We start from the raw sequence: 71,543 nt of genomic DNA, 5'->3' as shown, positions 1-71,543 counted from the left end.
TGACTTCCAGAGGGCGCGCCGGTGCTGGAATGAGGCTCCCTCTGAGGGGCTGCTGGTGCACCACGCTCTTCACGCCGAGGGACATTTCATTCCGCCGCGGGGCGCCATTTCGTCTCCCGGGGTTAGGAAGAGGCCCGGGGACAACATGATCAGACGTTTCGGATCGCACGCCGCGTGGGTTACGGACGAGTACGCCAAGCACAAGCAGCAAGGACCTGGCTACTACGGATCGCCTTAGCTCTCGCTGTCACATACTCACTTGACTGGTTACAGATTTTTCTTGCTATTTTTTATGCTTCTACCTTTTTTATTATTCGAGCAATCTTCCTTCTCAAAAGTATTAGTGTTTTCTTTCTTACACTCCATTTCAACGCCGAACTCTCGTGACAGTCGCAAGGTCTCAGTCTGTTCAGAAAACATGGACAGACCTATCGGTAATCAGGCGTTATTGATCGGAGGGAAGAATTTTGTGCCGTTTTGAACTTACCGCCGCCAATGTGTCTGTTTCGGTACAAACGGTCAATATATGTGTAACGCCAATAAATGAGTTTTTCGGGACCCAAAGGTTGTTACCAGGTTCTGAAATTGCGCGAAGCTTCAATGAATTGACCAAAATGCTTTATTTGAGCGTGAGGGGGCAATACTGTATTCAAGGATGCGTTCGCAATGGGACGAATGTGCTTCCTTGCACACTGCAGCACGTGAGAGAATATTCTAAGCCGCAAAAACGTAGCCATTATCGTCAGCCTGACTACACCTACTGCAGTGCAGATGCCTCTCCCATATCTCTCCGATTAACCCTGTCCTTTGCCAGCTGCATCCATCTTTGCCTGCAAACTTGTTAATCTCATCCGCCCACCTAACCTTCTGCCGCGTCCTGCTACGCTTACTTTCTCTTGGAATCCATTCCGTTACCCTTAAGGACCAATGGTTATCTTGCCTTCGTATTACATGCCCTGCCCAAGCCCATTTCTTTCTCTTGATTTCGACTGGGATGTCATCAACCCGCGTTTGTTTCCCTCACCCACTCTTCCGGCGTCCGGTCTCTTAACGTTACACCTGTCATTTTTCTTTCCATAGCTGGCTGCGTTGTCCTTAACTTGAGCTGAACTCTTTTCGTTAGCTTCTACGTTTCTGCCCCGTATGTGAGTGCCGTTAAGATACAGCTGTTGTACACTTTTCTCTTGAGGGATATCGGTAAACTGCCATTCATGATCTGAGAGAACCTCCATATGCGCTCCACCCCATTCTTATTCTTCTAGTTATTTTTTCCTCTCATGATCCGGACAGCGTAATCAGGTAGAGGCATTTTTGTTTGGATATTCACGTTCATGAGCTGTCAGTTTCTAGTGCAGAAGAAATGCCGAGGTTTCAAAACCGTACCTTGACAAAACACGTTTTGTGTCTTCTAAATGATTTTTTTCTTGCAAGAGAAACAACAATGTTCACTGAGCACAAAAGAGGCAAAATTTGTAAGGGTTTATCCATGGCACACAACGGTTAAGGGGTGTAGTGCATCAGAATATCTGCCCCGCTAGCTGCTCCCAGCAGAAAGCTGCGAAAGGGGCACCCAATTGCTAAAAAAGAAAAAACTCCGTCGAGCCGGATTCGAACCAGCGACCTATGGATGTCCGCTGAGAAGTCCTCTACAGTCCACCGCTCTACCAACTGAGCTATCGACGGAACGAGCGGAGTGTAACGCCTGCCCGTAGTGGACGGGGGCGATATACGCTGTTTGACCTACATTACCGTATGGCGGGCGTGTGTCTGGTGTTTCCTGAAACTGGTTCAGCCGCGCTGTGACGTCAGTCCCTGCGTCAACGTCAGTGCATTTGAGCAGCGCAGCTTCTCTTGCTGTCCATAAAACCCGCGAGATATGCACACTACTGACCTTTATTTATTTATTTTTAGCACTGTGGCTTAGCTTTTTGCAAAATTCTTAAGCGGTCTTTTGAAACTGCACCCGACAGCTGTTATTTGAAATGGAGGCGTCTCGGAAAAAACAATGTCATCGAACATCGATAATATCCGCTATTTTTTTTTATAAAAGGACATTGTGGTCTGCACGATAACTGGAGTATCTCTAAGTAATAAAATAGTTCCAGTTCTGATGTGATGCTGGTAACCTTGAGATAATGATCCCAGATGAAAGAACCAAAATCAGGCTAGTACATAAATGACTTACGATGTGCTAGCAATGTTTCACTAGGACAGCATCTGTCTCGCAAGGGAACAGCTTCAGTTTCTAATAATACATGATGCCTTTCAGCAGCTATGTGTTGCACCTTCATGTTCTGGGCACTTGAGGCGCACCTGGGCCCGGGAAGACCGCGGTGAGCGGCAGTTTTTGCTGGTCGCGTTTGCCGGTTTAAACTCGCTACTGACGTACGTCACCAGGATTAGAGTTGCGTATATTCCCCAAGGAAGGATGGAAACTAAATGCATGATTTGTGCTTACTTAGCAATCATACCAGGGTTAGCTCGTTATCTTGCGTGGGAAAGCGCTGGTAAGCTCTACCGCATTAGAAACGTGTTGGGAGACGAGATACACGCTAGCGGCACTGACAGCTCTGAGTGCTATAGGCGAGTACGAAGGAGTCATGATGTTTCTACAGCGAAAGCTGCTAGGCTTACACTCGGACAAAAGAACACCGTCGCATCGACAGCAATCAATGTGCAGTATATCTTGGTTTCACGTATGCTTGCGCCGTTGCCATTCGCAGGGAATTGTATGAATGCAAAGTATTTCGCAGCTACAAGCTCGTGTGTAGTGCACAGAAAGTTTGGAGCCTGTTCTCTGCATGCGGCGCTACGGGGAGTTATACGGTTTCATTTACAGCAAAAATTGTCAACGCCACATCACTCAAGAGGGCTTGTCCAGAGTCACTCTAATTCAATCTCCTACGCACTTTGTTGTTTGTAAACGTCCCACGCCTTATCCCTTGCGAGCGATGAGTAAAGCAGTGATGGCGAGATAGAAAAGCGCTAGCGCACAGAGTTTTGCAGCGCTGCCGCCAGTAACCCGATCCTCGCCGTGATAACAGAGCCTTCAAAAGTCCGAACAACGAAGTTCTGCTCCCCGAAGCACTGCTTGTAGTTAAGACGGAAAGTTTTAGCAAGTTCGCTTCATTTCTGCTCTCCACGTTTCTGGCGTTCGGGGATTTTTAAGCACGCTCGGAGCTGCTGGCTTTGAGAACACAAAGAAGAGATCCCTGCGGCATTAAGCCTGAGGACATCATCATCGTCATCATTTCTGGAACGACCTCTTAGATGTCGCAGTCTTATTACACATTACACAACAGTGCAAGTACCTGAGCTCCATTCTGATTAAAATTCTGGTTCTAAAGTTGTTGCCCTCTTCTCAGAAACCACATAGTATACCACATTAAGGAGAAGGCGGCAGACACTACACTAAAGCATCATTTTGATTGCGGTTCCTAGGCGCTGTTTGAGCATGGATTCTTTTTTAACCACGCGAACATGTAGATGCAATATTCCTCGATTTCAAGAAAGCTTTTGACTCAGTATCTCATCACTTATTAAGTATTAAGCTAATATATTTGAGCGTACATGATGCAACCTAAAACTGGATACATAATTACTCAAATGATCGTAAACAATGTGCGATTCTGAATGGCTGTAGCTCATCATATATAACCGTATCTCATGAGCGCACCGGGGCAGCTTTCTGGGGCCACTGTTATTCCTGATTGTTATTAATGACATTGAAGATGACATACAGTCCCCTCTCAAAACTATTTGCATATCACTGTGTTGTATGCAGAGGACTTAGGCTTCCAGATTTAAGCTTAGGCTTACATGGTTTAACGTCCCAAAGCGACTCGCGCTATCAGGGAAACCGTAGTGAAGGGCTCCGAAAATTTCGACCACATGGGGTTCTTTAACTTGGACTGAAATCGCACAGCACACGGGCCTCTAGCATTTCGTCTCCATCGAAATGCGACCGCCGCGGCCGGGATCGAACCCGCGTCTTTCGGGTCATCAGCCGAACGCCTTAACCGCTGAGCAACCACGGCGACACGGTATGAAGGGGAATAAATTCACCATCAGATGTAGCAGTCCTGAAGAACAACTTTCATAAAATAGCAAATTGGTGTCTGTGCTGGGATGTCAGTCTGAATATTAGTAAATGTATCGCGTCCATATTTCAAATAAACATATCGAGCCTCAAACATAATACACAGTTCAAAACATAACAATAAATAACATATCAAAATAGAAGTACGTTCTCGTTTATTTCACGCAGAAACTTAAATGGATCGCAATCATTCAGCAGTCAATACCTAAGGCATGTAAATTTTTTTATTGTCGAAATCAAAACAGTGTCCAAAGAAGTTAAAGGAATAGTTTATTTTTTACACGTCAGACAAGATTGGGCATCCATCATTTGGGATCCATATCGGGAATTTTTGACATAACGAAAAGAAAAAAACTCCTAAATCAGGCTACACGCTTTGTCTCCAATGATTATAAGCCTTTTCAAAGAGTCACCGAGATAAAGGCCTTACTGGGCTGTGAAACGTTATTAGCTAGGAGAAAAAATTTAAGCCTTATATTCTTCCACTGTATCTTTTATAATCAAACAGGCATTATTAAGAATGACTACATGTCACGACCACGACCACTTCGAGAATGTGCACGAACACGACTATAAAACGAACAGTTTTTCCAAATCCTTTTTTTCAAGAACAGTCAAAAAGTGCAACTTGTTTTCGGAAGTGTGTGTGATAATCGTGATTTTTATCCTCGCCGATATATGTAAACCGTATTACTGGTTTCATTTTTTGTACTATCTGTTACCCCTCATAAAGCGAACTTATTGTTTTGTTTCACGTAATGTTAACTCTGCTTTAGGTACCTTGCTGATAATTGTGAACGATTGCCTAATCGCCCAAAAACTGTCCCCTCTGCGATAATGCCCCTGAGGTGACGCAGGTATTCTGTAAATAAATAAACAACTTTCCACTAGCAATTTTCGCTTTGATGTCAATGTCCGCCGGGGGGGGGGGGGGGGGGGGGGTTATAAGTAAAACGTTCAAAGTTGCGAAAGGGATGTCCTCCTATACATTCCACTATCGAAGATAATTCTGTTAAAAAAAATAAACTCCGTCGAGCCGGATTCGAACCAGCGACCTATGGATGCCTGCATCCAGTCCACCTCTACAGTCCACCGCTCTACCAACTGAGCTATCGACGGAACGGACGCTCAAGGCCACCTGGCTTGACCGGACGGTGGCGATAGGCTGTGTGACCCACATTAGCGGGCAGCGGCTGTTTCTGGCGCTGCGCTCTGGAACTGGTTCCGTCCAATTATGCCGGCTCCCTCCCCGCCGCAGCCGCCAACGTCACTTTTTTTTCTTTTTTTTCAAGCAGCCGGTTTTCTCCTGCTCTCAATGTGTTAGCCGCACCAGGCGAAAATGAATGAACAAATTCGGTCGGCTACATTTAGACGCTGCACTAATTTACGTGAGCAAAATTTTATCTGCAAAGAAAAATTAAATAAATCAAATTAGTGTAGTGCTGGGAACGAAGCATTGAAGATGTCTGGCATTGCGACTCAAGCCAGTTCCCGAAACGTAATATTTCGGTGACATAGAATGCAGAATTTTGAAGCACCTACTGATGAATGATGCTTGGTGTAAGTATTCCACAAGCCCCGCCGTCATGTGTGCACATTGCTCATGTCGCGCATTGCGCGATTCAAATATGGGCGTGGCACCCAGCTGCATTTTTCTTTGCAGAGCTGTAAACGTATTTCAAATACACAAAAAGATATAACGGACTCGGGCGCATGCTCGGTCAGTTGTCGGAAGCCAGGCAAAAACGAAACTACGAATGCTTTTTCCAGCGAGGCTAAGACGTCGGACCGACGAAGAAGACGCGTTGGAAAACACGTCGATTCTGGGTATATATTGTGCTGCTGGCGTGCTGCTGGCAGCGCGCCAAAGAACCTTAAGACAAACTGCCAGTTTCTCCGATGAACTTTTACACAAAAACGGTGAATGAAAATTGTCGCAGAGAGGATATTAAAAGGAGGCCAGCAGAGCGTATGCAGTAAATTCTGAACACAGGTGTGAAACTAAGCAGTCACTGCGTGCCCGTAGCAGAAAAGGACGGAACAATGGTAGAATTCATAGCGCAAAAAAAAAAACAGGGACAAGAAAGACGACACCACATGGGCGTGACGTTAGTGATATGCGTGGGAAAGGTTTGTCAGCCCATTGCCGTGTGTGTCATTGTATACCACTCCTAAAAAAATGTGTCGTCTTGAAAATGCACAAAAACCGCTTAACACAAGAGATAATTGAAGCGGAATGGATTTCCTTGTTGGAAGATGACTGTGTGAGTAGCCCTTCAGTAGCTCTGTTGCCAAAGGAGCTCTTATATCTGTCTGATATGCTTTGCTAGCTGTGGTTTGATGGTAATTGTATGATAAGTCAGTATATAAGTAATTGTCCTTAATTGAATGATAAGTCAGTATACCACCCTTCTTTCACAAAATAAATATTTGTTGGAAGTCTGTCTTCTTTTGCGCTATGAATTCTACCCTTGAAATGAACCAACAAGCCCAAATATCTACCCTTCTGACGGAACAATGTTGAAAAGTTGGATTCATTTCAGTATCCCATGATGAAGTCTATAATGGTGGCGGGCTAGGCGCGCGCCAAAAACTGATCGAGGATCCTAATCACAAGCAGGGCAGGTAATTGGCCCAATATTGGTTTCACACTGATCCTTTGTAGGACCAGCTTTTACCAATATATTTACAATATTGGGCCAATCACCATTGTTGCTTGGGATATCAGTATTTTTTCCGCTCTGGGTACGCTGCGGTCAGAAAATCTGCATACTCAGTCATTCAGTTTCACGAGGACTAGGCTTACTAGTTTGCTAAGCCCACACTGAGTGCAACCGTGAAAGCTGAACAATGAAAAAAGTAAGAGAGGCAAGGAGATTCGCCCGGAGGATGCGAACGATGCGTGAGTTTGATCCGAAAGGGAGATTGCGGGTGGGTGTTGCAAGCCTTACGGAACCGCCCTCTTGAAATCTCGCTCTCCTTCGCTTCCTTCTTCTAATCCGGCTGCCTTCGGCAACGGCCTAGATTTTAGGTACAGCTCTCCGACTTAAAGGCGTTCCTTTACTCTATCCACCCGTCGGGGGTGTAGCTCAGATGGTAGAGCGCTCGCTTAGCATGCGAGAGGTACCCAGCACCTCCAAATTTGTTTTTCCTAAGAATATTGGCAAGAACTGCCTTGCTAGAATTAACCTCCGAGATTTCAGTGTTCAGTACGACTTGACGCCGCTTTTGTCGAGCACCGCTAATGTCTTCCCACTGTTTTAATCTTACGGAAAGTGACTATAGCGAAACTTTTTTTTTATTTCTATACCCGGCGCATTGTGTGAGGTTGAATCCTGAAGTCCAGTTTTGTTTCAAAAGAACAAACTACAAGCTATACTGAGAATAATGTGTCTAGGACAGATTTCACTACACAAGCTCAGTCTATACCGTGCAAGTCATAGGTACTTCGGCACTTAGGTACTTCCTTTGATATTTTTTGAGAGACGCGCAGACTCAGTCGCTTTTTCCTCAGCCAGTCTGAACGAACTACCTTTCATCGTTTCGCGTTACGAAGTTGATGGACATGCAGGCCATTTTCTACCTTCACATAACACGCAAGCGACTCTTGGACATTATCGTACAGTGTCTGCTACGTTTGCCTCATGGTTCATTAGTTTCTTTTTTTTCTTTAACAGCTGAGAGTCATTCTCATGGACCAAGGGCGCAACGACGAAGACATGGCGTCGTTCAATCGCGCTCTAGAGCTTGATCCTGACCATGAGGTGCGTTGGTATCTACTGGTGCATCCGCCATTTGTTGTGTGACCTCCTACTTGTTACTATACAGATATTTCTAACCTTATTTCTGCCCTTCCTCTTAAGAGTTTAGTATTATCATCTTGCTTGCTTACTTACTCCTTGGCCGTCGCGGTATGGTCTGAGCCCATAAATTATTTGACTGGTGTGTAACAACTCCTGCTCACCCTCAAAAACCGGCAGCCTGAAGTATTGAACACCCTGAAGAAATAGCAACATAACCACGGAAAGCGGCAGCGCGAAGCAACAAGGCGCTTGTCTCGTGTTCTCGTGTCTCTCTTTCGTCCTTGTTGCTTCGCGCTGTCGCTTTCCGTGATGATTCACCGGCTTGCTCGCACCACGATATTAATAGAAACATAACATTTGAGAGAAGAACGAAATATTAGCCGTTGCAGAAAGCACCGCTTAGGTCGCCGCGGTGGCTCAGTGGTTTGGCGCTCAGCTGCTCAGCTGCTCATCCGGAGATCCCGGATTCGATCTCGGTCGCGGCGGTCGAATTTCGATGGAGGCGAAATTCTAGAGGTTCGTGTACTGTGCGATGTCAGTGCACGCTAAAGAACCCCAGGTGGTCGAAATTTTCGGAGCCCTTCACTGCGGCGTCCCTCATAGCCTGAGTCGCTTTGGGTCGTTAAACCCCCATAAGCCAAACATCGTACTAAGATTGTAGGGCGTGGTAAAGACCAGTTGGCTAGGAAAATCTTGGAAGCCCAGGAAATTTCGAAATGCAGTGAAGGCACGTGCATTAGTACCGCATCTGTGTATCTGATGGAGAAGGAATTGAAGTTTTCAAAACGCCCTTGAGTTTTCTTAGCACCTTTTATTATCTATCGCTCTTTATCTTTTCTCCTTTTTTTGCTCTTTTTCCACACGTTTTAAGATTATCAGTTTGTTTTTACCTTGTTTTATGTCATACGCATGCGTGTTGTTGCTCTGGGATGGGGTGTGGTTTACTGGCGCATTTCATTCTATTCAGTTGTAAGCGTAGCAACCGTCATGTCTTCGCCCTTCCTCGTCCCGTCCATATGCTACGTTTTTGTTTATAATAAGCCAAACCAAACCAGAAAGCGCCGTGGCATGGAATGTAGGGATGGTCAATTGTTTAGGGGAATCCCCCAAAATGGAGTAGATTTGTTATAAGGGAGTTACTCATTGGCGTGAACCCAAAATCTACTCCACCTTGGGGGATTCCCATAAACTTTTTACCAACACTGTTCCCACTTCGAGTTATTGATCAATTTGCTGTTACCCTACCATAAACTTGCCGTTCTGGTCATCTCTGGTCATCTCCGATGAAGCGGTGGTCCCGGGTTCGAACCCCGGATCAGGACAAATTTTTATTGATCAACGAAGTTTCTGAGAAAGTTGTATAGCTTTCCTGTGTAGCCGTATATGGCTGCGCTTGGGTGGATGCCAATGAGTAATAACTCCGTTATTACGGGATGTGGTGACGCGCTGTTCATATCTCGAGGGCGATTAAAACAATTTATTTCCCGTTTTTTCAGCATGCCCTCCCCAATTCTGCTTTGCTGCTTCAGGAAGCAAGGACCGCAAGCCAGAAGATGATGGCGAATGAAAGGTAACATGATAAGGCATGAACGTCTCAGGTTCTACAACAATCGCCTTCATATTTTTGTCTGTTTTCTTTCCTTGAGGCCTGCGTGCATGTGCACATTTCAGTACGGTGTACATCAGCCGCAAAGTCGGCTGTTTCATATTTTTGTTTATCTAGATGTCTTCTACGTCTGTTCTTTAACCATCCTTGCCAAAGCTCAGCTCCTATCAGTATGAACACCACCATGACTGCTTTGTCTTGTTGTCATTGCTGTTTCGATTGCGACAGAGCAGAAGCCTGATCGACAAAAAGAAAAAATAGTGACCGTCTCCTATCCCTTAATTCCCATTGGCTGAGCGGGGCGTGACATCCAGCACCACGTGGTCAGCGGAGGCTCGCGGCGGGCGAGGCGGCTGTCGGCAGCTGCGCTCGGCCATGTGTGTATGTGCCAAGCTCTCCGTTGGCATGGAGCCAGAAGCAAGGCCGTCGCGCGCTGTGGGAGATCCCCGCAACCGGAGAGGTTGCCCATATTTAGCTAACGTAAACTAACGTGCCAGTGAGGTAACAGTTGTATGGAGGCGCTATGCTATCGCATTGCCACAGGCAATGGTAATTAAGTGTCCCCCTAATTTCCGTTTTCGCTCCTCACCCCTATCTTTATTCCAGTTAGGATAAATAAATAAATGAATAAACCATGTTATTGACGCAGCGCTGTTCGGGGTGCTAGCGCCAACCGGTGGCATAGTGTCTTTTATTCTTTTCCACTTTGATTGCAGGTATGTTTATATCTCATCAACAAAGTTATTCTCATTGCATCCACCTACCTGAGCAGTGATTTGAGGAATGGTCTGGTAGCTTCCGTTGAGCGAATCCGCTACTCCCTATTGTTTCTAACAGTGTGCGCAGCTGCGACGCCTCACAATGCGACTTAGGCAGTGAAAACATGCTAAAAATTAATTACGAAACTTTCTTTAAAATAAAGCGACTTGTTAGATGAGTTTCATGCTGCACAAATATTTCACGTGCATAGTGGTTTGACTTCAACATCGCGTATGGCCTGTAGGACCGACTCTACCTACATTCGTAGCAGTCTGATAAACAGACTTATTTGAAATACCGATGGCCACAGAATAAACGCAGAGGGTATATTTCAAAAGCTTTTGCTCTCTAAACTCACGCAAAAGGTGGCGAATAACGCTTAGTTTCAAGAATCTCACACTGCCAAAAATGAATTCAGAGCGTACTTTTAGTGGTGCCCAAAGCGCAAATGAAAATGCGAAGCCATGCCTGAACCTCGGCCAGGTTTGTGACATGAGCTATGACGTTTGAATGCGCAACCGATTCTCCTCATCCTTTCCATTATGTAACATACCTTAATTCGACGTTTCTTTCGACGATGGGCTTTTCCGCGCAAATCACTACCCACTTTGCATGGTATCAACTTGGTCTCACGATCCTTAAGCTCCTCGCGCGTTCTGCTTTCAGGCTGGAGAAAGTTGTGCACAGTGGAAAGAGAGACGAGCGGGCCTACTTTCACCTGGCCATGCTGGCGCTTGACAAGAAGGACCCCGTCGCCGCCGAGAACTGGCTGCGCAAGGCCGTGCTGGTGGGCCAGAACAGCGCCGCACTTTGCGCTGTTTGTCACGTAGTCGAAAGGTGACAGGGCTACGGGCTTCCCACGAAGCCGTCCTTTTCCTAAAAACATTCCAAGTTACGTTACCACCGGCGTCGTAGAACGTCGTAAGTAAAACCTCACACCCCGAGATGCACACGCGAAGCCCTGGGGTGACATGATGCAGAAATGCATTTCCACGATTTGCACACGAACGCCCCCGTAGGCAGGCAGGTAGGTAGACCTCAAAGAATGCTGGCACATGCCCACTGCGGGGGAGTGGCCAAGACACAGGCGGTTAATTGCTGAATACAGGAAAGTTTTGACGGGCGCATCCTGCCGAGACTACATTCTTCCTCTCCCTCTTCACGTTCTTACGTGCTCAAATAGATATCACGCATGACCTGGCCTCCTACCCACGGCAGCATGCGTGCAGTGTACCCTAAGCGTGGCCATGTTTATACGGTGTGCCCTTATAGAGACATGCCTCTTCTGCATTGTAATCCACGTGAGCCCTCTTGATTAACGGATTTATTAATAGACTTTTACACGCAAAGACACACCGAGACTATGAGCAAGACCGTGGTAAAAGTCTTCGAAATTATTTTAACCGCCTATGATTCTTTAGCGGGCGTCAAAACTTCGATACACAGTAGTCTTTTTTTTCACTTCGATAGTCTCTACCAGAATACGACCAGCAAGGGGCGAGTGTCCACCTCTCAAACTCGCATTCATCAGCTGAGCGCAGCAGGCACTGAGACACAACACAGGGCAGGTTCGGATTTACAGCGCACTTATGAAATACGGTCTCAAGCGTGGAAGACAAACTAAGACGATTTTCATAAAAAGTCCCTAATATGTTGTCTGAGGAAAAGACTGCGCAGTCCGGGCAGTAATTACGCTAATGCAAATGCGCACATCCTTCACACAATGTTTATTACTGAATTACGACTCCCGGCAAACAAGCTAATTGTGCGACAAATTACTTCGACGCTTTAAGTGTAACAGAAAATTATTCTGCGATTAGTTCAATTCAATGCTGTACAAGCGCTTTCGCGTTTTTTGCTCAGGTTGTGGAAAACGCCATCTTGGTTGACTTTCCAGGTCATTACTAAGCCAAAAAAATAACAAAACAGATAAACCTAATGCTGATGGGCATCTTGGTAGAAGAGGAAGATAACGAGAGCTCGTGCACCACGCGGCACACGTGTCCTCGAGCCGCTTCCGGCGCAGGGCACCGAACGAACGTATCACGCCTGCCCGCCTCTGACCGCCAAGGCTTGCGTCTCAGCTGTCTACAGTGGCCGAAGTCCCCCGAGGCTGCCTCCCAGTCTAGGACGATGAGGTGATGCCTCAGAGCGAGATAAAAGGGAAACCGATGGCGCTGGCGGCCTTCGGAGAGGGTGGCGCCACCACTTCGCGCAGCCACGGAGTTCCTGGCGGAACCTGGAGCTGCGTGGGAGCCGAGGACTGTGCCTACAGACGGAGTGTCTCTGCCCTAATGGAGACTGCTGCCACACGACTTTTTTTAACAGCGCATCACCCCAACAGGACTGCGCGGCATCAATCTTGGTCGCCCTGTAGATATCTCTTCTCGCCTTCTGGCCATTTATTACATGGACAGCGGCTGGACGCACACGTGGAAACGTGCCCCTTCCTCCATGCAGCGGTAACCAGCGTTCGTCTTTTCTCCAGTGTTACGATGAACACTGGAACACTTCAGACTCTGAAGCGCCACTATGGCCCTGCTGAGAACCGGCCCGTTGCCATGATCCGAAAAATGGAATTGCCTGGAGATACAGAATTGCGCACTGGCCAGCATGAACAGCTTGTCGAAGCTGGAGAACACGCAGGGGACCAAGTCATCGTCGTTCAAGCCCGGCGCGTCACGGTACAGGTTGGACACGGTCTGCACAATCATCACTGCGAGGGTGACCACGTCGTGCTCCTGGTTCTCGACCGCGCTGCCAGTCATCTCCACGGAACTGCGACGAACAGCGTTCTTGAGGCACCTGGTCCGCTTGCTTCATACGGCTTGAACATCAGAGACTCGAAACAACTTGCGGTCCTGCCGGAAGATCTCGCCCAGGATGCTGCTGGTGTCGTCTGTCCATCGAAAAACCCTACTGTGTGTACACCAACTGCCTTTCCGCCACCAGGCCTCCACACCACCGAAGGCGCAGAAGAACTCGCCATCCTGCCGCAAGATCTAGCTCAGGATGCTACTCGAGCCTTCCGACCCACGGAGACTCTGGCGACATGGCTGCGGCCCTTGCGCCGTCTGCCCTCCCTGACTTCAGAGAAGACGAGGAAGAACTTGTGCACCAGCGGCTGGCTCTCAGCCACACTGCCGCTGGTCTCCCAGGCCTTCTGATTTAATCCCGCTTGTGGTGCCCGTGCTGATCATTGTACGCCTGGCTTCTGTGTCCTCCGTGAAGAGCCGAAGAAGCTTGCGCACGAAGCCGCGCAACATGACATCAAGTGCACCACAGTTACGGGTTAGCGGGACATCGGGGTCACAGGGAGGCTACAGCAGGATGGCTGCCAGCAGGACATAGTGGGCCACAAGCTTGCATCACCTTCGTTGTGGGTGCAAGGGGACCGCAACTGACGGGCAGGTGAATGAGTGCAGTGGCTGCACAGTGGCGCCCGTGTGCAAGGCGCCATCTTGCCCCGGCTGCCCCATCGATTCCTGGTGGATAAATGGCAGGAAACTATTCATCTGCGGGGTTTTATTTTGAAGACTTTGTCGTCGGCAAACTACATGTACGATACCATCCCTTGTTTTCGCAACTAATCGGCAGCACATCCTTTGACTGCTAAATATTCTTATAATACTGACTTTCGTAAGGTTCGCGCTGCTCGTAGTAAGGCAGTTTTTTTTATGAATTTACCTCTGCGTTCTTTCATAGATTAGCTGAGACCGCCCATGCAATTTCGTCAACAACTTGTAGCTTGTCCGCAGTCTTACCGCATTAGCCCAATCATTCTCACTGTTGCGAAGGCGTTTGCACGAACTGGAAGGTGAACCTGTGCGGACCGACATGCTGCATGACCCAACAGGTACAGTTCTGGGTCCGAAATACTTGAATTGCACGGGAACCGCCCTAGTCAGGTAGTTGTACTCACCAGGAAGAACTTCGGACTCTACTCGCTGTCGCGGAGAAAGTGCTCGAGGGGTTTCAGGCGCAGCAGCTGTTGGGTTACAAATGATTTTGGCTTGTGTATGTTTGTAGCACGAAGCAGCTATTGACTTCAGTGAAGTGATTCTACTGCTTTTCAAATGTGTAACGTAGTTAAGTAAAGGTGTTGACCTGACTCAATCCGGTCTAGCAGCACCAGTATTTTTCTCAGTGCTGTGCTCTTTCTTTCACTGATTTTCAATCTGGTAGCTCATGTTAGCTGGTAAATTCTCTCCTTCCACCGGACATGCTAAGAAGTGGTGCTGGTCGCTTCCAGTAAGTTGCATTTACATCCTTCACTTGCCACGTGACACTGCACGCAAGCCGGTCAGGTGAGCAAGTGCCTTCGTCCTGGACGCTTCCAAACAGCGAAGTTAGAAGGGCTCATTACAGAAAAGCTAAGGCTTCGTCGTTTCGTGTACGCACCGCGTATTACCTCCGCTGCGCTTAACTTACGCGGTCTAATATGAGTTCTTCGTTATTAGCATTCCTCGTAGGGTATACGCGTAGACGCTTATGAGCAGTCTACAATTCCTAGCTCTTTGGGGCTCTGCAAGGACGGAACGGCGTTCCTTTGTGTGCTTCCGATGTTTCCAACGTGTCCGGGAGCCAAGAGCGACCTTGCGCAAGTTTGAGTGCTATGGCTTTACCATGTCCTCGTCTTGCGCAATTCATTTCCAGAGGAGAGCAGCTTGTCTCTAACCGAGTGCTCTCTCATACCGTTGCGCTAATTCGGGCGTACTTTTTTACTACCAATTAGTTGTCGTTGTTGTTGTTGTTGTTGTTGTTGTTGACCTCACACAACAATTAGTTCTTTCCATGAGAGGGTTTCTTTTTCCTTGAGCCAATTTTATTGAGGACGAAAAGAAAACGAAAAAGTGTAACCACATGCGGTGTCAGGGAGGACCAAACACATTACGTTTGCGCCATTTTCGGTGTCATGAAAGGAAGCAGTTAAAACAAAAAGGAGAGGAAGCGTTCTAGCGTGGAATCCGTTTTTCTAGGTCGCATATAAGTTTGTCTGTTTTTCCTTTACAAACGCAGTGGACATGTGAGCGCGCACACAGCGGCCGTGTTTAGTGCGAAAAAAAATCTATTGCCCTGTTTTTTGTACTGTTTCTATTTTTGTGCGCACTCAGTTTATTTCTTGGGTCATTACAAAGCCTCAGGCGTGCTTTCTTCCACAAAAGTAAAGAATGCCTCCTGCGTCGTACTTTAATTATGATTACTTCGTATGTTTTGTGTGTTTTTTTCATCGTGCGACGCTCTCTAATACAGCACAGATTAGAATAGCGTCCAACCTGCGGGTTGATACAAAATGCATGAAACCGCAGTGCTGCGTCGACTTTCCCTTGGATTAATTATGACACTCTTTTCGCAAAGGCTGGAAATGCGAAGGGACTGTGGTTTCTTTTCATTTTTTAGAGCGAAAGCTTTACTGGCCGCGAACTTGCAATTTGGCCGGGGCGGTGCTCTGATGAGGCACATGACGTCACAACGCGCGCCTCGCCGCGGAGCCGAACCGGTCTGGCTGGGCCGGCGGCGGCTGGCGCACCGCGAAGTAGAGACATGCTCCAAGTCTCCGCCAGTGCGGTCAGAGTGTGCCGAAGCCGCAAAATGCGTCGCCGATCATGCGAAATTTGAGTATAAGTCTCGCTTTGGCCGACGTGACATCGCCATGCAGCGCGCGCGTTTCGTGGGAGTATAAACGCGCCTTAACAGAGCCTGCGCTTAACCGCTAACCAATGTATTCGGTGGCGGCATCTATGGGAGCCACTGCCTGTGCCGAGGCTCGAAATCAAACCAGGACCTTAGGCGTTTGAGGCGGAGACGCTACCAGTCCGCCACAACGGCTCAAGCTTCAACCATAAATAAAGGCGCATTTAGTGAATGCACTCTTCCGATGCAAAAGTCGCCGCACTTTCGCTACGTATATCCTGGCCTAACAGAGCTAGGCCATCAGCAATTTTTTCGTAGGGTCGGACAAGAGGAGGCACGAAGCCTCCCTGTCCGACCAGCAGAAATGTCGGAATCCGTAGTCGACGCATGTGGACGCTTTAAGCTCGAACTCAAAGCGACCATCTCAACATCCGAAGACAAGCTACTAGAAGTTCTGGTGCTAATCATCGACGTAGAAGGGGACGGCGATTGCATAGGTTCATGTCAGGAGATGGCCTTGGTTCCTGTCCAGGCGAAATATCCCTGCTGACACTAAACCTCGATAACGAAGGAGACGCCTGCGGTGGCCTCCGCTCCTGCCCAGGCGCGATGACAGTCTCGTCAATGGCGAAGTTGACTGAAGAAGATGAGGACGACAAGCTGCTCTGGTCGCCATCGGCCTCAGCATTTACCACCCCGCATTTTAAATGGATTATTAGAAGACCATTTACAAAGCCTGCCTATAAGCTTAACGATAGCTACTGTCGCCTCCCAATGTGATGAAAAGGCAGGGACGGGAATATATTGCCCGCTTCTAGATTGGTCTTTTTGTGTGCGGCTTCCCGACTACACCCCAATTTTCCAAGCGGAGTTTCTGGCGGTGGTGCTTGCTCTTCGCAAACTAGAGCCAGCTTTCTCTTCAGTGGCTGTCATTACAGACTCTCGTTGTGTTCGTCCCTTGCTTCAGCTGTATATTCACCAATCCTAAACACCTTCCATTCATTACTCTCTCCGCATATGAGCCTTGTTCACATGATATGGGTGCCAGGTCATAGCGGTGTGACAGCCAATGAAGTTGCGGACTGCCTGGCAAAGGCGTCCAATGGCCCCGTGCTACCTATCGTTCCGGCTACAGCATACATTACAGCAGCGACATTTCGCAGACCGAATTTGTTAAGAATGACAACTGGATCTCTTTTAAGATCTGATGATTACCTGCACCTGGGGTATTCTTGGAGCAGGCAATGATGCCATTCACGGCAGGTTGAGGTATCTCTATCAAGGCTCCGCTGCTGGATCCAACGCTTAAATTTTTATTTGCACAGGTCTGGGTTGGCGCTTAATCCTGTCTGTGTATACTGCATGCGAGCACGAAACCATATACCATTTTTTGTTGTTTTGTCACCGATACACCATGATGAGAAGACGGCTTTTAGAGAAACCATTGCAACAGCTTGGCCTTTGTTTGAGCAGCCCATTCATATTGTCGTTCGTAGCCACCATACTTGGGTACAGCCACAAGACTGTTTTTACCACCGTCCGAAATTTGCTAATAGAATCAAGTCGGCTACCTTCTTAATTTTTTTTTTCATTTTTTCAGTATTATTTTTATTCTTACAATTATCATTATCATTTAACTACTCGGCTATAAACATCAGTCTCGATCTCCTGCGTGCGTTATGCATTTCCCGTTTCAATTCGTTGTTCCTTTTTGTTTACTTCTTCCTCCCTTACCATTCATTTTATTTTCGTCCCGGAAATATTTACCTGAAAAACTCTCTGTGCCCCCAATTCTTGGTCAATCCCCCTATATGTGCATGTGCCATAGTATGAGGATAACTACAACAACAACAACAACATCGGCCGCAGGTATGTTGGCGTCAGGTAGGTTGGCCGTTCGTTCGTGGCTGCTGCTGCTGCTTCGTCACCGCCTGCCTGCTTCGTTCCCTGGTGGTGCCGGCCATTTCTTTTGGTGAGGCCGTTCCACATTCGTGGGGTTTTTAACAAGGTTCAGGGTAGCTCTGCTGACTTGGGTGATGTAATGTTGTCGGCGCGCTGTGTGTAGGCATGTATTTCACCTCCCCGGGAGGAGGCTTTGCAGCCTGGTTCGCCAGACTGCCGGCCGAAAGCTTGCCTTTGAATTCATTTCTAAAAATGGTGTCAATTCAATTCGCGTGGCGATTGTACCGATTGGATACGGAATTCTGAAAATGAAGAATCCGAAAATAATACAGCATCAACTGAAAAATATAACCACTCACTATCTCGACACCTCTGAAGTGCGACCTTTTGGGAGGCGTGGCATTGTTCGCAAGTCGGCAAACATTGAGTGTATGTCGGACCTGCTCCGGTGTAATACTTCACATCTCTGCCGGTTAAATCCTTAATTCCTCAGAAGCCTGCGTGCACTAAATGCATTGTACGTGGAGTGGACCCGTCATTTTCAATTCAAGAAATTTTGGAGGATTTCCAGAAAGCCGCTGCTCTGTATACCGCTGCTCTCGTGAGATGGCTGGAGTGCGTGTTGCAACGGAGTCAGTCATAACTTTTGCTGGTCGCGCATGCCCCTCGGAGTTGAAAATTTGGTCAATTGTCTACCGCGTGGAACCGCTGCATCCTCGACCACTGCAATGTACCAAATGTTGGAGATTTGGACATAGTGGTAGAGCCTGTTAGTCGGCGACCAGATGCCGGGTGTGTGGCGATCGAAGGTCACTCTTCCGACAGCTGCACCGCTGAACAACCAAGCTGTTGTGTATGCAGTAACAGTCACAGCGTCGATGATGCCACTTGTGAAAGTCCGTCACAGGAGCCAAGTTTATTGGAATTAATTGAGCAGAATCGCTGCTCATGAACAGACGCTTATGCACTCCTTAACCGCAAAAACATTCATATGCCAGCCTTGTGCGTTCCTCTACTCCTGACCTTGAGGCCACGCTGTCTGCCTCAATAGTGTCAACCGTCGAAAAAGCACTCTCAGTTGTGGTCGAGCGCATGTTCAGCAGCTTCACGAAGGGGTTGTGTGATATTGTTGCAAATCAGGTTATTTCTCAACCTCAGCTTGTAGTTCCACCAGCATCAACATCACAGCAAGCCTGTGCTCAAAGTTTCGTTGCCACGTCATCACCCAAGGTGCCATCTCACGTGCTGCCTCTCGACAGCGTCCGTGTAAGTCTTTTTCGCAACACTGTTTGCACTGATGATGTAGAAATGGCTTGTCTCACGTAGAAGCGTCGTGCTTCAACCTCTCCTTCTAAGTCCTCCATTCTCCAGCTCAAGACAAAAAAAAGGGGGCCTTCTAGAGTGTCTTCCAAGTCAGATATGCTACAAGAGGCTGTTTCAACCTTTATTCTCGAATAGGCTTCATGGCGGGTGTAAAGGTTCTCCAATGGAATTGCCGCTCTATCGCATCTTATCTTCCTGATTTAAAAAGTTTTCTATCTTCTCATAACCCAGATATTGCGTTCTTGCAAGAAACTAGGCACTCCCCTTTTAGGTCATTTTCTTTAAACAGGTTTCGTGTTTTCCGTGCGGACCGCATAAATGGTAGGGGCGGCGGGTTGGTGACCCTGATTTCGTCAAAATTGTGTCACCGGGGCGGCGGGTTGGTGACCCTGATTTCGTCAAAATTGTGTCACCGGGCATTAATAACTAATGCCCCGCCGCGGTGGCTCAGTGGTTAGGGCGCTCGACTACTGATCCGGCGTTCCCGGCTTCGAACCCGACATGATAATAATAATAATAATAATTGGTTTTTTGGGGAAAGGAAATGGCGCAGTATCTGTCTCATATATCTTTGGACACCTGAACCGCGCCGTAAGGGAAGGGATAAAGGAGGGAGTGAAAGAAGAAAGGAAGAATAGGTGCCGTAGTGGAGGGCTCCGGAATAATTTCGACCACCTGGGGATCTTTAACGTGCACTGACATCGCACAGCACACGGGCGCCTTGGCGTTTTTCCTCCATAAAAACGCAGCCGCCGCGGTCGGGTTCGAACCCGGGAACTCCGGATCAGTAGTCGAGGGCCCTAACCACTGAGCCACCGCGGCGGGTCGAACCCGACAGCGGCGGCTGCGTTTTTATGGAGGAAAAACGCTAAGGCGCCCGTGTGCTGTGCGATGTCAGTGCACGTTAAAGATCCCCAGGTGGTCGAAATTATTCCGGGGCCCTCCACTACGGCACCTCCTTCTTCCTCTCTTCTTTCACTCATTTCCTTATCCCTTCCCTTACGGCGCGGTTCAGGTGTCCAACGATATATGAGACAGATACTGCGCCATTTCCTTTCCCCAAAAACCAATTTAAAAAAAGTAATGGATTCTGATTGCGAGTTTCTAGCTATAGATCTCACTTTGCTGCACTGCTCTACTGTCACAGTCGCAAACGTCTATTTTCCAAATGGAGTATGCAGAACAGACTACCTATAAAGCTTACTTGCAAACTCTAGCAGGGTAATCATTGCTGGGGACTTCAACTCACATCATGTCGTCTGGGGTTCCTATACTGATTCACAAGGACATATGTTATGGGCATGGATGTCAGCAAATGATGTGCGGTGTTGCAATTCTCGGGCCATAACCTTCATCCGCAGACACTCGCGCTCAGTTCACAATTTATCCTTGGCAGCAAGAGGAGTAGGTATAGGGCCATGGTCCACAATTGACTGTGGCACATATAGTGACCACCTTCCAATTACTTTCATCATATTGGTGAGCCCCTTCCGAGATCATGGTTCCTTCCGAAAATCAGTTAATCTTGCAGCCTACAAATCATCTTTGCGCGCCTCCCTTGCATCTCATCCTTGGTCATGTAGGACCGACAGGGCTCAGCGAGTATTTTCTTCAGTTTTGAAGGCTACGGAGAGCTCCCAGTTCACTGTGCGTTCTGCTATTTGCGATAAATCACCATCCCCATGGTGGAATGACGCGTGTGAGACAGCTTTCCGTCGTAGGAAAGCAGCGTGGAGGACCCTTTTGCATACTCAGATCCCGGCAAATCATATCAACTACAAATTTTTTCTCGGCCTCGTTTAAAGAACCATAGCAAAGGCAAAGGATGACTACAACCAAATTTGAACACATATTTGTCAACCCTCCAAAAATAGGAAGGCTTTGTATCGTTTTATGAAACGGATAGTGAACTCCTCAGTCATGCAGTTAACCAGCTCGGTGGTGCTCTCTCTACATGAGGCGAAAGATGAGTTAGAGGGAATTGCTCAAGGGCTTGCTTCACGTTTTCAGGATCAGCGTAGAGTCCCTCTATTCGCCCCCTACTCCTGCTCAGACTATGCTGTGGTTGACAAATCACTGTTAACCACTGAAGTTTCTTTAATGAAATCCTCAGCTCCGGGTTTGGATGGTGTTACGGTCGGTATGTTGAAAATCTTAGCGCAAGACTTCACTCAGGAGCTCCTCGATCTGGTCAACACATTAGTGTAAACTGCATGGTTGCCGCACTCCTGGAAGGTGGCGAAAATAATATTGCTCTTAAAAGATTCAAAGAAAGGCTTCCATATTGATAAAATTCGGCCGATAGCTCTAACATCTCATTTGTTAAAGCTCACAGAAAGAATTGTGCACAACCGCCTATCCGCGCATGTTTCAGTAGTGAACGCATTGAGCTCTGCCCAGATTGGCTTTCGCCGCGGATGATCTATTTGGTCTGCCCATGTCGATTTAGAGAGCAGAGTCCGCCTTGCTATGCGCAAGAAAGAAGTATCAGCATTAGTGACGCTTGACATTGTACGACAGTGTTGAATATTCGATCCTTCTTTCTAAATTGGCATTATTACACCCGCCGTACTAGAGTTATGCATGGATCCGCGAATTTTTAACAGGACGGCAGTTCTTTTGCTCAGACGGTTCCTCCACCTCAAACACCTATGCCCAGACCAGGGGCGTGCCACAAGGTTCTGTACTTTCGCCACTTCTATTCAATCTGGTGATGTGCGACATTCTAGTACACCCTGATGTTACAGTATATTTTTATGCAGACGACATAGCCTTCTTTGCTTCTGCAGCAGACATTCATGCCTTATATCGTTCTCTCCAGGATTACATCAATGCGCTCGAGATTTGGCTCGATACATTAAATTTGGTATTAAATGCGCACAAAAGCAGCGTGCTGGTTTTTAAAAGCAACATTTCTCTTTATATCGCTACACTATCGCTCGGACAGCATACCTCGGGTGGAATCGTTGAGGTATCTAGGCGTCATTTATGATGCCAGTATTGATTGGCGGCCCCCATCAAGAATAACGTTTAGAAAGGTGAGCGTGCACTAGGTAGGCTACTACGAATAAGTAATAGGAAATTTAACATGCGCCGGGACACGCTTGTACTTCTCTACAAAGCCTATGTCAGACCTATTTTGGAATTTGGCTACATACTTTTTTCTGGCTCCCCTAAATATAAGCTTCATCTGTTGCTGCTGTTAGAAAGGCGGGCACTGCGCCTCTGCCTGGGTCTCCCTCCATCAGCTTCCACCGCAGTTTTACCTGGAGGCTCGTATTCCCGACCTTAACTCCCGTTTTCACCTTTTAACTGTCAGGACTTTTTTGCGGGCATTTGAGACGGCTCCTGGTATGGCTCCACCTATTTTCGTCTCGCACCCAGCCCTCTTTCTCACTCCTCACTGGTCAAGGTTCCGCCTCCCTCAAGTTGTTTTTACTCAGAACATTTTATCAAACATTGGTGTGGATCTCAATTTTGTGTGCAGAGTTGGTAGGGCGCCGTCCCCTGTGGATATTGCTTTTGATTATATTTTCCCACCTAATGCGAAGCATATGCCTGCAAGGACATTAACTGGACACCTCTTTGATCACCTTGCCCATTACCAGCAACATACTGTGATTGCTACAGATGCGTCTGAGGCAGGCCGGAAGGGAGGGGTTGGTATTTTTTTATAGTCTCTCTCGTGGAACTTTTCGGTTAGGGTCCCGGATTACACAACCATATTTCTAGCAGAGTTTATGGCTCTTGGGATGGCCGCTTTGAAAATTCCCACAACTGTTTCTCAGGTGATATTTCTCTCAGATTGTCTCTCTGTTTTGTTGGCGCAGGAGTCCACATGAAACACTTTTTTGAGACACTCACTAAAGTTTTCTATTCCTGAATGGGTGGAAGAGGTGCGCTTCGTTTGGATACCAGGCCGCTTCGATATTTTCAAAATGAAGCAGCAGACATTTTGTCAAAATCAGCTCTAAATGTACCTGTTGCCTGCAGCGTCCCTAGTCTTGTTCTTTTCGGTATGACTCGATTTCACCGTTTTCGGTTTAAAACCGCCACGTGCAACGATTCCTTACTCTCTACTGTTGACTACCAATATCTGATGTACCCATGGAAGGCTCGTGCGTGTAAAACCCGGCAGTGTGAGGTAGCGATGACACTCATGCGGTGCAGGATTCCCCATTTAAATCTTTACTTATGTAGATGCTGTTTCAGTCCCACAAACCTTTGTGAGGCTTCTGGTGAAGTCGATACATTGGAGTATTTCCTACTCTCTTGCAGGAGGTTTGCACGTCAGAGGAGAGCACACCCAGAAATTGCCTTTACGAAGTTGGGTCTCATTTTGTCGGTTCCCCTCCTCCTCTCTTTCGGCGCGAGCGCCATGGGTTTTGCATTGCATCAAGTTTGCGAATACCTCCACAATTACATAACAGCTACCTGCAGATTCCGTTGCTAATTGTTTCCAAAAATTTCCCTATTTCAAAAAGAGCGTTTTGGGCATTTTCATATATTTAACTATTCAATTCTCAGATATTCTCTCCCGATATTTTGTTTCTTCTTTTTCTTTTAAATTACTCTAAAATTTCACCCAAGGCACAATTACTAGCTTGACACCAGTTTACCCTATTCTATGGGGTCTCCCCACTGAACCCTGGCCAATCCCCCGTCATGGGTATGTGCCATGTAACAAAGGCAACAACAACAACAACAATGTTGGCGTCCTTGGCCAAAACCGCAGCGTTGGCTGCGGGCTGCCGCGCGGGCTCCAAGAGCGGTTTGTCCTCAGTATCAGACTTTTGCAGGGGCACAATGGGCTCGGCCTCCGTAGCGGCAGACACACTTGGAGAGACTAAGGCTGACAGAGCAGGCAGGCACCTTTACTGTCGGCTTGCTTGGTGCATCACAGGACGCATTAGCCGCAGACACCGGTCACACACTGACTCTGACACGCAGAGGAACCACCCGTAACAGTGTCGCTGTCGGAAGCTCCGGGCTCCTTGATGGCTTCAATGGCTGCCTGTGCGGCCGGCGGAGCTGCAGGTCGGGCCGCAGCCTCTGAGTACGAGGGCTTGATGGAGCATGTCAGGGTAGCGTGTGGATCCTCACAACGTCGACATGGCAGCACGCAACCTTGGGTCCCCTGGGTGACCTGAGGGCTCAGGGGGACGATGGTGATGCGCTCCTTGCCGGTGATGAGGCAGCACGCATCAACGATTCTAGCCATAGCGGCTTCGCTTTTCACAGTTACTTGGTAATTGCGTCCACCGAAGTGCTGGACGCAGTAAACTTCTTCCAATCCAACTGCGGAGGCTGTCGCATCGACGACATCATCCGCACTAGCCCCGCAGGGACGACGACATCAAAGGCAAGACCCTTTGTAGGCGGCTGACTCGCCATATTGAAGCGCCCGCCAGCCGAAGGACACCCGAACAAAAGAGCACCACCGAAAGTCGAACACCGGCCACCGACACAAACCTACAGCCGGAACACACCCAGAAGCAAAGTCAAGGAGAAGCCACCACCGCGCACCGCCGCGGTTTTGCTGAGGTGGATGGTATTCCGGTCGAGGTAACAGCGGTTTCATAACGGTTGTTCTCCGGTTTCTGAAGTCTAGTGTTCCAGCGAGGCAGGAACCGCTCATAAATCTGTTCTGTGCCGCACGTGTTACCTCATGATTTTGCAGCAGTGAGCGCTACAAGATTTGAAGGCTGAGTTGGCACTTCTTATTTTGTTGTTTATTTTATTTTGAATATCTTTATTTTTTATTTAATATTTATCTATTTCATTTTATTTTTTATTTTAGCCTGGCTACAAAAAATCATTTTTGGTTAATATCCCTGCCTTTCCCTCCTCTTTATCTATCTATCTTTGACTCCATCGGCAGCAGTGCACTTCATGTCTTGCATCAAACTGTTAATAACAATAAATAAGGTGCATAAATTTAAAGCACAAGGGAAATAAATTCCCCATGTTTGCTGAAAATGGCTGCAGCCAACGTTTATAGATATTTGCTTTTGGGGAAAGAAAATCGCGCAGTATCTATCTCTTATATCGTTGGATACCTGAACCGCGCCGTAAGGGAAGGGATAAAGGAGGGAGTGGTGGTAGTGGTTTTATTAAAAATAATAGTAAAAAGGAAGGAAAAGATTTTTGCTAGCCCCGGCATCTGCCATCGATACTGAAGCACCTGAGCTGGGGCAGCGGAAATAAAGGATAGCAGGCAGAATGGAGAAAAAAAATGAAAGAGGTGAGGGGACAGGAAGAGAGGATAGGGGGAGAAGTAATATGTACAAACTATTAACACAATTAGAAATGTGTCCAGGTTGTGCGCGTGATTAGTTCATTTTAGAGGAATTAAATCACACACGCGCACAGCACTGTGTTGGTTACAACTGGAGTGGGGCGTCCAGTTATTAATCGTTCAAGGTAGAACTCGCGGAGCGTTCGGTCACTGCGTGTAACTACCTGACGGAGAACAGACGGTACGTCAAGCCCGTGTGTTCGAGGAATGCACAGAGCCTCACCAAAGTTCGCTCACGAGTGCGCGCACTGCCCTGCGGCCACAATAGCGTCTTGATGGAGTCTGGTAGTATGCCCTGCGCTCTATAGTCCGCGAGCATATCGCGACGAGCATCGGCGAACGCGGCACAGTGAAGGAGCAGGTGTTCTAGTGTTTCCACTGCACCGCATCCGTCACACACATCACTCGTCGCGATTCCGTGACGCACCCGTCCTTCCCCGGGCCACACGCAGCCAATGCGCGCGCGGAGGATCATTGCACGTTGTGACCGTGTAAGTGCGCGACAGCCGGTGGCACTGTCGATGCGCTCACCTCCCGCGTTGCGTGGGTCGGGGTGCTGCTTTCGGAGATGGTCGTGGATGGCCACACGCACGTCCTCCAGCGCAAGGGGCAGATCGCTGGCAGGTAGTTGGTGTGCAGCGGTCGCGAGGTCGTCAGCTTCTTCGTTGCCTGCGATGCCGCAGTGACCGGGCACCCACTGTGCACGCATGGCACAACCTCTCTGCGCGAGGCGCTCGATGCGCGAGCGAATTTCTGCCTGGTCCTTCCCGTAGCATTTCTCTCGTACTGCCTGGAGCAGCTGTTCTTCTGTGCCTTCGTACTGATGAATTAGCCTTTGGAAAGCAGCAAATCCATCCAAAGGCTAATTCATCAGTACGAAGGTACAGAAGAACAGCTGCTCCAGGCAGTACGAGAGAAATGCTACGGGAAGGACCAGGTAGACGGCTACCAAGGCGACTACCAGGGCGAAGAAAAACCCAACCACGGACAGACCCATCACAAGAGAAGAGGTCGTCGAGGCCATAAGGGCAACAACGAAAAATACGGCAGCAGGTGCGGACAAGATTCATAACTCGTTAATCCGAAATTTAAGCGACGAAGCAATCAGCCAACTTAACCTATGCCTAAACAAACAATGGGAAGAAGGGACGGTCCCAGCGGAGTGGAAACACGCCGTAGTCGCCATGATCCCCAAGCCCGGCAAGAAACTCCAAATTGAAAACCTCAGACCGATCTCGCTAACATCATGCCTAGGCAAGCTGTACGAGAGAATAGTTACCCGACGAATACAAACGCATCTAGAAGACGGAGAATGGTACCCCAACACCATGCTCGGATTCAGGGCAAATTTATCTACCCAAGACATCTTGCTACAACTAAAAGAAGAGGTACTCGAAACAATGCCAAAGAACGGGGAGAACGTCGTCGTGGCCATCGATATTAAAGGGGCCTTTCACAACGTATCCCATGCCGCCATTATGGAAGGACTTAACACCACCAACTGCGGGAAGAAGGTCCATGACTACGTTAGAAGCTTCCTCACGGACAGAACAGCGACGGTAGGCCTAGGAGACCTGCGGAGTGACACCTTTCAAACGCCATGCAAGGGCACTCCGCAAGGCTCAGTAATCTCGCCAATACTCTTTAGCATAGCGATGGTCAACCTCGCCAAGAAACTCAGCCAAGTCCAGGGGATTAGTCATGCAATGTACGCAGACGATATCACCATCTGGACCACCCAAGGCTCACTGGGGGAGAAGCAGGAGGCGCTACAAGAGGCTGCCACCTGCATTGAAGAATACACAAAACAAAGAGGACTTAAATGCTCCACGGAAAATCTGAGATCCTCAGAGTGGGTAGGCACCCTACGGATGCTCCACTCGAAATAAAACTAGAGGGCCAGAACATCCCGGAACAAAAGATGATCAGAATCCTCGGCATGTGGCTGCAAGGAAGCCGGAAGTGCAGTCATACACTCAACCTGCTAAGCAAAGCGGCAGGACAAGTAGGCCGGATGATCAGCAGAGTAGCGCACAAGAGGTATGACATGAAGGAGGAGGACACACTCAGGCTAGTCAACAGCCTAGTGGTCAGCCGGGTAACATATTCATTACCGTACCATGTGACTATCAAAGCAGAGAAGGAGCAAGCGGAGACAATACTCCGGAAGGCATACAAAACAGCTCTTCATCTTCCAGGAAATACATCCACCGACAAGCTCATGCAACTCGGAATCAGCAACACCTTCGCAGAATTAAGAGAATGCAAGCTCAAGGAACAAATACGAAGACTTAGCAACACAACGACTGGAAAGGCGCTCCTGACAAAGCTAGGTCGGGAAATAGAAAAGCCACAAAATAGCAGGGCCGCAATACCAGACCCGCTAAGAAAGAAGCTATGCATACAACCTATCCCCCGAAACATGGATCCAAACCTCCATGCTAACAGGAGACAGGTTAGGGCAGAATTTTATGAGAGGAACATGGGGCATCGGGACAACACAGTCTACACTGATGCCTCCCTATACCCCAAAACACACAAAAATAGCGCGGTAGCAGTAGTTGTAAATTATCACGGAGAACACATCACAAGCCTCACAGCCGAAGTATCTAACATAACGGAGGCAGAGGAGATTGCTGTCGCCCTGGCAGCGAATGAAGGATATAGGACAGGGAGATCCCTTAACATCTTAACGGATTCACAAGAGGCGTGCCGGAACTATACTAGAGGCAGAATTAGCAGCACGGCACTCAAGATCCTCAGTAGAGCTCTGCTCCCTGAGGGACGACCAATACAGAACATAATCTGGATACCGAGTCACGCAGGGATCAGGGGCAACGAAGGGGCAGACAACCTAGCTCGAGGAATGACCAGCCGATCAAGAACGTCATTAACCCCGGAGGGGCCCCAGATTAATTGCGGGGACAGCTATTCGGAATTATTAAACCTATATAAGGGGCTAAGATTCCAATACCCCCACCACATAAAGCATTATCCAAGGAGGAAGCCACAGGATGGCGAAGACTGCAAACAGGCTCCTTCCCAAACTTATACATATTAAACAAGATGTTCCCCACACAGTATAGCGCCAACTGTCTGCGGTGCGGAGCAAAACCAACACTATATCATGTCACATGGGAGTGCGGAAGAAATCAAGCATTCCACAAACACAAAACACCAAGTGCGGAGCAATGGGAGAGCCGGCTCACCAGCTGCGAGCTAGGGGTCCAAAGGGCCCTCATAGCACACGCAAGCGAGGTGGCCCGAATCAGTGGAGCCCTGGACTAGGGGCCCACCCACGGAAAAAGGAGGACCCAAGCTTCAAGACGAAGAATTCGTCCTCTACCGCTACTACTTCCTAAAGGAACCAATAAAGTTTTTCATTCATTCATTCCCGCACTAGTGGGGTACCGTGGCCGTTAGATTGCAGGCGGCTGAGGGCGGCGCGGGAGTCGCACAGCAGGGCACTCCTGGGCGGCGGAGGGCCGAGGGTGAGCAGCAGGTCCAGCCTGAACCGGATCCCCATCAACTCCGCCGTGGTGGAGGAGCCCAGCAAGGCTGCGTGCTGCTGGCTGTGCAATCGCAGGGCGGGGATGGTGACCGCCGCAGCAAGGGAGCAGCTGTCGCGGGCCGCTGAGCCGTCGGTGTACACGAGGAGATCGTCCTGGAGCTCCTCGTGTATGACGGCTCTGGCCAGCTGCTGCACAGCACAGAGGGGTGTGCTCCGCTTTCCCGCAATGCCGACGATCTTTCGCTGCACCTCCGAGGCAGCAGGCCAGGGCGCGCAGGAGCCGTAGGGGGGTTGGCGCAAGGTGCGCGCGCGAGCGCGAAACGCAGGCCATGGCCACCATTTGTCCGCGCTCAGCGACAGACCAAGGCCGCGCAAGCTGGCATCGATTGCGGTCACCCCCGCACGCGGAACGCCTCGCCCAGTGGTCCCCAGCACCACAGAGCTATGTCGTCTGCATATATGGACATGTACACATGGTGTCGGCCGCTCGTGGGGAGGGAGGCCGGCACCACCGACATGGCCACATTAAACAGAAATGGTGATAAGACAGAGCCCTGCGGCACGCCCATGTCCACCAGGCGAGGCTTGGAGAGCTTACCCCCTACTCGTACGCGCATGGTGCGCCCGCTCAGGAAGCCATGAACGTATCGCAAAAGGCGCCCGCTCACACCAGCCCCCTCAAGCACCGCGAGAATTGGTGCGCGGTGAACGTTGTCAAAAGCGCCCGAGACTTCCAGTAGTAGCAGCAGCGCAACCTGGCCTGCCGCCCTGGCATGCTTCAGCGCTGTAACAACGTCCGATATAGAATCAGCCGTGCACCGCATCCCACGGAAACCCGTCTGCCGCTCGTCAAACAAATCAGCCTCCGCAGCCCGCTCGTTCAGACGCTGCAACGCCATATGCTCCATAAAGGAGGGAGTGAAAGAAGAAAAGAAGAAAGAGGTGCCGTAGTGGAGGGCTCCAGAATAATTTCGACCACCTGGGGATTTTTAACGTGCACTGACATCGCATAGAACACAGGAGTCTTGGCGTTTTGCCTCCATAAAAACGCAGCCGCCGCGGTCAGGTTCGAACCCGGGAACTCCGGATCAGTAGCCGAGAGCCCTAACCACTGAGCCACCGTTGCGGGGTTCCGAGTAATAATAATAATTGGTTTTTGGGGCGAAGGAAATGGCGCAGTATCTGTCTCATATATCGTTGGACACCTGAACCGCGCAGTAAGGGAAGGGATAAGGGAGGGAGTGAAAGTAGAAAGGAAGAAAGGTGCCGTAGTGGAGGGCTCCGGAATAGGGGTTCCGAGTCGAAAATTGTTTTTTGGGGAAAGGAAATAGAGCAATATCTGTCTCACATATCGGGCGACACCCGAACCGCGCCTTAAGGAAAGGGATAAAGGAGGGAGTGAAAGAAGAAAGGAAGAAAGAGGTGCCGTAGTGGAGGGCTTCGGAATAATTTCGACCACTTGGGGGATCTTTTACGTTCACTGGAGGCCAAACGCTAAGGCGCCCGTGTGCTGTAGGCGAATTCTTATTAACAATTTGATGCAAGACATGAAGTGCACTGCTGCCGATGGCGTCAAAAATTATTTTCTTATAGCCAAGCTGAAATAAAAGAACTAGAGTGCCAACTCAGCCTTCAAATCTTGTAGCGCTCACTGCATATAATGAGGTAACACTTGCGGCACGGAACAGATTTATCAGCGATAACCTTACGGCTGCAGACTTGGCGTAGACGCAATTGAAATTTAAGCGTAGGTTTGGCATCGATTCTTTATTTTTCGTACGAACAGCACGCGTTCTTGATTTGAACCGCATACTCCTGCGAGACCATCATGTTAACTACGATGCGCTTGGACGCGTGCTGGCGTTCAACTGCACATTTAACGCACTTCTCTTGAAAATTCTTTGCATCTATGCACCTGCGCATTCTAATATGGTAAACTCATTCTTTAAAGATCTAGATGTGTATTGAAGCGAAAAGCTTCACTACGCTAGTCAACACCACGCTTCGCGCGAGCCGGCGTATGTCGGAGCACGAGTGATGTCACGCCGACTTAGTCGCCTGTTTCTCTCTCTCGTTCCCTAGTTACAACTGCGCATGCGCTACTATCAGCAGCGAGCCACAGACGTTCCGCCGTTGCGCAGCGCCGCGCCTTTCCTCAAAATCCAACTTTCAATTTTCAGTTTTCTCTTTCTTCTTTCCCTCCCTCCTTTATCCCTTCCTTTACGGTGCGGTTCGGATGTCAACCGAGATATGTGAGACGGTTACTTTGCCATTTACTTTCCTCAAAAACCAAACAAAACAAGTGAGCCGCCGCGGTCGGGTTCGGAGTTCCCGGGCTCGAGCCCGACCTCGGCGCGTTTTTATGGAGGAAAAAACGCTAAGACGCCCGTGTGCTGTGCGATGTCAGTGCACGTTAAAAATCCCCAGGTGGTCTAAATTATTCCGGAGCCCTCCACTACGGCACCTCTCTCTTCCTTTCTTCTTTCACTCCCTCCTTTATTCCTTCTCTTACGGCGCGGTTAAGGTGTGCAACGATATATATGCGACAGATACTGCGCCATTTCCTGTCCCCAAAAACCAATTATTATTATTAACAAGGACCCGTCGCGGTGGCTCAGTGGTTAGGGCGCTCGACTACTGATTCGGAGTTCCCGGGCTCGAACCCGACCGCGGCGGCTGCGTTTTTATGGACGAAAAACGCTAAGGCGCCCGTGTGCTGTGCGATGTCAGTGCACATTAAAGATCCCCAGGTGGTCGAAATTTTTCCGGAGCACTCCACTACGGCACCTCTTCTTCTTTTCTTCTTTCAATCCCTCCTCTACCCCTTTCCTTGTGGCGCGATTCAGGTGTCCAAGGATATATGAGACAGATACTGCGCAATTTCCTTTCCCCAAAAAAGCAACTATTATTATTAATATTATTATTAACAAGTGAGCCGATGGCGTTCATAGAGTTCATTGACGTTGACAACTTTGCAAAGGCCGTTCATTTTCACGAAATGAAAGGCGCACAACCGGCTCCGTGGGTCAGTGGAGACCTCAATCTCGCGTTCGTTTTGTATATCCTGGATTAGTTGAGCTAATACACATTAATTTTTTTTCTTGGACGATGTAACGTTGTGATGTTGGGCGATTTCAACTGTGTGCTCGATACGGCCGCTGATGTGCAGGGCCCCGGTAGGGGCAGACAAGTCTGGAATGCGCGCGAGTTGCGCCGTCTAGTCAACCAGTTCATGCCCACAGACGCTTATGATCTCTTGTATGGCGGCGTCTTTGTGTGAACTTGGCGTCGCGGATTATCGTCGAGCAGGTTAGACAGGGCGTATCTACCGACGGGCCTTTCGAGGACAGTGTGCGTTGTTAACGTAATGACGCTGCCATCCACGCCGGTATATATATCAGACCATCGCCCCTTTCTTCTGTCACTCGGGGTTCCGGCGCCTGCAGTGTCTCCTCACAGGTCATGGCGTTTGGATATGCGCATCCCTCACGACGCCAGCACGAGCGAACTTGCGTTTTTCGGTTGTTGGGGCGGTGCCTGGTGGCTGGGACCATCTGAAGGAGCAGTGGCGTCACCATTGCGCCGCTTCTGGTCGAGCCCTTAAGGCTCGCGTCTCAGGTGAAGTGCGCGTGGTTACGGCGAAGCTGCGTATTGCTCAACGCGCCCCGTCGTCTTCGTCGCTTATGTGCGCATGGAAAGAGGAGCTTTCGGAGAGTTTACAGCGTCTTTTACGAGCCTCCTCTTTGATAGCGGCTGCATGGCGTTGTTCACGAAGTCCAACTGCTCATCCTGAGGTGCTTCAATTTGCTCGCCAAGAGCGGTTGTGCCCTCAAGGTGCCCTTGCTTTTACATCTTCCGCCAGGGCTGTGGCCCAGCCAGTTTGCAGGAATTTCAGTGCGTTTTTCGGCCATTTCCGGGATATTGCTCAGTCGCTCCTTCTGGTTGATCGCGATGACGTTTCCGCACACCCATTTTATTTCTTTTGCAGGTTTGCTGCAGGTTGCCGCTGAACTTCATGACGGCTTTATGGCTCCGCCAACATCAGGTGAAATCAAGGAGGCGTTGAATTCCATGAAACGAGGCTCAGCGCCTGGAGCAGATGATCTTCCTGCGGAGTTCTATTTACAATTCTGGCTTATTGTAGGCCCCGTTTTCTCGGATGTGTTAAAAATCTGCTTCACTCCGCATGTCTTTCCTGATTAATTTAAAAGCGGCCGCATTGCCCTTATTCCTATAAAGTCTCCTTTCTCGACATGTCCGGCAGATTAGTGCCCTATCAGCCTACTAATTCAGATTACAAAGTATTAGCAAAATTACTCGTTCGCCGTCTACGGGCTTTCCTCCCGTCCCTCATTTCCTGCCACCAGGTTTGCTTCATCCCGGGTCGTGAAATACCTAGTTTTATCTTCCGTGACTCGAGATATCCAAGAGTATACTATACGGCGGCGCGCACAGGGTCTTCTTGTTTCCCTCGATCAAGAGAAGGCGTTCGACGTTTTAGAACATGAGTATATTTACGGTACACTGGATGTTTTCGGTTTCCCACCTTCTTTCGTGCTTCTTATTAAAGAGACGTACAGAGACATTTCAAGCACTCTGTTCCTCGATGGCCGGGAAAGTACCGCATTTGATGTCGGCTGCGGCGTCCGTCAAGGTTGTCCGCTCTCCCCCTTTTTGTTTGTCTTAACATTAGAGCATTTCCTCTTGGCGGTCAATCATCACTTTCTTATTAAAGGTCTGGCTTTGCCAGGCAGTGAGGCAGTACGCGTCCCCGCTTATGCAGATGACATCACACTCTACTTAGGTGATGAACGCAGCCTGCTCGAAGCTTTAAACGTTTTTCGTCAGTACGCCTCCTTGTCGGGGGCTGCTGTTAATTATTCGAAGAATCGTTACTTTTTTTATTTCATTGTGTTAGGCTGACGCAGCGAGTAACAAAGTAAAACATTCCCGGAGACCGTTCGCTTGCCTTTTTTTTGCATGACGGCAAGATACGATGAGGTTTTACAACTTGAGCTTGTTTAATTTAAAACCAAGACGAGCTGCGACAAAAAAATAAAAATAAAAGGTGCCTTCGCTGAATGTGGGCCCATTTCTTAGACCAGAGGGAGGATTTCCTCGTGTCGCTAAGTGCGTATTGCGTTATTTACGGCCTTGTACAAGATTGAATTTAGTTTCCAGGCAGGACTTGCGCTCTGGTGCGGTTCAAGGTATAAAATTCGCCAGAAAAAGCAAAATTACCAGCACTGAGGGTCAAATTATCGAACTCCTTTCTATTTCATTTACGCCGCTTCTTGAAGAAAAGAACAGCGCCAGACATCTTGAAGACGTCTGAAAGTTGTTTATTGAAGGATGAAATATCTTCTTTTCGGGCTACTTATTATTTCCTTAAATTTTCGAATCTTTAAAATTTTGGGTAGTACAAATGAAATGAACGTGCACGTGAATACTAAATGTAAAAAACTGTCAAAAATGGTAAAACACGTAAGACAGACGTCATATTCTCATTCAGAGCGTCACCTACGTGGTCTAATTTTGTCCACCATGGGTCTAGAGTTCAGAGCAAATTTCTCCTGAGTTCTTCCTTTCGTTTGTTTCTCAACGTTACTATTACCACACGAAATGTAATGGTGGTCTCATGATTGTTAGTCCATGCAACGTGTTTAAGAGGAACTGCCTAGTGGCGTATACGTCAATCAAGAGGGCAATTTCTCATTATCCTCGGAGCAAGTCGAACTCTATTTTAACCTCGAAGCTTCTAAAAAAGCTGCACATATTTTCTTTGTAGATGTACGGCTGCGCTCGGGTGAATGCTAGCGACTAATTACTTCCTTGATCACTCGATTATTAAGCTCGGCCACTTACTCAAACTGTGTTGCTGCTTGCGTTGAAAAAAGAATTGCCTGAACTAAACTAATGACAAACGATGACGGCGCCATAATCTGCACAGACTTCTACGAGAGGCTGGGCGTATAACCACAGTTTATTTAATAGAGATGATGTAGCGGTAGTCACGAACCTCATCACCTATCAAGTGGAACAATGCTGATTTATAAGCTGAAGAAAAATTTAAAAAACGATATAAGAGCAACTCGCCGCGGTTGCACAGTGGTTGCGGTGCTCGGCTGCTTACCCGTAAGACGCGAGTTCGATCCCGGCCGCGGCGGTCCCATTTCGACGGAGGCGAAATGCCAGAGGCCCGTTTGCTGTTTGATATCAGTGCGCGTTAAAGAATCACAGGTTGTCGAAATTATCCACAGCTGTTCACTACGGCGTCCCTTATAGCCTGAGTCGCTTTGGGATGTTAAACGCGGTAAAACCAAACCAAATATATCTGAGAGGTTTTGAACTGATCCGCTTTGTAGTCGGCAGTCATGAAAATACTTTCGCTGTCATTTATCGACACTCAAAAATGGCAGCGTTAGCTTGGGCAGATAGAGGCGTTGTGTTTTAATTGTATACACGGCTCGTACTAAAGAAAAAACTGCACACATTTAGCCATTTGTAACTGCACCGCCATGCGCCGAAAACGCTGCAGTCCCATAGCAAGCGTCTGCTTTTCTTAAATAATTAAAGGCAACAGCACACCGGAGCACAAAAAAAAATTGTACTCTAGCTTGCCGTCGAGAGTCCGTGTGTAAGCATTAAGTTCACTGCAGGCAGTGCTGAAAGGCCTTACTGCCATCCGGGAGAAGGCGCAAATCTGAAGTGCGGTCAACGGAAGTAATTTAATTTTAACCAAAGCTGCAGCCGTAGAGGACAACAAGAAAGCAAACAACAGGGTGCCGTTAAAGGGCGCACCGCCAAGCTGCACTCGACATGTCCCGAATAAGCGGAGCGGTGGCCACGTGCTCAGTGGGCCATAGCCCAGCTGCACTGTCCAGTCCACACATCGATTTTGCGCTGGCTGATCGTCCGCCGACGCGCTGATAAGCCGACGTACGTCGCACCGGTTTCCGCTGGCAAGCCCGGAGCGCAACGTGTAATGTATGCAGGTGCGCTCTGCGCGCTCTGCAATCACAGCGTAGCGTGAGACCGCAGCGCTGTAAAAGTAATGCGTTTCCTTGTGAACGTATACGCTATTTGTGCCGGATCACGCGGTTGTGTGCAGAAACGAATGGAGTGTTGAGTAAACGCACGTGGCGAAGCCGATTGCAGGGCTGAAGGTGCTTTTTAATACTACGCCTAAAAAACGGGAAATTTTGCCGTGCACCTATCATCATTCAGAGCGGTGTTTCCTTCGAGGTCCTAAATTAACTACCTCCTCAGCGACAGGCGCGTCAGAAGAGCCGTAGGCAGGTGTATCGAAGTGTGGGCGCTCAGCTCGGCACACTCGGAAAATACCAGGCATGTGCTTCGAGCATATTTTCCTTCCGAAAAAAATCTTCCAGTCGCAATCTGTCTTTTCTTTCTTCCTGCGTGCGCTGATAAGCACGCCTAGGTCTTGTAGAGTTCTATGCTTCCATGTTCTCCTACCGAAATTTACGTCGGAAATAAAAGCGACGCGCACGAAGCATACTTTTTCTTTCGGCTTCCGTTTTCTATGTTACGCTACTGGACTTGAGTAAATAATACCAGAGCTTATGATTAATTTTTCAAAACTTGAAAAATTAATCATAAGTGCCCTGGACGCCCTGTATATTCCAGAAAACGCGATCGAAATTAAAAACCACGAAATTCCTCCCACCGGCAGCCACCGCCACATTGAATGCTCCCGCGACGCCACAAGGGCATACACGGAGCAGCGTCGGCTGCTATCGTTGGTGAAATGCGCGCAACGGGGTCTCTTGTTCCTTGTACTTTCGTGGGCGATCGAAGTAGCATGCGACCCTCATATATGAGTGACTGGATCCGCAAAAGCGGTACCAGAAGCGTAGGTTTTCGTCGATATACTTAGCGTCTGGTCGCATAAGCAGATTCGACGCTCACCTGCGGTCACTGGGCTGGTCGATATGCAAATTCCGTCGCTGACTCACTTGTCTGTCACACTAAACCAACGAAGACTCCGGCAGGGCCAACGAACGCGTTTGTAGTAATGTAAACAGGGAGCTTAGTGGGAGCCAGTAGAGTATGGTGTGGGGGCTGGTTGGTACGTTTGACAATCTATAAATTTATAAATAAAAAAACTAAAAACTTAGTGGAAACCCTATGCTAGCCACGATGAAATATGCGAATACGTTCCCCAGCGAAGACCTGCTTTCATTCAGTGCCTGCGCATAGAATAGAGCGGCGAGGCAAGCGACACATGCAAAACACCGCGGGACGGTGCCGCTCGTCGCTTGCCGCCGTCGCTTTGCCTTGTGCGGCCGAGCGAAAGCTTCACGCCCAGTCAGGCGACGGCCTGAAAAACTGCGCCTGTGTCTACCTTATCAGTATAGGAACAAAAGAAACGAGCGGCCGCATTTCATATCTTCACACTTAACACTAATCAACGGTGAACTTTTACCAGATTCTTAAATTTCAGCCGACCGTACCGCCAACCCCCCCCCCCCCCTTTTTTTTTTGACGAGGCCTATACAGCGAATCCGCAGAATTCGTATGTGCAATTTCAGCGATTGCAGAAAGCGATTTCACAAGTTTAGCGCATTCAAATGGCCTGCGGGCGTAGTTATGGCCACAGTGGTCTCAAAGCGGCGATTGCTTACATCGCAGGACGCCAGTACAACAAGAGAGAAGTGCCGATGTGACCCGTTGTGCCGAGCATGCGCTGAAGGCAGCCGGCAGCAGTCGTCGGCGTCGATTGCGGGCAACAAATTTGGCTGTTTTCATTAATGAAAACGGTCGCCGAACGCACCTCTAGATACTGCGATTTTAACTCAAGTATTGGTGGCACTGGAGGAAGCAGATACAATTAGCGGGAGCGCCGGTCCTACACGAAGCGTTTCCCAAGCAGGCGATAGCATCTACGGCGATTATTACAGTGTTACAGTAGTGTGTAAAAGAGTAAAACTACAATTTGTGAGCAATGGTACGTAATATTTAAGATAAGGAGAGCCCCCCTTGCGTTCTATGCCATACAAACGAGCAGTACTGTTTGTGTACGGCTAAACAACCAGAGCGCGGGCTGTAGCTGTAACTGCCGCATTCTGGAGGAACTACGCGCACGTACAGTAAATGCTAAATGTTGCAGTATTGTCTTGAAACACTCTTTCCGCGAATACACAAGTTTTTGCCTAACACTTGCAAGCAGCAGAAAAAAAAGGGCGAGTAGTCACATATAGTCTCGGGAGCCGGTGCGAAATGAGCACGAAAGCGGCTATTCGTCGGTGCGGGCCGTGAAATATTCGATTCGCGTTGGCGTTTGCCAGCGGCATGGTTTTACAAAAGGGTTGTACAAGCCGAAAAGCATGTATGTTCGACTAACACACGCATGCACATAATATATCTACTCAAGCATGCACGAAGCGGGGAAGCCGTCGCATTCGCCCTTTTCTCTGCTTCTTTCGTGCTGCAAGCTTTCCTGCCACCTTGTAATAATTTGAATTTAATTACCGAGCCGACGAATAGCGGCCAAGAACTTGGTAGTCAGCAACGGAGCACCACCGCCACGGCCTTCACGATGCACGTCAGGAAGCACATGCACGACACCTGCCGCTTTTCACATTCGGGAGCACTTGGCTGCTAATGAGACCACAGCCGCAAAATACGATTAACATGCTTCTAAGTGTAAATAATACAGCAGGGGCCATCGATTTCTGTTTCCTCAACAATCAGAAGACGGGCGCCACGAGCAAGTCCATTTTTTGCTCAGCTCTCGTACTGTCCTGAAGGCCTCCGAAAAGAAAACACGGAAATTGCATTTTTTTACCCGCCGCGGTGGCTCAGGGGTTAGGGCGCTCGACTACTGATCCGGAGTTCCCGGGTTCGAACCCGACCGCGGCGGCTGCGTTTTTATGGAGGAAAAACGCTAAGGCGCCCGTGTGCTGTGCGATGTCAATGCACGTTAAAGATTGGTCGAAATAATTCCGGAGCCCTCCACTACGGCACCTCCTTCTTCCCTTCTTCTTTCACTCCCTCTCTTGTCCCTTCCCTTACGGCGCGGTTCAGGTGTCCAACGATATATGAGACAGATACTGCGCCCTTTCCTTTCCCCAAAAAACCAATTATTATTATTATTAAATTGCATTTCGTTTCGATAAGATTTTTAAAAAACTTTTCGAGCCACCGCTGTGCACGGTGTGCATGCATTCACTTTAACGCAGCGAACAGCGCGCAGCAGACGACGCAGAGCGAGCATGCCCTTGTGACGTCAGCGTTCAGAGGTTGCCAGACCAACAAGCTGTTCGCAAAAGAAACGTTTTAAGCACACCTACAGCACCGAACCAGCTGAAACTTCGGGCAATAGCAATTTGACGTGTTGGGAGTTAAATGCACTAAGCATGGTATGCACGAAAATGGGATGTCATGGCCCCTATAAGGCATGCACCGTTGCCTCGTTTGCTGTCAGTCTCATTCAACCTGCGACGAAATGCAAGAAAGAGCAAAGTAACAACTTTAAATTGACTCCCAGCAACCAAAGCATGCACTGTGGGCATAAGGCGGCGGCTTCGTTTCGGTGGCGGCAAAATACAAAATCGCTCGTGCGTTGAATTTTCAGTGCATGTTTAAGAAACGGTCGAAATTTATCCGAAGCCTTCCACTACGGCGTGTCATGTTGCCGGAGCCTTGGCTTCGTTTGCCGCGTAAAAAAATCATTCAAAGCAGTTCTTCTGACGCTGAATGTGGCTTGCCGTTCATACGTGGCCCCGGTATTTGGCTTGATGCCGACTTTCAGTTTTAATTACTTTCACGTCCGCTCTCTTCTTACCAAACATTGCTCCACCCCACGGATATAGTGCATTGCCACACATTGCTCCACCCCACGGATATAGTGCATTGAAGATGCGCTCGGAAGCGCTTGGTTTTCGTAGCTCTAAGTACAAGCGCTTATGTGCTCTCTTCGAGGTGCGCACAGGTGCACCTAAACTTAGAATTACTATGCCTCACTTTACCCGCGTTTATTTCAGTCATGTAGCGCGCCACATGAACAACGTCAGTCTTGTAGTCGCGATGCCCAATTCGGGCGCTCAGGTTCGCTTCTAGAGTGTCTGGTTGTTTGACACGAATAAACGCACTAACAAAGCGATTTCGGGTGTCAGCTGTTTGTTTTGATTTTCGAATACGGCATCCCAGAAGATGTCGCCTCTACTGCCGAGAATGCTAGGCATATATGTCAGGAGTGCTTAGTACTTCATCGTCTGATTATTGGTTTGAATGCCAGTTTTAAATTTAAAAAGGAAGGAAATACAGTGGTCGCTGCCGATTATGATATGCGTTACGTGCCTTCTGACTGCAAATCTTTGGAGGACCTTGCCACAGCGGCAAATGGTCAACGTAGATTGCCAATACGACTGCCGTGTAAGATGTAGAACCAGTGCGCCGCTTATTTAAGAGTGTTGAGAGCCAGTCTGGTATCGGCGAAAAGCGTTTAAATGCGGCAAGATAATTCGGTTTTTTTTTTCTTTTCATCTGCGTGATCGTTCTTTTCTGGGAACTTATTCTCAGCAATCGCACGGGGTCGAAAAGAGTTCACTGATATTTCGGTTCCGCGTCATGCAGCGGTGACGTTGACAGCGAAAGGATCAACATGAGAGCGCGCAGCAGGTCTGCGTCGTTGTAACGATTGAACCGGGAACGGAACCACGAGAGTGCGACGAGACGGGAGGATGGGGAGCCAGGAACGTGCAGGACTGCTTTCCCTTTCTCCCCACTATTGGGAGAGCGGCGAAGCACGAAGAGAAGCAAAGCAGGCCCAGCTCGACGCCGCGATCGCAGCGTGAGGGATTCCACTGTTATGCTGGTCCGGACGTGGAAAGATGGGAAACGAAATAGCATCCGCGGCTGGAGAGCGTAAACGGGCGACCACCAACTTGCGGCTGACCGATAAGGAGAATGGCACGAATCATCGAGTCATTTCACGTTCGGGTATTTCCGCTGGAGGACCGCGTCGCATACCCGTCGCGGCAATGCAAGAGTGATAGGCGTGCCAGCACCAAAACTACACTGCTGAGTATTGTGCCCGTAGTCGGTATTTTCGCGCAGTAAGAAATAAAGAAAACGTATTGAGCAGCGACGTTACCCTTTCACTGGCTTTATAGTTTGTTCCCCTTCTTTCTTTTCTTTTCTTTTCTTTTCCTTTTTTTTGTCAGAATTTGCCTGGCCAAACTGCAGCGATCTATGATCTCGCATCCCTTGGGCGCCGAAAAACATTCATGCTGTGTAGCCTGCGCGTGAGCCTGTAAGGGCACAGGGGGGGGGGGGGGAAAGGGGGGGGGGTGCGAAGCCTTATGAAAACACACATGGACCACTGTGCAGCAGCTGCACTCATTCACCCGGCCGTCAGTTGTAGTCATCTTGCAGCCACAACGAAGATGAGGCAAGCATTTGTGCCCCATCTCCTGCTACTGGCAGTCATGGACCACTTCGGGCTCATAGACCACTGTGAAGCCGCTGCATTCATTCGCCCGCCCGTCAGTTGCAGTTGTCTTGCACCCACAACGAAGATGAGGCAAGCACTTGCGCCCCATCTCCTGCTGCTGGCAGCCTTCCTGCTGTAGCCTCCTGGTGGCCTCGACATCCCACTGACCCGTAACTGTGGTGCACCTGATGTTATCGTGCTGCGCGGCCTCGTGTGCGAGCTTCTCCGGCTCTTCCTGGAGGCCAGATGTACGATGCGCAGCACGGGCACCACCAGCGGGATTAAATCAGAATGTCTGGGAGACCAGAGGCAGTCTGGCTGAGAGCCAGCCGCTTGTGCAAAAGTTCTTCCTCGTCATTTCTGACGTCGGGGTGGGCAGATGGCGCAAGGGCACCAGCCATGTCACCAGAGTCGTCGTGGGTCGGAAGACTCGAGTAGCATCCTGAGCTAGATCTTGGGGCAGGATGGCGAGTTCTTCTGCACCTTCGGTGGTGTGGAGGCCTGGTGGCGTAAGCGCTGCTGGTATGCGCACAACATGAACAGCCGAGGGACAGACGACAGCAGCATTATCCTGGGCGAGATCTTCCAGCAGGACTTTGAGTTGTTCCACGTCTTCGATGGTGTTCACGGAAGATGACACAAGCTCACAAGGTACCTCCAGAACGGTGCTTCTCGCAATTGGGGGCAGTCGACTGGCAGTGTAGTCGAAAATCAAGAGGACAATGCGGTCACCATCACAGCGACGACGATGCAGGCCATGTGCAACGGGCCCAGTTGCGCGTCGAGTGTGGATGACGATGACATGGTGCCCGCCGTCGACTGCACTTTCGACCAGATGTTCATGCTGACCAGTGTGCTCGTCTATGTCGTCAGGAATAGCCAATTCGGTTCGGTGGAGCGTGGCATCGCGCTGGTTCTGGGCAGAACCACGCCGGCGCTCCAGAGTCTGGAAGAACGGTATGACGCTCTTCGGAGTACTGCATAGAAGAGGAACGCTGGTTACCTCTGCATGGAATCCCCACGTCCCGTCGTAGGCGTCCATCCACTGACCATCCAGCCGGCGTCCGCCGGACGCAATGAAGTACCTCCAAGGCGACCGCGGTTGAGGCCCCTCATTCTCGTTACGCTGGTGGGCAGTCGAAGAGCGCAGGGCAGCAGTCTCCAGAACAGTAGGGACGCTCCGCATGCGGGTACAACCCTGGGCTCCCAGGATGTGCCAGGCTACGATGAGAAGGTCTCCCTGGCTGTTCGAAGTGGCGGCGCAGCCCTTCATGAAGGCCGTTGGCGCTGTCTGCTTCCGTTTGACTGCGTGGTGAGTCACCATGTCGTTGTCCTAGACTCAGAGGCAGCCCAGTGCGACTTCGGTCACAAAAGGTAGCTGAGATGCAAAGCTTCCGGTCCTGCAGAGGCGATTCTGAGCGGGCGTGGCACGTTCGTTCGGTGGCTTGCGCCGAAAGCGGCTCGAGGACACGTGGTCGCGTGTGCGCGATATTTAAACGAGTTCGTCCTTCTTTTCTCCGGTAATCGCTAAAAGGGGGCCAAGATGTGGTTTCAGTGTGCAGTGTGAACGGCGGTTTAACAGGTGAAGCATATACTGGCGAACCACCTAGATGTGGGTTGCATAGCGCAGCTGTTGTTGCGGCTTGTTCGCCCCGGTATAGGGCGAAAGACTGGCAGTGAATGCAGGAATGCCGTTTAATGTCTACACTTATGGCTTTCGGCGTCTCTCACGTGCATGGTGTTCTTCGCGAGCGCAGTTTTCATAGACCCACGCTGCATCAGAATGAAGGAAACACAAAGTGAACTTAATAAGCGCCAACTGTATGCATGGCCACGCACGTGTATGCTGTATACGTGACCGCTTGGGTAGGATTACAGGTTAGGCATGCCATCCAGCTGGGCATCGAAAACGAAGGCAAAGAAACCGAGTAAGCAGAAAGCCTGGATAGAGTACACGGGCTTCTATTGAAACTCCGGTAAGAAGTTCAAATTGTAATTAGAGGCTTAGATAAATGAATAACAAAAAGAGCATCTCCCGCGTCACTACTGTATCAAGAACGTTATGAACAGCGGAGGAAATTTTCAGTAATTATCGCTTACAGCCCGCCACCTCCCCTCGTTGGGTAGCACTTAGCGTTGCCGCTTCGCATGAACGCTGTAAATGATGGGAGTACCCCATACATCTGCACTCAGCGATATGCGTTTCATGTACGTATGAGTGCCCACACTAGCTCATACTCGTCGCAAAATTATTGCTCTGTGGTTTTGACGCTGACGCACTAAGATGTGAAAATCAGCCCGCGTGGTTTCGCTTGGCCATATTAGCTGTAGTTGGCTGAGCCCAGGTTGGCTTCAGAAAGATGTAGGAGTTGCTGGCCGAGGAAGGAGTGAGACTGTTCGCAGCTAATTATCGCATGGCATACAAAGCTCCAGGCCTCTGCGAACCCACCTGAGTGGGTCGGTGAAAAAGTCACTTGCGTACGAGCACGTTGTCAAAGGCAGAGGCGTCTGTACATTCGCGAAGGAGAGAGAACGCGCGGTCGCGCTCTGGCACTCTGGTTCGATCACGTTTAACCCGTTGAGGGGGAGGAGAACGGTATAATCAAAGAAAAAGCGCATGCATTCTTACAGTACCCTCGTCCGCCATTGTTGTACGTGGCTGCAGTTTTTTTTTTACTTTCCAAATCACAATGATTTTCTCGCATGTTACGGTACAACCCAAGCTGCGTAGTGCCCTCTTCAACTTGGCCTTGTTGCTATTTGAGCAGCAGCGACCCATGGAATCCATGAGATTCTTGAAAGACCTCCTCAAGGTTATACATCTTTTTCTGATTGAGCTCACTGTTTTCTTCGTCGCTGACGCTCTCACATGCTGGACGGTAACCAAAAGCCGCGGCACTGTACCTAATAGCCGACTGGGTGGCATTTTTATTAATCGAATGATTAAGCGGCGTTTGTTTGGTAGCACATAATGTACAATGTTCAGCCTACAATTTTCTTTCGGTGATTGGCCATTCTCGTCAGATTTCAAGTCATCAGTGGTGCTATTTGCTTACTCTAGCAATCCTTCTTATCGCTCTGGTAATGTCTCGTTTGCTTCAGGCTTTGCTATCTGCTTTTAAATACATGACACCTATTTTTTTTCGCGCGTTACCTTGGCTTCGCCAGCCGTAAAAAAAAGTTTCAGTTATAACGCAGCAGTTACTTTTTCTCTTCGCCAATCAAGGCTTTGTCAGACAAGCACTTATTTTAATCATCTCGGCGCATGCCTTGCGCGCCGTAGCAAAAAAAAAAAGCGGCCCGTCCTTTTGAAATCAAAGTTAACACCGGTTGCCATATAGGCGTATACCGGAGACCAGCCGGTAAGCCGCGCACCCGAAGCACCCGGCAAGCCAGAGGGGTTTTGTCGGCAGCGGCCGCCGGGTGCAGGGCTTTCCGCCGCCCTTGCTGCATATGTCCGCGCGTGCCAGTTGTTCATGCAGGCTCACTGAGGCGTTCCTTTGTTTGCCCTCTCTCCTTGCTTCCCTTGGTCCAGTACCACCCGAACCACATCAAGGGCTCAGTACTGCTCGGAGACATCAACGTCATTAACCTCAAGGATTTGGAAGCAGCCGAAGAGGTGAGTCTCGAAGATTAGCGGCTACGGCTCCTACGCGCCTAATCCCGTGCGAACAAAAGCAAGTGCAGCTAAGGCGACGAGGATGGAGCACCATGCAGGACGTCCAATCAAACAAAACAAATCCCCTCCAGCACTGTCACAGGCACGCAGGCGAACGAGCAGGATGCACTGCGCCAGTGAGACAGCCCTCCACTCCTCCGCTCCTGACGACGCGGAGATCTAAGGTGGGGAGGGCGGTCCCGTACGACCTGAGCGCCACGGACAGCAGTGGCGCCGAGCCGCTTTTTTTTCCTTGTACAGAGTAAAGGCATTGGGCAGAGCAAGAGAGGCACGAATCAGGAAATCGGAGACGGTGAATGAGGCGACATCGCTAAAATAGTACTCACATAGGAGAATCACAGAAGCTTGCACAATCGAGTTCAACAATCCTTAAAGCCTAGTCGCGAAGATTTAAGCAGCTTGTTTCTGGCTACGTCTTTTTGTTTTTCTTTTTTTTTTGCACAGACGTCTGTTTTCGATTATATTGCGATGGCGGGGCTACGAAAAGAGGAAGTAAGCGTAAGCTTTTCGTGGAACTAAACGCTTGATGCATTAGAAAAAAAAAGATATTTAAGAGCTAGTACTTTATTCACTTCTTTCATAGTAACTGCAAAAGTGCACCTTATTTAATAAGTGACCGGTTATAGACGAGGGCGAATTAATCAGTTACACGCATATGCAAAGAGTTCTTCTATAAAAAAAAACATTACCCCTAGATTTAACTTAAAGGTAACCTAACCTTTAATTTATTAATGCCTTTAAACTATCAGGCATTCAACTGTGTATGCAAACGTTTTAAACAGAAGTGACTCTGCAGCGTCTTTGACCGGTTCACTGCAAACAACGACTAGCTTCGAGGGCCTTTGTAGAATTTCAAGAGGCAGTACCTTCGGATTTTGCGTTGCGTAGCAAACAAGGCAGCTTGGTCCAAACTTGGCGTCTAAGGGCTCTTTGCGATTTGCGTCGCAACTGGCCTCGGAATCTCCTTCAGTATCTTATCATTTTCGCTCAGCTGACTTAAATCTGTCGTCAGCACTACTCTTCTCATTGCCCCACCTTTAAAACATGACCAGTTAATCATGATAGACAGCTGCGGCTGATCACCGTTTTCTAAATCAGTTTTTTCCGCAAGTTGCAGTCTAATGTGCGCTGCTTCTTAGCCAACGTCAATCGTTCATTAGAGACAGGAAACGCAGAGAATGGTTTCGTGAGAACGGTGTTAGCAGGTCGAATTTCTCTTCACAAAAACTGCAAGCAACTTTCTACACAGGGTGATGGTTCGGGCTAGTGGGGACAAACAGGGAACAAAACAGGGGACAAACACAAGCGCTAATGCAGCGCTTGTATTTGTCCCCTGTTTGTTGCTGCGCTATGGATCATAACGTAATTTCCACACAGGTGACACAGTGTGCAAAATGCTACATTTCCTCGCTCTTTCGAGAAGTGAAAGGCTTAGAAATGCTACTTCGTTAAGAATCTGCCGCGATGAGAATGCGTGCATATTTTAACCCTTGAGCCCAAAACGGTTGAGTGCAGGCTCCTTAATTTCCAGGGCAAGGTTTATACGTGCTGTTCATGCGGGAATATGACCAAATTTTATTTGTAAAGATTTATCTTTAGCAATTTCAAAAGCAAACATTGCGTTCATTCAGAGCCACTCTTAAAGGGACACTGAGGAGAACTCTATCAGTTTTTTTTTCGTTAGCAAAATCCGATAGTTCGGAATTTCATGGCTTTGTTGACGCTTGTCCGGAACGAAAGATGCATTTATTTCAAAGATATTTGGATTGAAAGTTGAAAAAGGTTTTCCCGCCGCTCTGATTCAAACTCGAGAACTCTTATGGCGTCACGGATAACTCATATAACGTCATAGGACGGAGTGACGTGAAACGTAACGCAAACGCAGATTCCGTGATTTCTTGTGGCCAGCGGTGCGGTCTAGCACCTGCCGAAATGAAAGCTACCGCCGCCGCACGTTGAAGGCATCTATAGGGGTTCGCTACCGTCGCTTCGTTCACGTTTGCTCCGGCGTCTTGCCAGCGTTACGGTGGATCCCGTTCCCGAACCCGACGACGCAGTTCTCGCAAAAACTCCGGCCTGCATTTCAGCAACCTCAGCCCCACAGAGCGTGCGATGCTTTTGAGGGAGCACGGTTAGGTTAGGCGCCGGCGGGTCGTTTCCCCCCTTCCTCAGTGAGCAGCCGTTGCAAACTAAATATCATAACCCCAGTGCGGGGAGTCGCGAGGGGCCAGGACAAGGTCGGCGCGTTGAACCCATCGGAGGACGGCCGGGGCTTTGGGGCCAACGGATTGTGATTCCTTGAACGGCGTGTAAGGGCCAAGTTATTATTTTTTGCCACAAAAAAAAAAACGGGTGGGTGCTCAAATGCGGTCGCGTTTTAAGTTGGCGGCTTGAAAATAAAGCCGGCGCCCGACGCTTCAACGGTTTCCGCTAGATCCAACGGGTCCACTGGATCGGCCTCTCTCGCCCACTTGCGTGCGCCTTCAGATGTGTACCGTGAATGGATCAAATTAGCCGAGAGCTCGAAAAGAACCGCTCCGTCCAACTGCCGAAGCTATTGAATTACGTCACAACGCGCACCTCGCCGCGGAGCCGAATCAGTCACACCGGTTCGACGGCGGCTGGCGCACTCCGCGCGAAATAGACACATGCTCCAAGTCTCAGCCAGTGCGGTAAGAGTGCGGCAAAGCGGCCGAACGCGTCGGCGGTCAAGCGCAGTTGGAGTATAGAGGGTCTCGCTTTGGCCGACGTGACGTCGCCGTGCAGCGCGCGCGTTACGCCGGAGCATAAACGCGCCTTAACAGAGCCTGCGCTTAACCGCTAACCAACGTATTCGGTGGCGGAATCTATGGGAGCCACTGAAACCCCCCGCCCACTCACTGAATAAAAAAAATCCTGCACCGAGGCTCGGAATCGAACCAGGGCCTTTGCTGTATACGACGAAGACGCTACCACTCCGCCACGACGTCTCAGGGGGCATCTGTCAATAAAGGCGCATCTAGTGAATGCACTCTTCTGATGCAGAAATCTCCGCGCTTTCGCAACGTATATCCTGGCCTAACAGAGCTAGTTATCAGCAATTTTTCTTAACTGCCTTGTACCTTGGTTCCCGTCCCTAATAAACGATTTCCGTTAAGTAGTTTGAAGTTGACTGGCACAGCCTGGAATGTTTCGCCGGGCGATCGTGCGAAGACACAAGTGCCCTTTATACTGCGAACTTCCTTGTACGATCACCGACCATCGTGCCATCATAGTTTTTCATCGACCGTGGCGATCATTTGACAAGCCTTTACAGGCTCTTTCAAAGGTTAACCAGCACTTGAAGCGACACTTTGAATTCCTCTGCTGTTCGTCGCTTGTAAATCGAGGCGCGTCAAAAACAAAACCACGGGGCACGGAAAGCTCATAGACGCGAAGCGCCATAACAAATCGAAACTCACCTGGCCGCCTGTGGCGCCGCCAAGCATCGGTTTTATTTGCTTCCAACATTCAGGCTATCTTTTGTCTATCTTCCTTGTGTGATTAAAGTGCACTGTCGGTTTTAAAACAAAACTGACTTCAATATAGAACCGCGCAACCTTCCTTTGTCAGCCTCAGAGATTCGCGGCTCCGTGTAGGAAGGAAAATTCCTGCAAGGTGGCGTCTCTTGTCCTATGACGTCGCCACGCTTGTACTTGCAAGATTGGCCTGTGGTGGTGATACCTGTATTTCGGTTGTTGCTATTTTCTACCTTACAAGAGCTTTGTTTTCAGTAAGAGTGGCGTTTTTGTGATCAGGAGCTGGTATTCTATCGATGCAAGCCAACTTCAATTTCTCCTGTGTCCCTTTAATCGAACCGAGAGTACATATGTCTCCTGTAAAGCGTGCACTGCCTCAAGATGAATTGCTTTGCTAGAAAGCCACAATCTCAAAATGTAATGATGCACCGATGTTTAAGCTGCTGTACATAAACAAATTTGTAATGCCGTTGCAGTAATTAATTCTACCGTCACAAACGCCCACATAAGGGTTCTACCGTAGTGCTTTATTGTATTTTTGTATTGCCACTGTTTATAGTGCATATAGTGGTTCTCTTAGCCTGCCTGTGCTGAATATTGGTATTTTGATTTTTAATGTGCGACTAATAATCTCACTCATATAGTGTTTAGATATATTTCTACTGTGGAAATGATATCTCGGTCACATGCCGACATCGCGCGCGCGCGCGCGCGTGTGTGTGTGTGTGTGTGTGTGTGTGTGTGTGTGTGTGTGTGCGTGTGCGTGTGCGTGTGCGTGTGCGTGTGCGTGTGCGTGTGCGTGTGCGTGTGCGTGTGCGTGTGCGTGTGTGTGTGTGTGTGTGTGTGTGTGTGTGTGTGTGTGTGTGTGTGTGTGTGTGTGTGTGTGTGTGTGTGTGTGTGTGTGTGTGTGTGTGTCATCAGGCATGATTTTTTTATTCCCTATGGAACAAATTCAAACTAGAGGTGACAAAAATTCGTATTTGAACTCCCATTTCAAGAAAAGCTACTTCTCCTTCTTAATCGTCCTTTGTTTACAAATATTCAAGTTTCTTGATCGATAAACTGAGAGAAATGACAGATGGAGTTTACTTCATGCTTTATTTCTCGTCTGTTCAACAACTCGGGGCATATACATGTTAAATATACTATAAGCGCCCCTTCGGAGAGCTTATTTTTCATTGCATACTTTTCCGCGACTTTTACAGGCGTCACATTGTTCCTTTCTCTTTTCAGTGGCAGTTATGATTCGGCTTTTACGTTTTTTTTATCGATGCAGTGAAGTGCATGCTGCGCGAGCGAATCACTCGCTTCTTTCCTTGCCTTACGCCTTACTCTTTCTCTCACTCCCATTACTCTTCGGCGGTGGCAGTGCTACCGCAGGATCCTGGCCCTTGACCCCGGCAACATGCAAGGCTCTCACAACCTGTGCGTCGTGTAGTTGGAACGCGGAGAGCTGAGCCGCGCCGAGCGCTGCTTCAAGCACGCCACCACGCTGGACCCCAACGCCACGTACGTCCACAAGCATCTGCAAGTTACGCAGACGTTGCTGAGGAACCGCTTGGGGTATGCAGCCGCAGCCGCAGAACGCCGCTCCGGCGCCGCCTCAGCCGACGCCCATCCTGCAGCCGTTCGCTGCAGCAGCAGCTGCCTCGTCGGCCGCCGCATCTGCCGCGAACGCGCAGTGACCCTCGCCGCCGGAGGCGTTGCTCCTGGAGGAAATTGTGCCTCGCAGCAGACCCACCGCACATGTACCCGGCGCCACGAAAGTGAGCCGTCAACTTTCGGGACCGTTAATCGGATGGCGCCATTGAAGGGTCCACCATGCGCCGCCGTCAGTGCCGCCCGGTGGCGAAAGCTGCGAACGTCAGTGCGCCCTCGACATGTTTGCGGTGTGAGAAAGGGCGGCTGCACATTCCTGTGGATATGTTATGTACGCCGTTGGGGCTTAGATTATGTGTGTTTGTGTGTGCGTGCATGACGACATCCGGAAGAAGACAAAGTGAGAGAATGAAAGAAAAAATCATTTCTGGGGATACATACGCCAGCTATCGTCACCGCATTTTTTCTTCTTTTTTTCGTCGCGAATTTTGTGCACCCGGTTGCACGGTGATACTTAAAATGGCACATTCCTCAGATTACATCGGCAAGCTGTGAACGCGGCCTGCTAAGAGGAGTGAAATTGAACGGGCATGCCTCTTTAAGGCACTCGTTGTTACGGCTAACATCCGACCAGAAGTGTCAATAAGGGACTCAGGGCTGCGTCGACAAAGGAAGACTGTCGCTCTTCGTTTTAAATTTGTGTACCTTTGTCTCAGACAAGGTGCATAAAAACAAGTTCCTAATTAGTACGGTGAACTGACTGCACACCTCCTCCATATTCAATTAAGAGTACTAAAGACACTTTCTTGTGTTCACTAAAATCAGCAGTCAGTGTGTCATGCAGTATTCTTCTGTGAGATACACCAGTGTCGCCTAATTACGATGCGCTTTTTTTAGCGTGAGCTACACTGGTCGAGGTTGACCAGTTCCACGTGGCTCCTGGAGAGCCGTGCTGCGCATGCGCGAGGAGCAATGACGTCACACGGCGCAACTCTGGCTCGCCGGAGCCGGCGCCGCCGCGTGTTTCGAAAGACCCGAAGCTGCAGCATCGGAAGTTCCGGTTACGTCACTAAACACAAAAACACAAGCAAAACAAAGCGATTACGCGCTTACGTTTGTTCGAGTATACCACTTATTGCACAAACTGAAATGCATTGTTAGTAAAATAATATGCTGAATTAAAACTTCCTCACAGAAATCCACTCTTTACATCGCCTGCGTTCGTCGCGCCATCCTCTTGTCGACCGACGGTGCGGCTGGCGGGCTGGCTGGTTTCGATCGAGGTTTGAAGTTTCGCCGGGAATAAATGTGCATAGGACTGAGTATCGCGCTACGGCACAGCCCGAAAAACCAGCACGAGCGGTGTACAGGTTGAAAAAAAGGAAAAGAAAACCGAAGGTGAGCTATGCCGAAACTCCATCTCGATAGTTGTCGCGCGATTCTGTCGTACTCATTGGTGTGCAGTGCGTTTACTTTATTTTTGGTGATACGGGGGCTTACCCTGTCTTCTAGTTACGACCATATTTTTTCGTCCCATCCCAAACATATGCCCGCAAATATCCTAAATTGTCTTGCTCCTGATCACCTAGAGAACTTTCCCCATCGTACTGTTCTCTCCACTGATTCCTCTGGGAGCTGCGTGAATGCGACGATTGGGATATATTCGCAGGAATGGCTTGAAGAAATTCCGTTCCGTATCCGTGATTACACTCCTATATTCTTTGCAGAGTTTTTGGCAATTGGTTTGGCTCTTCTCAAAATTCCAATATATGTAGCACGGGTTCTAATCCTTGCAGACTGCCTTTCAGCTTTATCTCTCTCCAAACTTCAGGAAAATCTCTATTAATCGTTCCTTTAGGTTTTTTTGTTCCACTCTCCATGAGAGAAGTTATTGTGTCCGGGTAGCTGGCCATTCAGGTGTCTATTTTAGCGAGGTGGTCGATTTAATGCAAGGTCAGCTCTCAGTGCCCTTGTAATCAAACCCGTCCTCCGCCTCATTCTGGTGGAGATTTCGTTTCCTGCATTTCCAACATAGCTCAGCCAGCTTCAGTGATTATGTTGCTGAACACCGCGGGCTTTGAGCATTTAAAGTATACCCTCAATTGAAATGTCTGGTCATATAAATCAAGGCTGTGTGAGGTGTCAATGACGCTTCTGCAATGCACAATCCCCCACCTAAATTTGTACCATCGGGACAGAAGCGGTATGCTCCATGCAGCGGGAGCCGGACAAACGGAAAACTAGTGTTCCTGTATATGCTCCCTATATATATATATATATATATATATATATATATATATATATATATATATATATATATATATATATATATATATATATATATATATATATATATATATAAAGTAATTTAAGCCGATTGATTGGCACTACAAATTAAACAAAAATTACAAACATTCCCCTATGCACCTTGGTTTCGGTCACTGTTGGCTTCCTTAATATGTTTGTCAAACGAGCCGCTCATTTCCTTTACCTTGTCTGCTAATAGCTTAACAGGGGTCTCGGTTCTGGCAGTCTTGATGCCATAGGTAGCATAAGAGAGCTCTCGCAAAGTTTCCGCCCTCGCCGTTAGTTGACGTTCTACGTCACACTCGCGATATTACAGGACGTGCTACGTCCACCGCTATGGACGAGGGTGGCGCTGGTGAACACTCTCAAGGTTCGCTTACACCCAGTAAACATAAATACCAACGAAAGCAGCAGATTGGACAGCCGTCGCCGTAGCTCAGTTGGTAAGAGCATCGGACGCGATATTCGGAGGTCGTGGGTTCGGTTCCCACCGGCGGCGTGGTTGTTTTTTCTGCTGCTTTATAAGTAATTTTCTTTAAACCGATTGATTGGCACTACAAATTAAACAAAAATTACAAACATTCCCCTATGCACCTTGGTTTCGGTGACTGTTGGCTTCCTTAATATATATATATATATATATATATATATATATATATATATATATATATATATATATATATATATATATATATATATATATATATATATAAGAGCGCTATGCAAAACTGCATCGTAACGCCATCTACAGGCGGCATCTGGGATCGAGACAGCCAATTGGAGCCCTTTATTATCTGCAGGCATGTCGCTTGAGTCGTTTCAATGTTTCTTTCTTTAGATGGCATTACGATGCAGATTTCCGTTGCTCCGGCGCGATCCCGTTGCGTGGAGTATACCAGTTTTGTCCCCGATAGTACATGTGCAGATGCGGGTTCGCTACGACAAACCTTTGTGACTGATGTGGGGGAGTTGAAACAATAGAGCATTTTCTCCTCTCTTGCCTGCGAATCACATTTCAGAGAAAGTCGTATCTGAAGGCCACCCTTGCGACGTCAGGACTCCTTGTGTCTCTTCCATCGGCCGATCGGCCGAAGCAAAACGCGGATAGAACGTGGAATCTTGGAAGCTTTTAAAAAAAAGTCAGGCACTGATTGTGTCAGCGATAGGTCAGTCAAATTTTCTTAAAAAGAATACCGGTTCATTAATAGGGCATAGTCTTCACGTGCAAGATAGCAGTATTTTTAATGACGGACCTTTATTTTGCTTTTGTTTTCTTCCTTTTGTCGGCGTGCCCTGCTCATGCGCATGTGCACCCTGCTCTGCTCGATTCCTTGATCAAGTAAAAGTTGGGCTGAGGCTTAGCTAAAGTGTTAAGCCTGGATATCTTGAAGCGAAAAGCTTCGTGGCGATGCTCGTGGTTTAGCTTAAGGTTTCATACATAGGGTTACAATTTGGGTATACCTTTCTATAGCTTTTCCAAAACGTGTTGTCTTAGGTATACAAAGCTTGTGCAATCCTTATACAAGGCTATTAAAATCTCCAACTCCCACGTTGCCACTTCTGGGTCTTCTTCTCCTCCTTCCATGGCGAAAGGTCAGACGACGGAGGCAGCGCGCGGCGGCGGTGACGGCTGCGGCAGCAGCGACCACCTGCGCTCCGCGTGACGTCACTCGGTTTCGTGCATGCGCAGCTGTGGCAAATCTGTGGTGTGGCTCACGCGAAGCCCGGTGTTGACGAGCCTAGTGAAGCTTTTCGCTTCAGACGTTTTCAGTTGTGTCTCCAGCGTCGTCCGTGTCAACTCCTTCTATTGTGTGCGCGTCCTCTTCTGCTGGGTTTTCTACCTGATACCATGCACGAACTGGCCCAACAAGCTACACATTAAGTAGGGTTTTTGGATACCTTCACGATTACAACTGGTATGTTACCTTGCTAACTTTATACAAAATTCTTCCGCATTTCAAAAACGTGTATTTTTCTATTCCTGCTACTTCAAAACTTTAATTTATTTCAATCTTTCAACAAACAATTATTACTATTTTCTTCCTAGCTTCTGTCATTTTACTATTCTACTTCTCCACCTCGTGCTTTTCTGCGCAAATTCTACATGATTTTCCTTGTCATTCACCGCCATACTTTGACCAATCCCCGCGCATGGGTATGTGCCATGTTTACCAAGGTAAACAACAACTTCATTTTTGCATAAGTTTCTTCAGCACTGGAAGCCTCACAATGCGACTAGTGCTTTATTAAATTCGGCCAGTCGCGCCCTATGTTCGAATGCGAATGCCACTAAGGAACTGCATTTAGGGCTCATGGCCGTGAGATGTAATGCAGGCACACCCTGCCAAGCTAGTGCACTTCTTAAAATTTTTGCCACTCTGTTCAGTGCTTCTAGAGATGCGCGAGAAAACAGATTGCCAGCACATACGAAATGCTTTTTCCTTGAATCCAGCATTTGCGCCCGCGATGTCAGTTTCCACAGGTACAAAAATGAATAAATGTAACATTCGCACATATAGATGCAACCTGCCAGACGATGAGTGTTGTTGGACCAACGCGTGGCTGGACCTACGTTTCACGGTGTTCGTGATTGAAGCGGTTGAATAATTCAGCCCAAATGGTTTTTGTTACACGCATATACGAGAAGGTTTGGTTTGGATTAAGGGGGTTTGACGTCCCAAAGAGACTCAGGCTATGAGGGATGCCGTAGGAAAGGGCTCCAGAAATTTCGACCACCTGGGGTTCTTTACCGTGCACTGACGTCGCACAGTACGCGGGCCTCTAGAATTTCGCCTCCGTCGAAATTCGACCGCGGAGGCCAGGATCGAACCCGCGTCTTTCGGGCCAGCAGCCGAGCGCCATAACCACTCAGCCACCGCGGCGGCTATATACGAGAAGGGTATAGTTTCGTACCGTAGACAGTACAAAATGTATGCGGGATCTTAAATTTGTTCATTCTCTTCTCCCAGGTTGCTGTGCCATAAAAAATGGCGATGTTACCGTGTCAGCGGGAACAATGTGACGAGCTGACGCAAGTGCAAGGCCATGGTAGCTGTCAAGGCTAAGAAGGTGAACAAAAGCACCGAAAATAATGACGGATCCCTTTGCTGAGCCTCTTTCTTTGTGTGCAATCACAAGCTGAGCCACCTAGCATGACCATGATTGCCCAGTTGAAAGCGCTGATGCGCTGCGCTTTTAGCTCTGGAGCAGTGAAGGCACGCTTCAGCAAGTACTTAACTCAGGACTTTCTGCGACCTGAAACCTGTGTACCTGCATGAAAGCAGGCTGCATGTTGTTGTGCTCGCGCTTCCTTCCTGCTGTGGAATTCGGCGAAGTGGGTCATGGGGGGGATTCCCTGAAGACCACTGCGAGGGTGGGTGAGCCCTCTGGGGGAGACGTGTCTGCAGGACTGCCAGAGGGAACGACGACAATAGCGTCCCTACGTGTTCGAACAGGAATGCCGGAAGCAGCGACGACAATAGCGTCCCCACGTGTTCAACAGGAATGCCAGCGACGACCATAAGCGTATTCGTTCCGGTCCTCGCCACGACGAAGTGCGGTATCAGTGTGGTCCCCTTCAGTCACGCTGGATTTGAACAATTGCCCGAGTGCCGCACCTGCGACAGAGCCTCCGCGTTCCGGTCACCAGTACAAGCTCTTTCGACACCTGCGGGGAGACAGCCCGCATTCCGGTGTCATGCAAGTGCCCTCCGGACGCACGTGCGCGGCCACCTGGAAGCCGCGGGGACGACAACGTGACCGAGTTTTGTTCCCTTTCCCTCGACCGAGCTGCGAAGAAACATCAGGACCGCCCTGCTGTTAGCGGTACCATCAGTGCCATCGTGTGATTGGACATCATTATTCGAACTGTATTCCCCAGCTAGGGATCTGGGGAATACGAAGAGTATTTAAGGAGCTGCTGGTTTGATGCCAGAAGAGAGCCCCCTTCTTGAGAGGTGTCAGAGACTCCCGACTCCTAAGAAGCTCTCTTTACTGAGGAGCACTCTCAGTTGCCCGCACTTGTACATAATTTAGATAGTCCTTGTATAAAGTTTTCCCAGTTTTCTTCCTCCGATCGTCCTCGTCCCTTATCCGGCCCAGTCACGCTACCTGAATCCCAGCAACTGGTGGCAGCGGTGGGATGCTGCTACCTGAATCCCAACAACTGGATGGCAGCTCTGGGGTGTCCACGTGAAGTTACCGGCTCCAACGGACCTCGGCAGCTACGGGACTGACAGGCGTCAGCTATACCTTGGCAGGGTGAGTGCCCAATGTTTTCCGTTCATATCGCCAGACCGTACTAGCACAGGCAGGTACTAGGTGCGAATTCCTGTTGTCTGGGAAATTGATTTAGGACAAAGCAGTTTAATAATAATTATTATTATTATTATTAAACTGCTTTGTCCACTTCAAGCTAGGGCTTTTGTTTTAGTGGGCTTGCTAACGCATGGTGGAACTCACGATGGAGAAGTTAAAAGTGCAGGAGCTGCTCGAAATTTGCCAGGAGCTGGGGATTTCGCTACGTTCTGCGAAAAGAAAAAAAAATCTCGAGGTTATGCGGCAGGAGGTGACTACTGAGGAGGTCTACGAGGCCTGGGAAACGATTGTTGGGCGCAAAGAAGATCAGAAAAGACGGGAGTTGTGCGAGCAGAAAGAAAAAAAAAAGAGCTTCGGTTGGCTCAAGAGAGAGGGGATGTCCGTGAGGCAGAGGAAAAAGAGAGAGAACATGCTCGAAAAATGAAGGAGCTCGAAATCGCGTCGAACGGAGGGAATATGGCGCGTCTTAGCCCTGTAGCTTCGGTAGAGGAGCAAGGGAGGCAGAGATTGCAGGATCTCGTCTCACCATACCGCGTGGGAGGCGATATTGCACTCTTTTTGGTAAATTTCGAACGCGCATGCGGGAAGGTGCACATCGACAAGAGCGCTTGGTCTGAGAAGTTACTTCCTCTCCTTCCGTGCGAGGCGGCCGAAGTGGTGGCTCGCCTCTCACGGGAAGAGTGTGATGACTACGAGAAGGTAAAGAGCGCACTGCTTAGAAAGCACCGACTTTCTGCTGAAGCCTTTAGGCAGCGATTCAGGCAGGCAAAGAAACGCGGAGAGTCGTATACTGACTTCGCGTACCGGCTTAAAGTCAACTTAAACGAGTGGCTCAAGACCGCTGAGGTGCACGGAAGTCATGACAAGGTACTGGAGTGCATCGCACTAGAGCAGTACTATAGCGCGATTCCAGAAGATCTGAGGATATGGCTGCAAGATAGGCTAACAGATATAGACCTAGACAAAGCAGCACAGCTCGCAGACGAGTATTACGTTCGCTGAAACCTCCAAAGCAAGGCAGGGTACGATAACAGGTTAGGAAAGGGAGAAACCTATTTAAAGAGAATCCCCGACCGAAGGGTGCCACCAGCACGCAGAGATCGCCGAACAGAGGAAGCGGGATCAAGAGGAGGAGGTAGCGCAAACAAGATGGAGTTACTCAAATCTGCCGATTTGCCGAAACAGCAGGCACCTGGAGCTCGCGCGTTTGAAGCGCGAAAGCCCATTGCCTCCTATAATTGCAACAAGGAGGGTCACATCTCAGTGAACTGCGAACAGCAAAAGATGACGTTCGCGTGCATGCGAGAGTCGGAGGAAAACCTTAAATTGCTGGAGCCATACATGCGGGACGTGGTGATAAAAGGCAAGCAATTCAGAGCACTGCGGGATTCAGCGGCTACCATGGATGATGCTCACCCGTCCTGTGTTTTCTCCACGGACTACACCGGCGAATGCGCCTGGATTAAGCAGGTAGCCGACGAACAGAGTGCATGCTTGCCTATAGCGAAGGTGACTCTAGAGGGGACTTTTGGCAGGCTAGACACAGAAGCGCCAGTTAGCGCAAACTTGCTGACACACTTGCCCTACCTGTTTTCGAACAAATCCGAGCAGCTGCTGAAAGAGAAAGGTCTCTCTTTCACCTCTGGCTTGGCTTGCATGGCGCTAACACGTTCTCGGGCGCGAGAGCTCGCAAAGAAACTCGACTACGCTCCGATAAATGAGCAGGCACCGAACCATTCTCCCGACCAGCCGGGGGATCCTTGCAGAAAAACTGATCCGTCTAAACCGCATGAGCATGACCATGAAGGTGTTCCCGAAGAAGCGGTAGCTCATGAAATCCAAGGAACTGCCGATTCCGTACAGAATGGGGCAACAGGAACCAACACGGAGGGTTCGACATTAACACCTGCTTCGACTTGTTGGGAGGAGTTGACTAAGGTTGATAGGAAAGCACTTATTGCAGAGCAGAAAAACGACCCATCGTTAAGAGCTCTAAGCAATAAGGTGAGCGAGGGAGTCGCCAGAAAGAACATCAGCTTTCATGAGAAATCAGGCCTTCAGTACCGGAAATACAGCGACTCAAAGGGAAGCGCATATGAGCAACTCCTAGTGCCTGAGAAGTACCGGCAGCAGCTTCTAGAGCTCGCACATGGAAATGCGTGGGCGGGCCACCTGGGCATAAAGAAAACAAAAGCTAGATTAGCCCTCGAATATTACTGGCTTCGCTGCTGGAAAGATGTGGAACAGCATGTTAGATCTTGCGACACCTGCTAGCGGGTCGGCAAGTCGACGGATAAATGGAAAGCACCCATGACACTAGTTTCCAAATTACAGAGCCCTTTCGGCGTCTTGTAATAGATACTGTCGCCCCACTGCCAACGTCCAACTCTGGCTGTCGCTACATTCTGATCAAAAGAGCTACAACTGGGGCTAGTTGGAAATGCATCCTTGAAGGTATTGGTGAGCGCTACCAAAATACGGAAAGGGACGAACACACAAGACCAGCGCTTTCTAACAACTGTTTATTATCTGAAGGGGCATGCCTATATACACATATTAACGTCAAGTCATACACAGAAGAGGGAATAGCACACGACGTTGACAAGAGCGATATGAAGGAAAAATATATAATAATAAAATATCAACACGTGCCTTTACGCACTGCATTCCGTACACAATGTTCTGATGCTGCTCAAGTCCCATCCACAAACGCGGATGCAGCACATCACTGGGTTTTCTCTGCATACTGCAAAAGTTCACTGAAAACCTATCTGCATGTTTGTGGTATGATTTGTGCATCTTTCATGCAATTGATTTGTGTTACACTACTTGTACTGACGGCCAGGCACTATACCCTGTCGAGATGTTGCAGTTTGGGTGATGCAGCGAACTCATGTACTAATCACGTGCTGGGATAATTTTTTTTATTACGTTGCTGTCATTTGCTTTAACTTTCTAAAAAAAAAGATATGATTCATGTGCTTAACAGTGGCTTGCATTTGATGCTTATTTTCAGTTGATACGGAAAAAGTAACACTGCTCCACGCATGTATGCTTATTTCAGAGAATACTTATTTCTAGCCTTTGCCTGTGCCATGTAGTGTTCTTGTTAACTCCTGCACCAACCCCCAATTTAAGGATAGCACAGTCACCTATTAAAGAAAAATGATAGCACAAATGTTAAGAGACAGCAGAACAACAAAACTTTATTAGCTGCACGCCCACATTCAAAGGCAGGGTAAGAACCAGAAAGACAGCAGAAAAACATGGGTAGCAGACCGTCACAGGCCTTTGGAAACTTGCTGGCCTTAAGAAGCCACAGCTGACGCAGGGCAAGGCATTGTAAATAGAGATAAATGGGAGACGAAAGTCCTGGTACCGGATGTGACCCATCTGATGATGAAGACCTAGCCCGTGTGTCAGTTCTGCAGATATATACAGTCAGCATTAACTTTCAAGCATCCTTTTTATGCTCATTCGTACTTCATTCATAAGCAGTGTTCATGCTTGGTATCACTCTACATAAAGTAGTTCAAAGTTAAGTACATATATGGTTTTGGTATACGAATGAAAAGATAATTGATCATAATTATTCAGAAACGCAGCCGCCGCTACAGTGGCTCGGTGGTTATGGTGCTTGGCTGCTGACCCGAGAGGCGCAGGTTCGATCCTGGTTTCGGCTGTTGCATTTCGATGGAGGTGAAATGTAACTTAACTAAATGTAAAGTAACTAAATCTGTGTCATTAGGCAATATTGTAGGTTTATCAATACACAGGGACCCATGGAGTGATAACTGCTAGCCCTATGCCTGGAAATTTTCTTGTGTGCATTCATGGGAATGCCTAGACCATGGAAATTATATTTCGATTAATGCTAACAAACAGAACTTTTGCTCAGGTCTTACGAGGCTATCTTAATTCATGTGGGAGCTGGCTCTTCATGAGAGGGAATCTGTCAGGCTGAAACCAGCTGATTTTTTTAATTGCAAGCCCAGGAAGTTTCTCTTGCAACCTTTTCAGCAGACACAATCGTGCCATGTTTTTGTTGCAGCACAGATAATATGCACGATACTCTTAGGTTTAAATGACTACTAGGAAGTTGCCCCGAGTGTGCAGTTTCCTCAAAAGCCAGTCTGCTCTCACAGAGGTGTACAGGTTCCGAATGGTGGCAGTCCCTCAGCAAAGAACCTAATAAACAGTGATTTCACTTTACTGCCCAAATGCTAAAGGTGTGAGGCATCGACGCTTTCAACTGTGTGGTCATGCTTGTGCTGTGTGGCTCACTACGCGACTGCACATGGGAGCTTAGCAAAAGGAATGTATAATTCCTTTTTAATGTGACAGCATTAGCGGTCCTATTCTCAAAAAACTGGGCTTCTGTCTGTCCATGTCATGAAAAAGCAGGTGGCAGTGAAATTAATTCAAATAATTTCAATGCAATTCCCACCTGCTCACCATGGAACTGCGCATCAGCTCATTTGGGTGAGAGATAAGACAGCCCCTCAAATAACTACTCGCCAAAAACAGCCTTGCGGGAGCTCGGGAAGAGCAACCTGTGTCTCGCAAGCCCCATCAGTGGCTCCGTTTGAAACAGCCACCTGCCTACTGGTGCATGGCTTAAACACTGCGCCAAGAGTGGTATGAGGACTCCCCACAATTTATGAACCTATGAAAGAGGAGGAGTTCTTGTGCGGGAGGGCTTTTGTGCTATTGAATTACACTCCTAAGGGTAGGAGGTTATGCGGCGCCCAAGCATTTTAAGCTTTTAAAAACAAACTAACAAACATAAGCGGCGTAATCGTTTTGTTTTGCTTGTGTTTTTGTGTTTAGTAACGTAACCGGAACTTCCGCTGCTGCAGCTTCGGGCCTTTGGATACAAGCGCCGCCGCAGTGCGCGCCTCGCCGGTCTGCGCATTCCAGAGGAATAGCCGCGGCAGACGCACTCCATGGCGCCGGCTCGTGCCCAGCTGTGCGCCTCCGTTGCGCAGTAGCCAAGTCTGACGCTGCGCCGGAGCCGCTTGATAGCGCCTCTCATTTTGTGCGCATGCGCAGAGGTATCAGTGGGGGTATACATATAGGGGGGCTTTTGCCAGTGTGGTATATAGCCATGGAGAAGGAGAGCGAAATCGGCGCTCAGCGGCAATTGATGCTCAGCGGCTCAGTGTAGCTCACGCTACATATATCCTGTCGTAGCCGAGCTAAGCCACTGCTAATTTTTTTTTGTGCGAATAATTATTGATGTGACAGAGCCGTGGTATGCTAGCTTCATACCACGGATCACTTTTCACTTCATACCACAGATCACTTAACAGTGGGCGCACACATATCTCTAATTAAAAGCCTAGCTACAGAAAAGTACAGACAATGTGTTGACCAGCACCTCACAGTAATACGTCTAACAAGGAAATTCCTCTCCACTTTCGTCAAACAAAAAAAAAAAGCCGCCACCGTCTGGAAAACGTTGAAGTAGCGAGTGTTAGCTGTTTGGTTTACTAGATGAAGAAAGCGAAGAAGAACGCACCGCTCGTCGCGAGAAACGGAATGTGATGCCCTTTGAAACAAGGTGGATTGCCACCATGCTCGGCTACGCGTGCACGCATGCCGCCTAGCGTGCCTAGTGTCATCTATCAGAGAGATTACGATGTACGTCTACCCATTGTCGAGTGGCACCCCCTCAAGCCTAAACGGAATTTGCTTCGTTTGGGGGGTCAAGGTGGGCCTAGAATTCGGCTTGCGGTGCGACATGTTTTTGGCACACGAAAGTATCACAAAATTTAAATTTTTTTCAAAAAAAAGTTTATTGGGTGCAAAGCAGGTAAAATCAAGTCCAGGGATAAAGACCTTTAGGAAAAATAAACAAGAAAAAAGTGGAGGTGAAAAAAGACAGGTGGGACCACTTCACAATCCACAGCTATGACATTACAAACATGACAGGCTTTCCATTAAAACAATATAAATGCACACATATGCTTGTCTGTGCACATATGCAAGAAATATCAATGCTAAATGCTTTTTAAAGTATGCAGTAATACAAAATGAGGCTCCATACTTCACAGCCTCTGATGTATGATTAAACAGTAGTTCACTGTGCCTTCCTTGCTCATGCCCTCACGTCTCTGTATTAATCCAAGTGGTGGGTGCCGATATTGACCTTGTACTGCAGCAGTCCCGACAGCACAAACTCTGCAGAGACTATCGGCACCATGTTGTTCTTTGCATGTGCACAGGCTTTAGCGTCGTCTTCACACGACACGATTACGGTGTTACCAGATGTTGTGAGCCTTTTTGGCATGGCATCCAGGTACTAGTTTTAAGAAAGAAAGAAAAAAAACAGCTCATTTTGAGACCCTACAATGACACAGAAGACCTGAGAAACACAACAAGATCCACAATACTGTGCAATGCGAAACGTAAGGACTAAGAAAAAAGTAAATAGGAACATGTAAAACTGCTATGGGCAAAACTGCTCAATACAAACCAATGCATATGAGCCTGATTGCTTGGTCAGTGGCTGCCCATTTTTTGTCCAAAGGTGAAATTATCTATGAAGATTTGCTGTCACTCGCATAATGCTGGTACACCTACTAGCCTACGCAGTGCTACAATACTGTAGTGCACTGGAACTTAGGCCCGCACTCACATATTTTGCCGTTGTCTGTCTGAAGCCTCTGGCAGGTGGCTCACCTGCCATAGCGGGCAGGCAGTACGGCTAATTATGCAAAGTGCATTAGCACTTAAGCCCACACTCCGTAATTTCGGTGATCTTAGTCTGAAGCTTGCTTGACCTTCAACAAACCCAGGTGACACCCCTAGATCACGTGACCTTGTGACGTCATCACAACCTGCCCACCGTGGCAGTTCAATTAATGGCTGGTTGCGAGAGATCAATTTGGGTCTCACAAGCCCCACCAGTGACAGCACCTGCTATCCCAGGGCAATGGTGCATCACTTAACCGCTGCACCACTGTGCAAGGAGTAGTACGAGGACTTCTTGCGATTTATTAATGCAAAGTAGAGGACCTTGAAAATAGGGACTCGAACCGAAACAGAAGTGAAAACCAAAGTGCTAGCCCACCTAATTCACCTTTGACCTAACCATGCTAAATCGTCCACTACCATTTTTATTTCCCCTGAAGAGAAAACACCTTTTCTTCCTTTTTTAATAACCAAGTGGTTGCAAACAGTATGCTGCAGATGCTCGGTGCTCCTGAACAGGCTTGCAAGTACCAACAACGAAATGATAAACACATGAAAGCCTGCTTAGGAGCATTCTTAGTCCAGAAGCACTCCCGCAATAAGCAAAGCAGTTCCCAGAAGGCAGTGCTGTTGTAGCGTGTGCTTAGCCTGTGCAGACCAAATGGGAGTTGTACTTTGTGCAAATGCCTAGTTACAGAGGAGGAAAAAAAAAGGAATAGTGAAAGCACCACAACAGCTGCCAAGCTGGCAAACTACGCTGAAAAACTTCAAGATAGGCATTAAACAAAGAAAGCAAATTCTATGTACTAATGAATACCTGCGGATTTGCATCTTCTACACACAGTGAACTCTCCGCAATTCAAACATAAAAAAGACGATGTGTTCAAATTAATGATGGCAGTTTTAAATATTATTTGATGTTGGCAGGAACTAAGCACCAGTTGGAATAATCTGGCGGTTTAAATTTAGCGAGTCAGATTCATCTAGAGTCCACCTTTTGATGACATGCTTTATTACTGGTTGTGACAAATACCTGTCTAATAAACATGCAGTGAGGTGATGTGTGGCATGTTTTAAGACTGGCAGCAAGAGCAATGCAGAAGACAGGCCACCATATTCAAGTCAGCCATGCAAAGATGTATGGACACAAAACAGATAGTCATAGAGGGACACCCAGGATAACTCCATTCAATTTTGGTTCTCAGTAAAAAAAAATGCCACAAAAGATACTCATTGTCAAAATAGTCGCATATAAAAATAGAATATTCTGTTTCTGTCACTTGATTGAAACTTACGAATAATGAATTATGAATTTATGAACAATGAATAATGAAGGGGAATGCGTGATCGTTGTTTTGAGTGATTGGTGGTGCAATGTAAAAGAACGGCTGGCAGCAACGATACTTGGATTTAATTTTCTAGCTCATACAAGCTCCGTTCTCAGTGAAAGTAGCCTTTTGCATCACTGGAACACTGTAACCTATCGATACACGTCAACTTCAACTTTTCATCAGCGTTCCTCTAATCTTTCGTTATATCATCAGCCCGACTACACCCAATGCATGGCAAATGCCTCTCCCATGTCTCTCTAATTAACTCTACTCTTTACCAGCTGCGGCCACCGTATCCCCCCAAATTTCTTAATCTCACCTGCCTACGTAACTTTCTGTCGCCCTCTGCTACGCTTCCCTTCCCTTGGAATCTAGTCTGTTAGCCTTAAAGGGACCCAGAAAGGGGGTCTCAATAAAGGTGCGATGCGTCTGGGATGTTAAAAGACGATGGTTCATAATTATCCCTCAGCAAGAATTATTTTAATGCGTTTTGTGGAAGCTGAGTTATATGCAGACAAAATTTGAACTTCCACGTCTTCGCGCCTTTCCCTCTCCTCTCGCGCGGCAAAACGGCGGCGCTCCTCCGTCAGCCCCACTCACTCGATCCCCTCCCTACCTTCGCCGGTTGCGGCGCGTGCTGAGTGGCCGCGGCCGAGGTAGGGCGTGACGGCTGAACGAATTTGGCGCTTTGAACCAACGATAACCCCCGGCTGCTGACCTCATCTGCACGACGTGACGTCGTCTGCCAGGTTTTCGCACGAAAGCCCATCAACGCGCGTCGCGGTAAGGTGCAAAAGAGGGAATTTTTAAAAATGTATTGTAAATTCCCCGTTGCTTCTGATGTCTCGTACGCGGCATGGATTCTCAGTGGCCTGTACTCTACATAGTGCAAGCATTTTGAAGCCAAGCTCAAACACCCCTTTCTGTGGCCCTTTAAGGACCAGCAGTTATCTTGCCTTCACATTACATGCCTTTCCCGAACCCATATCTTGCTCTTGATATTGGCTAGGATGTCATTAACCAAATCAAGTCAAGTTTATTTTTCTTTTCGTCGAAAAGAAAGGGGCCAGGACTAAAAGCTGTGAAAGACAGCTTGACAAGGCCCTGGTCCCAGTGTTTAATCCCTGAACCACCCTGCCCTCTTTCCATCTCTTAATGTTACGGCTATCACTTTTCTTTCCATAGCTCGCTGCGCTGTCAGGAACTTAAGCTGAACCCTTTCCTTAGCTTCTTTATCTGCCTTTCTTTACCACGCCTATAGTTGGTGCCCAATCTGAATGGGCCGCAAGGAATGCTGGGCACTCCGACTTCAGGGTCGTTTGGCGAGATGCGTGTGTACAGCGCTTTGCTTGAAATGCAGAACTGACAAGCTTGTACTCGGCTCTTCATGCGTCAATACGCACAAATGAAGCCGTAAAAAGGTCAAGATGCTGTATGTACATTATTATGGCCGCGCTAGACGTTCCGTATTTGAATTAATGGCAAAAAAGCGGTGCAAGTGCGAACGTTTCAGCGTGCGCCATCTGTTCACGCAGAAATATAAGATGCTTCATTCACTCGCTAAAAAGTCCTCCTGTTGTTACTATTATCATGCGGCTGCTACACTGATCTCTAATATATGTTAGGGTACATATTTCCAGGAAGTTTCACACTACCAGGCGCTGAATACATGGACTACCAGCAACCGTAGCCTAGCATTACATACTACGAGCGCACTGCTGCGCACATTGTATCAGAGTAACTACGACGGCGAAGAGTTTGCACCATGCAAATCCTCGGAGTACTTGCGGTGCTTTTTCTACCCCAGCTGCAGTGGCCTAGTGGTTAGGACAGTCGGCTACCGAATTGGAGGACCCGGGTTAAATCCGGGACGCGGCGGCCGCGTTCCTGAGGGGAAGTGCGAAAGGTGCCCGCGGTGTGCTGTGAGATAGAACCCGTGTAAACTAATCCGGAGCCTTGCACTACGGCGTCTTTCATTTCCCATGTATTGCTTCTAGACGTAACACCATACAATTTACAATATTTTGTGATTTTATAGCCTTTACAAAGCTTTCACGTGCACTGCGTTGGAGGGTTTCTTGCCACGCGGTAGCACCGGAGCTGTCGTTGCCTGCAAGCAAGGTAGCCTGCGTTTTATTTGCTGCGATAAAATTGGCACATGCAGCCTGTTGAGCTCTTCCCAAAAGTCTTTACTTAACAATGCTTCACAACCTTAGCAAAGGTGCACAATCTGTTTTGCTGTCGATTAAAGTTCTTGTCAGCTCAACTGGTTTTGTCGAATATTTGCCATGGCTTATAGAGCACCTAATTACTGCACTAGCTGGCATGCATAACAACTGTCTCAACTAATCGAATTTCAGTTCGCCTTTAATGCAAAAATGCAACTGCATGACAAATGTGTTGCATTTTCAGCAATACTGTGTTCTATCTGCCAGTACGAATTGCACTGAGAATGCGCCGATACCTTGTGGCTGAAAACCTCAACTAATGTGCATCAAGGGCATGGATAGGCAAGCGACATAGCAGCTATTCCAGCACTGAGAGAGGTGCACCCATTTACTGAGGCTTTGGTACGTGCACAAGAACCTCACTCACACACAAAATTAACCAGGCATAGTTACACACTGCAATGCATTTCACAGCCTACATGTTGGTGCGGGACATTACATGCCATTTGCATATAACTTGCAGCTCTTAATGTTCAAAATTCCTGTGCTTGATTTCCTAATGCTGGTTGCTGCATTATGTAGATGAAAAAGAAGTACTAAAATAAATGCTTTGTTTTATAGCATCTCTAATTTTCACTAGCTTCAGGAAGTAAATCAATGTGGCTTCCCATCAGGGCAGAGGAGAGCCTATAGTCATTTTGCTGTCGTGAACTTAGTGCTCAGCGCCTAGTCGAAGAATAACCGCCAGCCAATGTACGGATATGTAGATGTCCCCAATGGCGGGCACCTCAGTTGTTGATGCATATGTACAGAAATGTGGAAATATAAAACTTATGTATTGTATGCAATGTGTTCAAGGTAAGGTAGGCAAGGAATAACACAAGCAGCTAGGCAGAAGATTAGCTTGCCTTGTGTTTTTTTTTTAATGAAAACCTCAAGCCAAAGGAAAGCATCAAAGCCTGCTGCACGGCTTCGCTACAGGCTCCACAACATATACCAAGTCAGGCACAAAGACAAAACAGAAAGCACACCGCAGCCAAAAGCAGAACTAACTCTTCACATAGGCAGCTTTCCTGTTTAACTGCAAAATGAGAAAGTTTACCGGCTGTTAATTGGAAACTCTTCTTGTCATGTGGGTAATAACATCTGATATAACCTTTGTCTTGCAAAAACTCTTGCAGGCACATTTTATACAGCACAGCATGTAATAAATGAGTTTAATGCAGGAGATCTGAGCGACAAATAGTAAATTATAATAAATAGCATGGTAGAGCGTAAAAAAATCATGCTTCGGCTTTTCCAGCACACACAGAAGCTTGATCCAAGTTGTTTTCAGCATTTTCTACAAGTTTCTTCGACCAAGTCTTCTGCAATGTTGAACAAAAGGTATTCCCACCCAACTTTAGTTTTGGCATGAGCACTGCGTGATAGCTTGTATGTCAACTGACTTTCATAAACCATCCCTATGACACTGGTGATGCCAAAAAAAATCTGGAATTTCTGTGAACACACTGTGTTCCTTGGCCTTATAAAACTAGCCGTTTTATAGCATATTTATTACTCTTTATGCTTATGGATAATTGACCCAGCCGACCACCAGACCAGCCTCTGCCGTCCTTGCAGCATTCTGCACTTCATGAAATCGCCAACATCACTCTCAATAAGCCACCCATTCAGTACAAATTTCCCACATGCAAGCATGCAATGCATCACACGTAAGCTAGACACGCAGACATTTGTCTACTTCACATGCATGTTCAGCACCTAGACAGTTTTCAAATGATGCTTTGTTACGCAGCAACAGTTTAGTATTACAACATTTGTCTCAGATGCCAATTGTCCTATGTGCTGTACAATGAAAGGTGATAGGTGATAAACAGCTAGACTATGTTGGCTGCTATATTTTTTAAAGTTCGGTTATCCTGAAGTGAAGAACCTCACAACTCATTGCCTCAGAGTATGAAAAGAATGGTGGTAAATAATTCTTATCACTTTTTAATGCGATCACCTTGTCTGTCAACCTCCCTCTCCGCACACAGGAATGAAGAAACATAACTGCAACAGACGGGTCTACGCAAACGTGGAACTTTAACGTAACAGCTTGCTTTTAATTTTTCCACACCTGCTGCGTGCACATGTCGACTGGTCTGCTGGTGAAAACATGTCTTTCACTTTGGGCATGAAGTTAGCAAATACATTCTCATATAACAATTAATAAATCCTAAAAGTGCTCGTAAACATATACTGCGACCAGTAATGTCAGGCAACGGGACCACGCCGTGGCCGGTGTCGCCGTTTCGACAGCCGACGGTTGTGATCGCATAGGCCTGAAATGTTAGCTTTGAATTCCAGCAACTTGCATGCAGCACAAATTTTTGAGGAATAAATCGATCTGTCCTTTAACAACTTGTCAAGCTGTAGTGACGGAGTCCGAATAGCATATATCTGCACACCTACGACCGCGCGGTTCTGCCGCCGTCATGCGAGACCAGCTGTGGCCGAAGTTGTCCGAGACAGAAATTGGTGCTCTCAAGGAGAGAAAACAGCCTACCTAACCAATTTCCGAACTTCCAGAAAGCTCTGAAACGTTTACCACCAACAAAATGCTCGAAGCAAAGCCAAGGGTTGTCCGTGGAGCTTGTAGCAGGCAGTCTGCCAGCGGATCGCAGCGACGTACTGTTTTCGACGTTCACTACTTGACGGCACTTGGAACATGTTGCATTCCGTTGCAGTGAAGTTTCTGCAGTTTGAGGAAGCGCACAACACCCTTTTTCAGCGATGTGAGCGTTGGTATTAAGGAAAGAAAGGTCAAAACCGCACGTCTGCAAGCAATGCCCATATATACGAAACCGCAGAAACGACCCGGAAGTCCAAATTCACGTGTCGCAATGTCCGCCGTAGTTTGAGAACCATCTATTCAAATTGTGTAATTTTAACGATGGTGCAAAATGGCCCAATATGTGCGATCCAGACTGTTTATGGAGAAGTAACTGTATCCAGTGCTGGACACAGCTTTTTCCTCAGCCATATGAAGGAGTATTTTTAAACTTCTAAAGAAACCTGTCAACGCAGGGAAATCACAGTTATCATATGGCATACAAGCTGGCGTTCCTGTTTTGTGCCAATGCTGCTCAGCAACAGCTGTGTTTTCGCAATTCCGCAGCATTGACACTTCACTTTGTAGGTGCCAGTGACAATTTTATTTAACTTGATGTCCATCCACCCAATTTCAGTTCAGACAGAAATCACTGCTCTGCCTAGCCAGGACTATCGACACATGCCAGTCTAACTTTCGTCTTCATTGCTGCCGAGGAGATTTGCTGTTTTAAGCCTCTGAAGGTATCAGGCATGTTCTGAGCGATTTTATGCCACCAGCAGAGTAGCGGATAGAATTTTCTCCAAGACGACTCTGGATCGACCTTGGCAATGCCCCGCGCAGCAAGCCTAAAGCGCTTCGCACGAGCGATTTCTTTTATTTATTTTTTCAACTGGTCAGAAAGTTAAGAAAAAAGAGTTCTAGGCCTCGTAGCTGACATGGTAACGCACAAAACATATTCTAGACGTTTTTGTTGACTTATTTTCTGACCAGGTATATCCAATACTGTTGCGAATTTTAGTTAAAAGTCTCCAAGCTTGGCAATCAAAAGGTTTATTTTTTCATAAGCTATTTAAGTCAGTTTTTTCTTCTTTATGTCATTAAAAGAAGGGCTCTTTTGGGTACAGTATGACGTGTGGCACTGAATCAAAGCACTTCAGTTTACCGGCGAAGAAATTCTTTATGCACACAACCCTAAAATGGCCCGTTTTCTTGCAGTACGGAAAGAGAACCTGCCTCGGCTGTCTGAATGACTGTATTGCAACCAGGGACTTAATTACCAAGCTGGATATGGGGTTCAATGATGGAATATTGCGAAGCATGCACTGAAAGTGTTCCCCAAATGCTTGCACAGGAGCAGAAAGACCACTGAAAGCTTATCATAATCTACTGAACCAATACGAAGATAAAGGCGGCAGTATTGCCAGATAACGCTTTCACTGGTGGCGAGATATGGCATCACTGCACACCAAATTTTTTCGTAGCATGTGTTTGCATTGGAATGACGCACAACACATAATTAAACATGTATCACCACTAAATTCACCTTCGCTCGCTGCAAAAATTATAAATAGATTTCCTTTAATTACGCATATTTCCATTCCATAATCTTGTAACTTTTCAAAAAAGTAGAAAAAGGTTCATTATGCAAGCAAACACAGCCATCGCAATAAAAGCTTTGGCTAAATTCCTAATCTCTTCTATCATAGAGTATGCACAAGGAAATGAAAGAAAAAAGTTGCTCACCTTGCCGCCAGAACATGTCACTATTTCTGAAAGCAAAAGACAAAGAGAAGGCCACTCAGAGACAGGCCACCAAAGCAAGAAAATACACAGCATCTGCTTGCAATGAGGCCATGCTGCCAAGTTTGAAAATACCTTTCATGTCACGAGGCGGAGGCTGGACATGCGCGGTGGCATGAATATTCCAGCCGCGAAGCACACCACCATGCGCCGCTGCC

The 71,543-nt window shown here is 48.2% G+C and overlaps 2 protein-coding genes, 2 non-coding genes and 1 pseudogene across 12 annotated transcripts in view; 2 read left to right on the top strand and 3 right to left on the bottom strand.

Moving 5' to 3' along the window:
* LOC144133686 (uncharacterized) overlaps positions 1-429 on the top strand; it is a 6,522-nt gene extending 6,093 nt beyond the window's left edge. Inside the window, exon 3 of the mRNA XM_077666835.1 lies at positions 1-429. This exon is cut by the window's left edge and continues 499 nt beyond it. Within this exon, the coding sequence (XP_077522961.1) occupies positions 1-238 (238 nt within the window). The 3' untranslated portion in view covers positions 239-429.
* Positions 430-1,593: 1,164 nt separating this feature from the next.
* Positions 1,594-1,683, bottom strand: TRNAY-GUA (transfer RNA tyrosine (anticodon GUA)). Its single transcript is given in 2 exon segments — positions 1,594-1,629; positions 1,647-1,683. It is a non-coding gene; the product is annotated as a tRNA-Tyr (tRNA).
* Positions 1,684-5,126: 3,443 nt separating this feature from the next.
* TRNAY-GUA (transfer RNA tyrosine (anticodon GUA)) lies at positions 5,127-5,218 on the bottom strand. The gene is given in 2 exon segments: positions 5,127-5,162; positions 5,182-5,218. It is a non-coding gene; the product is annotated as a tRNA-Tyr (tRNA).
* A 38,864-nt stretch (positions 5,219-44,082) lies between these two features.
* Positions 44,083-50,922, top strand: LOC144110112 (protein O-mannosyl-transferase Tmtc3 pseudogene; annotated as a pseudogene). The gene is made up of 3 exons (XR_013309712.1): positions 44,083-44,205; positions 44,928-45,011; positions 49,938-50,922. The product of XR_013309712.1 is annotated as a protein O-mannosyl-transferase Tmtc3 pseudogene (transcript).
* An 11,379-nt stretch (positions 50,923-62,301) lies between these two features.
* LOC144113171 (uncharacterized) overlaps positions 62,302-71,543 on the bottom strand; it is a 74,591-nt gene continuing 65,349 nt past the window's right edge. For 3 of the 8 annotated variants that reach the window (XM_077646110.1, XM_077646103.1, XM_077646106.1), the window contains exons 7-10: positions 71,461-71,543; positions 71,329-71,354; positions 69,538-69,726; positions 62,315-63,095 (exon numbers count right to left, since the gene is read on the bottom strand). The exon at positions 71,461-71,543 is cut by the window's right edge and continues 77 nt beyond it. The gene's annotated coding sequence lies outside the window, so the exon portion shown is untranslated. Of the gene's footprint in view, positions 63,096-69,537; positions 69,727-71,328; positions 71,355-71,460 lie in introns of all 8 variants that reach the window. The other 5 variants (XM_077646105.1, XM_077646107.1, XM_077646104.1 and 2 more) reach the window with 5 other exon arrangements.

This window comes from Amblyomma americanum, chromosome 1, assembly GCF_052857255.1.
Source record: "Amblyomma americanum isolate KBUSLIRL-KWMA chromosome 1, ASM5285725v1, whole genome shotgun sequence".
Lineage (NCBI taxonomy): Eukaryota > Metazoa > Arthropoda > Arachnida > Ixodida > Ixodidae > Amblyomma > Amblyomma americanum.
The sequence above is the reverse complement of the archived record's forward strand: the minus strand, read 5'-3'. Positions and strand labels throughout refer to the sequence as shown.